This window comes from Gobius niger (assembly GCF_951799975.1).
Source record: "Gobius niger genome assembly, chromosome: 4".
In the NCBI taxonomy this organism is placed as follows: Eukaryota; Metazoa; Chordata; class Actinopteri; order Gobiiformes; family Gobiidae; genus Gobius; species Gobius niger.
In genome coordinates, this window is record NC_136855.1 from 18076333 (window position 1) to 18144651 (window position 68319).

Consider the following 68319-nt stretch of genomic DNA (forward strand, 5'->3'; position numbering starts at 1 on the left):
CATGTGCTGTATTTTACTTTATGTACCAGATGCATCTCCCTGACATAAATCTTAACTCAGTTTTGTGCGTGACGCCTGCTCAGCTGGACTTGTCCTCTGCCTGAGCAGAGGAATCCTTGGGTCCAATCTGCTCTGATGGATTGTGTGTTTGACCATAATATGTGTGGTGAGAGCCCACATGAGCACACCTCATCCATCATGCAACGCCACTCTCCTCAGCATCAGCCCTGCCCACGGAGCTGACTCCACCTGAGACCTTCACTGCACAGAAAACACTCCAGTGCGCCGCGTGTCCTTAACCCCACACCACAACAAAGACGACCTCTCCATCTTCACCTCTGCCCCTCTTACACCCACACGCAGCAGGCCACGCACAATAGGTGCTCTCCCTGCCCCCGCCCGCTCCCCTCTGCTCCGCCACTGTTTTAGAAAATGTCTCAAAAGCAGCAGGCACTCCAGCACACTCGCACCAGGTAACCTTGAACAATTCTAAGGGATTTTACAAGCTGCAGTAATGAAGCAAGTAGGACAAAGAAACAGTAATACACCAATACCATTGTGTAGATGGCAACTGTAAACATGATTAAAGATGATTTTATTGATAAATATAGACATTTTGTGTAGCATTATAATAGAACCAAAGAAGCTTCCCCTTATTGTTTGGGCCATTGTAAGCTCTTTGAAGATCAAGCTGGGCCAGTGCAAGACTTTTGTGTTTTGGCTCAACAAAAATTATCTGGACAGGGCCCTCACCCAGTTTTGCCATCAGGTAACGTGGTCCTCATTATGAAGTTTACAGTAAAAAACAACAACAATAATAATAATAATAATAATAATAATAATCATAATAATAATAATAATAATAATAATAATAATAATAATAATAATAATAATAATAATAATAATAATAACAAAAAAGAAAAGAGATAATACATTTTAATGTTTGTTGATGAGTGATGTGAAAGAATTTGTAAGCCTATGTTATTTAGAAAATCATCTGGTGAGCAGGATGATGTAATAAAAAATAAAATAAAAGAGAGATTTTTTTTAAATGAGAAACTCCAGAAATACATTGCACAGTATTGCCTCAACAGCTCTGGTTTTCTGGTGCTGCTGACGTCTCTTACCTCCAACTAAACTCAACCTGATTTCACACAGCACCCGGAGCGTTTGTTATTGAGTCCACAGCCACAGCTTGCTTCTTGTGCCGTTCTTCTCTCACAGTTTTTACATAGTCCCCAGTGTGCCGGACATGTATATTAGATGCACAGCGACGAGCCTGGCCTTCATGTCTCTCTGTAGCCCTTCTATCAAATCAGCACTTTAGATCGGATGTTGGTGTGTTTTCACAGCAGACGCAAGGAGTAAATTAAAGGCAGTGGCTGACAGAGCACCATATGGCCTCAGTCTCTGCGCGAGAAAAACGCCGCAAAGATTAATTGATAATAGCTCGCACTTCCACCACCCCCAACTGGGATATGACTGTGCTGTATGTACGTGTGTATGTGTGTGAGCATAGAGGCAGATTTGAAACAGCATGCGGATATTGAAACGCCCAGGAGGGGACCTGTCAACCGAGATGGTTTGTATTGTCAGTGGTATCAACGTGCAATGCATTTTTAAGCTTGCCCCGTGTTGTAAGAGACACTGAAGACTTAAACAAGCAACGCATTACTCATGCCTGGCAGCGTTCAGGGCACGGCTGGAGACTGCTATGTGTGTGTTTTTGTTCCAATAAATGTGTAATGGGCCCAGTGTTCATTTTTGAAATTTCACTCACAGGGGTTTTTCAGGACAATACAGGAATTTAGCAGGAAACAGGTGCAGGGAGGACGCGACATGTTACTGCAAACACAACTCAACCTGGAGGGCCTTGAACTGCATTGACTCAAATGCAAGTTTGTGGACGTACAGTAGCTCATGGTCAGCATCAGTCACTGAGCTTTAACTTATGGAGACCTGCACTTATAGACGTGAGAGAGACAGTTGTTTTATGTTTGGATCTGGCAACCCAATGTGTGGAGTTCTACTTGCTGTATAATTTTATAATTGTGTAAAAATAAACAACATTTGTGTTAAAAGTTTTGTGGTTGTGAATACATTATCATTACAATTCACTATAAAAGCTATTTGATTAGAACATGTTTACATCAGGAAACACAGGCAGGTAATGTCTATGAAACGCTAATTTCAAAGTTTATATAGAAAAACTACAACATACAAAGAGTATAAAAGATACAGAGTCCAACCCCACAAACAAGCAGTTGTATGCTTACCACAATTTGAACTTGTCTAAGGGAAGAACAAGAGATTGTGCAGATTTAACTGTTTAATATTCCGGAAATTCCTCTAACTATTGTCAAAGGGCTCTCATCATCTTTCCTGTCACCTCACACAGTCAAATGGTCAGTGACCCTTCACCTCTGGGGCAGATCGCCAGAGATCCATGTTGGATGGTAAGGGAGCACCCTGCAGGGTTGGATGGAGTGTGTGGGGTGTGGGGTCAGAGGCATGTGTGAGATTGGACCGACTCATATGGGGCAAGAAAACAGTGAGAGTGAGGGAGATGGAGAAAGACCACTCGGGGGAAATCAGCTCCCTCCACTCATAAACAAATTCATCACCGGCTCTGACAAACCACACGCCGCATAACGATGAGCTTAAGTGCACGGTGCAGGAGGGGGGGAGATTGGAAAAGACAAAATATATATTTACTTAGAACAATGCTGGATGTTTTTGCAAATTGCAGGTTTTGCTTTAGATGTAAAGTAAAAGGAAAAAAAAGCTAAAGAATTAATAATAGTAAATACCTGAATGTATAGTTAGGCATAAGTTATATATTTGGGCAATAGTAGTAGTAGTAGTAGTAGTAGTAGTAGTAGTAGCAGTTGTTGCTTGTTGTTGTTGTAATAGTTGTAGTCACTAAAAGTAATTGTACCTCAAACCTATATATTTTTGAGCTGTAGTTTGACTAAGCTTTTTAATGATTATGATGCAAATGTGTGTGGCTGAGGAAGGAGCTGTCTAAGAGAAGGGGGTTCTGAAGCCTTTAGTTTTAAACTATCTATCATGGACCCTTTAAAAAAAAAAAAAAAAAAAAAAAAAAAAACTGATATAAATAATTTCTAATGTGGTTTCATAAACCACTTCAAGGCTATTTTGGTCTCTCAAAATAAAAAAATCCATCAAACCTCCACAAAACAGCAAAGACACACAAAAATATCCAGAAAAACAATGTGGAACACAAAAACCACAAATGCAGTTCGCAGAAAAAGGTTAAAAAAAAAAGAAGAAAAAAAAGCTGTACCAGGAGAGGGGTTTTGCTTCCTGTTTTCACATCGCCATGACACCTTTAAGAAGGTGGGATTGTGGGTAATGTGTGTGGTGATGTTTTCGAGGGGTCTGGATTTACACAGACTGACAGATGGATGCTCAGCTCACTCAACGCTGTCATAGAGTTCATTCTTTCTTTCTTTTTTTAAGCACACATGCAGCATTTATCAAGTCTTAAAATGTTGTCGTCCTTCATTTCACTTATCGAGCGATAAGTCAATATTGTAATTATTGCGACAGGCCTATGGTCTAAGCGGCCATTGCTCGTGGTGGCAGCAGGGTGTGGCGGGGCAGAGGGGATGACACAGACTGTAGGGAAGAGCGAGTCTAAAGGGGAGGGGGGTGCAGGGTTCGGACTGACAGCCCATAATTACCACTCATTTTCAGTCATTAAGCCGCAGAGAGAGCTGCATCGCACTAAGGGAAGGGCCCTGATTAATAATGAAGCCCCCTCTGTGCTTTTAATACACTCGAACACATCACAATCAGATGAGGAGGTCTACATTTAATTTCATTTCTGTCAGTGTCTGGTGTAAGGTCACACAAACATGTTCATGTCATAAGTCTGGCAGATCGTGTTGTAATCAGTACACAATGCCATTAAGGAGGATCTTCACTGATACACGCTATATTTCTTTCATACATGAAATTAGGTCCTTAAAGCGTTAATTTTAAATGATTAATTCCAAAGATTTTCACATGCACTCGCATATTCCCCCATTCCCAAGTCGGAACCTTTCTATGTGTGTGTTTCTGGAACGCCTGTAAATCTGACACAAACTCTACATCCGCACACGACACTGATGGGCGATAAAGACGCTTCACTTGGCGACTGGGGACAAACTTTTTTTTTGACTACATATAATGGAAAACGTGACACTATAATTACTGTTTAGTTACTGTTTACAAGTTACATGATGAGTTCCTGAAACACTTGAAAGCTGAGAGGCTACAAATGCACTTTGCTCCAGTCTGTTTGTTGAAGCTTAGCAGATTAACATTAAACATATTTGTTGTTGAGCTCATGTGTCTATTTATTAATTCAATAATTTAGTTGCCAAAAGGGTATTTGAATTAAAAATGTTGTTTTGGTTTTTTGATTATTTTCTGACCTCACTTTTGTGCTCAGTAATGTCATATTGCCTGTATTTTTGTGCATATCATTGATAGAATTACTAAATAATACATATAATAATACAATAATACAAATATATTCAGGAATTCCAAAATACATTAATACATTGATTTGCCTCAAAACATGTATAGCCTGCTTTGAACTGAAGTGTGGTCATTAGCGTTAATCTAATACATTATTTCACATAGTTTAAAAGAACGTGAGCTCCTCCTCCTTTTCATTTCGTTGCATATTAATATAGGTTTATTTTCAAACTTCAAAGACAAAAGTTTTAGAACAGAAATTGCCTAAGCTCTCTTTTACCAATAGAATGCAGGAGGAGCTGTCCAGCAGGGTGGGGGTGCTGAATACATTCTGAGCACAAAGCAGGACACATACAGCTATTCTGCCCTCCTCACCCGTTCAGCCTGGTCCTCTCCTCTCTTCCCACCCCCCCCCCCTCCTTCTCCTCTTCCTCACCTGTAACTCTGTCTGTTCTGGCTGACTGTCAGAGGACCTCACGTCGTCTCCTTTGAACTCCAACACCGGCCCCCTGCTACGATCAAACTTAACCTGCTCCTCTCCATGAAATATTTAGCACACAGGAGGGACGCACTCAGCCAGTGTCTGTGGGGAGAGGCCGCGAAGGTGCCGTATGAAAGACACTGTGTATATAAAAGGCACAGAGACATGGTTCTGACGCTTCAACCTGACTCTGCCATGAGGCTGCAAGGAGGAACAGTGACTGCCTGTTTTTTTGGTGGACTGATGTAAGATTTCTGAACAGGATAAATAATAAATGTTGTTGTTGGAAAAACAAAAGAAAAACAGAATTAAGAAAGACGTACCGGGCATGTTTGGTTGCGTAGTTTTCTTCAGTGATTGCGTGGTACAAGAAATCCAAACTTTACAGATACTGGCTCTCCAGTAGTTCGGCAAAGAAAAACTATTGGGGAAAAACAAGCTGCAATATACTGTATGGAGTGTGTTCATGAAAACGTTATAAAAGGACACCCAGTACAATTCTTCAGTACACATTTCAGTCTTAAAACAATTATTGTAACGATTGTGTTATTGTGTGGAAACACTGTGAACATAATTTGACTTTGCTCTGATGCCAAAACTATTAAAACACAATTGTTTTACTATTAATTGTATTTTACTTAATTATTAGACTTCACGTACATTTCTGAAGTCGTATCGATCTACAGTTTTGATTCCAAGAAGCTTCTGTGCCTCTTCCATGCACATTCAGCACCTCACCTCACTGGACAGCTCCTCGATTCTCCAGGTTGCACATTATTGGAGTTGTAGGCTTTTGTTGTTGCTGCTGCAGTTTGTTTTTTACTCTATAAACATATGAGTTTTCGTGCTTTTCTTGCTGTAACTTGCTGTGTAAGTGCTAAATGGCGAGCCACTCTCCAATTAAGTAACAGTTTGATAAGATTTCTATGAGGCAGTTTGGACTGTCATTTTTAACATCTCAAATAGCCCATTGTTTTACTACACATTTTTGACCTGTGTTCTGTGACTGTAATGTGCTCCCCACCCCCCCACACCCAGACTCCGCCCCATCCTGACTGTTTGCAGGTGTCACCCGCCTCTTAGTGGGACACACACCAGCAGCACCAGCACAGACAGAGGCCAGAGCAGAGATGGTCCCAGCTGCTCCCTAACACATTCCACTGCACCCTAATGACAGCACCCACCATGTACCCCCCGCCGCCCCGGCCCGGTGACCCAGCCCTAACACCCCTTCATGGGCCCCTGGGGAGGTGACGGGGGTGTGTAGGGTGTGGGTGGGGGGGCGCAGGAGGTGGAGGGGGGCGGGGGAAGGAATGACACAGATGAGGGAGGACACTCCAGGTGGTGGGACAGCTCTGAGGGAATTGAAAGTCATGAATATATTAACTGACAGGAGGGGGGAGTAATGAATTCAAATTAAATTATATGTGGCAAGCGCCAGATGAACACGAGTGAACACGCCAGGGATATTTCAAGGGGGCCGACATAATTACACCTTTCAGAAAATTTGATAAAAGAGAAATATGTGTAAGACAATCAGAGATGCAAAACACAGCTGCCAGACTGGTGCCACTCTGTTGGAAAGTTAGATACTATCATTAGGGGGAACTTTAAGGAGTTATCAATGTGCTGCTCTGTCTGATACAACTAAAAATCAAGACTTATTTATTGAATATTTTAGTTTGTTCAGTGAAACTCCTCTCATCTCCTTTCTCTTCTAGCTCACTATGTTAAAGTACGATCAAGACGGGAAGTAACGACTATTTCAGCTCCAGCTATGAACACAAGCTTTTCTATTATATCTGTACTTTGCAATATTTATCAACTATAGGCCTTCAAGCTAAAAACACAGGTAATGATCAGGCATGCTGATTCATTTATTTAAGGAATATCAATAGTAGTGGCCACAATGAGAACTACAACAACAAGACGGTATTCACATTTGCTTCAAGTCATAGATACTAGAAATAAGAATCATCATCTCATCATCTACAATAATAACAATGGTGGCAAAATGACTGATCTGATCTTCAATGCATTCGTTTTGTGCAACTCTCTAGTGGCCACTTGGAGAACTACAACAACAAACCATACACACACACGCACACACACACACACACACACTCATTTGACCCTAAATATGCTGAATCCTCATTTGCTCGACTGTAATTTCCCCCAAAGCAACTGTGCCATCCCAAATTAATTGTGTTGTGGCACCGATATTGTCCCAGGGCGTGGATTTGGACCTTATGGTGATGGTTACAGGACTGACCACCACTAACGCATGAGGAGGTGAGAGAGGGTCCAGCTGTCTCCCAGGGCCGGAGCAGACTGAGGCTGGCCAGCAAGCAGCTATGGGCAAAACCCCCTTTTCTCCGCCACTCCCACCCTCCCCATCATCCACGTTGTCCCCGAGTCTGCCGTGGCGCCGCCGCGGGCAACTGTCATCCTTGAATCTCTCTGTTGTGCTGTGCGGTCAGGTGACTGGCGGGCAAAACGCCGCTCTGAAGGGAATGGGTCCAGCATCGGCCATCAGGAGAATTGTGGTTGGATTAGTCCTTGATGCATATATGAGGGACAAAAAGTGGGGGAAAAGTCGGTGGAAGTCGGTCTACAGGGAAGAGGTCAAGATGAAGCAGAGGGAATGATGGGAAGGAGGAGGAAGTGGGTAAAGGGCAGAGCTGTGCAGCGCCGGAGGCAAAAGGAGCACAGCACAGAGGAGTCTCCCCTGTCTATTGTTCAGCTGATCCTATAAACAATCTCCTAATCCCCGTGATCTGGTGAGTATTAGAGTGTCCACATGGGTCTTCTTCTTAACAAAACACTGCACCCGAATATTCCAAATACACCATTTCTGTAGTAAAGGGCTGCTCATTGATATTCTCAGCACACGGGGAGATTAATGCTTTGGATTACGCCAGTATATTAAAGCAATAGTGAATTGTTATAGCTTCAAAATACAGTCGGTTAAATGTTATATAAGAGCATCATATTACAGTTTTCCTCAGTTTCAAAGAGCGACCTGCACGAGGAGCTGTACTTTTACACATTTTAAATAAAGCTCACCCATGTTCTTGTAATGATTTATCTGGTATTTGATTATACAGCACAATATAATATAATTCAACACAATGTAAAGCACATACAGAGAATCAAAATGGTGTCCTCTCAATCCCTCGGTGGCAAAAAAAAAAAAAGCTACGATTTTACAGAAAGCAATATCAAATGTATGTGCGCGGCAGTGGGAAGCAGAAGGCGCCTACTGACACCCTGGTGGATGAATCCGTCCTTCCCAAGCTTTGATGCATTAAATCCATATACAAAATACAAACAAATAAGTGTGAAGATTGCCTCAGACTGTTTGTGTTGTTTTATCCTTAAAATGTATGAATAATTCAGATGCGAGGGAGTCATAAAACACTCCTCTCATCAAACCAGCGAGGAATGATTAATACTTAAATTTAGCCAGACTAAGATTAATGCTGCATTTACGATATTCTTGAGACAAATTGCTCTACTTTGCTATGTGCGAAAACAATCTTAAGGTAATAGCTGCCGGTCTGTTGCCTACACGCTCAGGCTGTGTGTGCGCGCGTGTGTGTGTGTTAATTATGGATTTTGAAGCTCAATTAAAAAAGCCTGCAGTTGCGGGGGGCTTTGTTTCAGGAATCCTATTATTTGGAGGAAGACAGTGCGATAGGGAAGATACAGCGTACAGCAGACAAAGATAATGCAGACCGAGATGACGTTGGATAACCGCTTATCGCAGCTTTCACATGTAGCTTTGTCCTTCTCCTACCCTCCTCCAGATTCCTTTATCCACTCTCCTATCACTTAAGATCTCTCACAAGTTTAATCTCCTTTTCCTCAAGCGCATGTCCTCATTCAGTGCAACATGCTTATTTCTTTCTTTTTTTCTTTTTTTTGGGGGGGTACGTTGGCGCATCTAATAACCATATCTTGGCATCTCCCCCCACAGTCTGCAGCACAGTGTCCCCTTCTCATTGCCCTTGTCTTGCTTTATGCGTTCTGCGGGCTTTCATTATCTTTGCGCGCACAGCCATCACCCCCGTCTCACCTGGAAGAATTACAAGGATACGGCTCATTAGGGATGGTCCCACACTGGTTTGGAGAATACAAACAAATAATATGCCATTTATATTCATCTGTAGGCTACACCATGGATGCACCGGTGAAATGGGGGGAATGCTGATGTAGATTTAAACAAGGAGACTAATTGCACAAGCACTTGAACTATACTCTTCTATTGTGGAATACTTTGGGTACTTTGTGACTGTACTTTATGTGTCCCAGTCATACTCTGGCTAGCAAAAAGTATCAGGCCTTGGACCATGCATTGAGCCAAGTGGTCTTTGTAACTAAATCATTGAAAACAGCAACCAACTTTTAGGCAACGCAAAACAAAAAGGTAGTTTTATTAGACATCACTGAGGAAATGAAAGACCAAGAATAGCATTAGTCTACAGGAAATGAATGATGATCTTATAGCTATCCCCCAAATAACATAAAACCAAACATCTGTGCATGTTGCAGATATGAGGCGCGAGACAGCAGATGGGTATGTCTAAAAAAGCCCCAAGCCCTCGACACCAATCAACAACTGCAGGTCGGAACTGATGCTAAAGTGGCAAATTATTTTATTAGCACAGTATTGAAATTGGTGCAAAAATGCAAATTGAAACAAGCTCTCTGAAAATCCCCTTGAAATTACATTTTTCATCCACATACAGTTCATAATTAGACGAGATTTAAATTTATCGCCATTGCTCATCCAATATAATCTATCAATAGATTTAGCGCCGTGCCTATGTGTGTGTGTGTGTGTGTGTGTGTGTGTGTGTGTGTGTGTGTGTGTGTGTGTGTGTGTGTGTGTGTGTGACAGACGAGTGCAGAGCCCAGTCTGATGACAATGACAGGACTTGATGAGCAGATATAGCCCGCCGCTGATGCCCTGACCATATGGACGCGTATTGTTGTCGCCTCCCCCTCACTATCACAGATGGTGCCCGCAGCAACACAGCGCAACAAAACCTTAGCTATTGTTTTACCAGCAGCAATCATAATAAGGAGAAGGAGGCGCAGGAGGGAGAATTGGAGAAATAATTACTTCTCCTGTGAATGTGTCCTCTTCAGAGCTGGTGTCCAGAAGGGCAGATTCCTGAGAGAAAGCAGCCAGAATGCTACCGTCGGTAATTGACTGATATGGAAATGAGGGCCTAATTATACCCGTAAAAGGGCTCGCCTACACAGGGACTACCCCGTGACCCGCTTTCTGACAAACTGTCACATTGTCCTGCTGCATCATTCAGGGATTGATCAAATATGACCCTCCAAAATAGATGGCAGTGGACGGCACACTTACTGTAAACAACACGTCATACACACATCAACACTGACAACTTGCAACTTGACAATGTCTTTTTACAAATTGTAGGGTCTTTAAAGGTGCAGTGCATCAGATTTTTCCCGTTTTCAAACCCATTTTCAATTGTTGTATGCTGTGTTTGTAGACATTTGTGGGGATGATAACAGATTGCTGCGTGCTAAACACAATTAGCCTTTTGCAGGCTAGTAGCTTATAACTTTAAACATTAGCAGGTCACTCTGCTCCCTAAAACATGTCTCTGAAGTCACCCCTGCATCAGGAGGTTAGGAATGTACAAAAAGTGCTTTGGAAATGGAAATCAGCTACAGCACCTTTAAACCACAATAGTTCCACCAAGATCATTATCTGTGACAGTGAGTTTCATTAAACGATAGAAACACAAAATTTGTTTGAAACGCAAAAACAAAAAATGCATCAACGTTCATCTTTCCACATGTTTATCCACTGATAGGCCAGTCCCACTTACTTACTATTCTTTGTTTTGTTCTGTTTTTTGTGTTGGCAGCGTAAAGCATTGTAATACAGAATAATGGTCAGGAATGGAAAACCATTGGCTCAGGTGCTCTCATATTTTCTATTTCCTCAAATAATGCCACTCTGCACAGCTGAAACTCCAGTGGCATAAACACAACATTCTTTTTATGTCAGCTATCACAATATGTGTACTGAATAATTGCCAGGCAGTCACATATTTTGTTCTTGTACAAGGTTAACACTGCTTGAAACATTCATTATGACAAGAATTATTCACTTTTCATTCAAACTGCTCTCTATTGTTCTCATAGGATTTATGCGATTCGGCGTTTGGTTGGTTCCTGACAGTGATGTGAATGGTGTTCAAACCTACTCAGCAGGGAGGCCAAATTAAAGTTCCCTTGACCAAAAGGATTTTTACACAGCGGAGTCTCGAAAGTCTGCTGGTTTTAGCTGACTTAATAAGATATGAAGACAGCCCAGAGGGGGTCGCATAAAATTGTATAAAAACACTTTTTGCAGCTCATATGAGATGCAAAAACAAACCTTGAGCACATTAACAAGAAAATTGTGCCGAACTGGAACTTTTTTTTTTTTTTTCCTGATTTGTTAGAGGAGGAAAAACATGTTGGTTCATCACTATATTATTATTGCAAAACATTGTTGGAAAATATCCACCATAACTTCAAAAGTGCATAGTTCCCAATAGAATAAGGTACACAGGATTACAAAAACAGTTTCAGGTAAACATGCTCAAACTATATACTGGGATCACACTTGATTTCATCAGGCCTGAGCGCAAATCACAAACTCTGCAACCAAAAGAAATCTACCTGCTCCAGACTCGAGCACAGCTAAGAAAACAATGCGGTCTCCGGGGCTGAATAAGTCTGGCATTTGAAATCATCAACAGTTTCTCAAACACAGGAAACAAGGATTAGTGATTCTCCACTCAATTATACATCACATCAGCTGCTGGGGTTTTAGCACATTTCCTTTACACTCTCTGTCAGACTGCTGCGTAATTACAATGGAGAAATGCATTGATGTGTTGTGTGATCTTGTTCATATTCTTTCCCCCTTTTTTACTTCACTGAAGATGGAAATGGAAACACAATGGAAAACACACAGTTTTTAGAGGGTAAATATATCTGTGCATATATAGATAGTGTCTGGTATACGTATCACCAGGAATCACGATGTGGATTTGGGTTAGACTTGAGTCACAAATATGAGGACAGATGACTGATTGCATCTGCCAAACCTACATGTCCTGAAAGAACTTGAAAATCAAAACACACAGACACGTGAACCCGCTAAACCATTTCCTTCCCAGAGGATCAATGGCCCAAAAGGAAACTATTGCAAATAAAAAACGTAAACATAAAGACATAAATAACTGAGAGATACAACAACCAGGTAAACCCCTCTATCGTTAATTACTGTGGAAATTTCATGTGTCACTGCCCACAGTTGGATTTTAAGGGACAAGGTTATATTGCCTTTGAAGAAGCTAAGCATGGTTTGTGGCAAAACATCAGCTTTAAAGGAATAGACCACATTTTTTACATGCTGAGATATGTTCTTACCTGAGCCTAGACGAGTTGATGCGTAACTGTCTGGTGCAAATAGACGAAAGGCGTTGTTAGCATTCAGCCTCTCCCAGTATATTCATAGCTCCAAACTGGGGTGAAGTTAGAAGTTCCACGTTTTCCCTATTTAAATACAGCTATGTGAAAAGTTACACGATCCAAGTCTAGTTACACAAAATTAAACATGTCGATTTTCTAAGCAGATAAAAAGGGGCACTATATTGTATGCAGCAATAATACAGGAGCACCTCAACGTCCACGCAGTAAAGTTGAAGCGCTCCTAAGATGTTATTGCGCCTTACAATATAGTGCCCCTATTTTTATCCACTCAAAAAATCGACATGCTGAATTTTGTGGAACTAGACTTGGATCGCGTAACTTTTCATGCAGCTTTATTTAAATAGCGAAAATGTGGAACAGCTTGGTACCTTTTAATGTCACCCCAGTTTGGAGCTATATGAATATGCTGAGTGAGGCTAAATGCTAGCTACATCTTTTGTCCAGACAGTTACACATCAACTCGTCTAAGCTGAGGTATGACATATTATATTATAGACCGTCATTACTCACTCCTCCTCGTTTGACAAAATAATGTTCAAGGGGGAAATCATGGTTGCAGACTCCCCCACCCCAGCTCTGATTAAGCATGTTCCTAAAAAGGGCATAAGGGTGGGATCTTCACTGTAGACTCGGCCCTTACGTGACGAGTGGTTGGCGCAGCTCCATTGCTGACAGTCCGGCCCTCATTAGTACAAGATTTCGGAATTTTTTCTTATGAAAACCAGCCTGGTTTCTTTAATTGTAACTAACCCAACGTTATCACAGGAGGAAAATCTGGCTGTAGAAAGTTTAAGAAAATTAGAAACTCGGATTTAAAGTTGTTTTTAACGTGCCAAAAGTGCAATGCTTTCCAATGGGAGACTAGCGGCTATATGGAGGAAGAGCAATGGCAGCAGTATGGAAAAATGGTGGCCTGTTCCTTTAAGTCAAGAAATATCAGCTGGTTGGACTGATAACATAAAGTTTGTTATTATGTGTTTTTGCTGGTATGGTGCCTACAGGAAACCCAAATGAACACAGAGTTAATGCAAACTTCACACTGAATGATCCAACATGGTTTAAAGATATTCTGAGGCAGGAGTGACCATGTATGTGATCAATCAAAGTGATCGTAAATTGTGCAAGAGGCTTCACAGAAGATAACAAGATGCTTTTATTGACCCACAGCTGCTTTAACATAGGTAATTTTAAGAAAAACTAACTAACCCTTTGTCGATTATAACACACCAACAGGAAATGACACAAAATGACTGCCCACAGCTCTACCCACACATGTTTCCTGTCATGACGTGATGTGTTCGTGTGTGATTGGTCAGTAGGTCAGGCTCTGTATCAGGACAGGCCCAGCCTGCAGATGGCCCCAGTCCAACAGGTGGTCTCAGGGAGGGGGTGGAGTGGGAGCACTGACATCTGCTGACCACTCCGCAGTGTGTGCAGTACCCATGCGATCATATAGTGACTTCCTTCATTTAATGCGCTTTACTTGCTGTAACACTTTCACAAACGAAATGGCAATTTAACATCAGAAGGCCATTGCGAGCTTGGAGTGCTGTGTAAGCTTTAGATGTAGCGCATTGAATTAACCGATTTATGTCATGGGAAGACTGAAAGAAAAGGCAGAAATAAAGTGTATGTGTCATTTCAGGGTCCACAAGGGCCTATTTCCCTGCATACTTTAAAAACAAGCTAAAATGGACATTGATAGAACAAATCTGCTTTGGTCACATCTAGGTTAGTCATGCGTTAGTCCAAGTTCGTGTCTAGCGCGGTGATATTTAGTGTGAGAAGTTTCAGAACCACTACGTGAAGGCAAAGACAGTGGAGGTTGAAGGGGACAGACTAAATTAGCTCTCCACTGCTGGGAAACATGAATTATTCATTAGACATCATTGCCATTTTTGTCAACTTTCAACTGACAGGTGTCTAGGTGAGTCCATATGGTGCCGTCGGTGAAGCAGAGAGGTGGAGGAGCAGGGCACATGATTGGTGCAACAGTAGACCTATATATATATGTGGTGTCTGTGAACATGCATGTAGCACAGATCTCGTTATCACCACAACTGTAGAGTAAGGCTAATTTAGTCTTCCCCATTGTGCGATCACACCTGCTCTCACCCTGCACCTGTCACTGAACTCATGCCTTTGGATCATGTTGTTACCATTGATTTTTCATCTAACGTCTTCTGGACTTTCTCATGTTATTCAAGGTTGTTGTATTCCTTGTCTCGCTCAATAGTATCACTTCTGTGGCCATTTCCGTTTAACACATTAACTTTGCAAGAATCACTGGATTTGTTTGTGGAGCAAGCTTGATGTAGTGTTACTCTGAGCAGTAGGGGATTAAGTATTCTTTCTTTTTTCCTTTTAAATATAGTAAAATGACAGAATCTATCATAATCCTAAAATGTTAAGTCTTTTTTACTTACATACATTACATACACCATACTGTATACCAATTACTATCCCATTCTAACTCTAAAATGTGTGGAGGAGTGGCTGTAACAGATCCCAGGAAATACATCACATATCTATATATATATATCTATATATATATCTATATATATATATATATATATATATATATATATATATATATATATATATATAGTGGGGCAAAGAAGTATATATATATATATATATATATATATATACAGTATATGGCAAATACAAGTGAATGATGTATTTGCTTACATGATGTTGGTCCAGAAATATAACAGCCCAATAGTTTCTTTGAATAGTGTGTCTTCATATTGATGTGTTTTTCTATTTCTGAATTTACTTATCACTCAAAACAGCCGTCATTCAGCCCCCGATGTGTCTGCGCAAACCAGCCATTCCTTCCTCTCGCTTTGAACCCTTAAATCACTGTCTCTCATTTTGGCTTAAGCTTATTTTACTATCCGTGTCATGTCATTAATTAAAATGTTATGCCCAGACATGTTTTACCCGTTTAACATATTGCAACACATATGGCAACAAAAGAAAGCAAGAGGAAGAACAAATAGACCAGAAAATAGTGGACAATGGTCTGCAGACGGAAGAGGTCGGAAGGTCATGGGGTCAAGACCTCTGTGGGCAGTTAGGAGCACGGCTGTCTGTACTGCCACCAGCTGAGGACTGTTACTGCATCCTGCCCTCTCTTTCATTCCACTGAAGGGTCACAGGACACTAGAGCCTGTCCCAACTTTAGGATCTAAAGCGCCAATGCTTATATGTAAAATACTGCATGTTCTACATGTAAAAAATAAAAGCCATTTAAGACCAATACATTTACAGAGAGTGAGTGTACTGAACCATGGCTAAACCAGTAGTAAACCAGGAGTCTTTAGATAGATTGCAGGGCAAACTAACATTTAAACCATTGCAGAGGCCTGACATAGAGATACACTGACACAAACCTTCCTTCAGCTTCAAAATGCATTGGGTATGTATATTAAGCCTTTGTTTTGATTAGTTTACTTTTATCTGTCAAAGATGCTTTATATTATTCCTTAGGTCAGGGTAATGTTAAACAATAACAGTATGGTATCGGGGGTATTGATATTGAGGGAAGATATGTAAAGGTATCCAACCCTCCTAGTCATTTACCTACTGAATGACAGAGATATACATTGTGGATGAAGTGTCTTGCCCAGGGGCGCAATGAAAGAGCCCTGGTACGAGTTGGAATTGAACCGTCAAGCTTCCAGTCATGAGAAAACCTTTTACCACTTAAGTTACCTCACCCCCTTTCGGACCAAGGCCTAATTATTTCACCAGCGTTTGTCACCCCTCAAGCTGGTGCCAGACCCTTTGGAGACCTTTATGTTGTTTCCTTTGAAAAGACCCCAATAAACAAACAATTATAAGCGAGGACAACATATCAGACTGGATTGGTTTCCAATAGCGGAGCGTTTAATTTGTGATTTCACAGTCCTTTGAGAAAGCTGACAGGGGGCAGGACACGCAGCAGTCACTTTCCCAGGAACACGCAGACACCCCCCTCTCTGCACGGTTTTCCATGGGGTTTTGAACATCTAATAATTGCATCTCCCGACCCTGTGTCATGGTGCTCGTTTTCGATTTAATATATGGACGTAATGCATTGAGGCTATAGGAAAAAACATCCATCTCTATTCAGGATTTTACATGGTGCTCATAACTGAGTCGGATACTGAATAATTCAATTTGCAGCTGTATATAATAGCTACATATTGTGGAAAGTGACCACAGTTTCAATGCGCACCTTTAATGGATTGATTCAGTTATGACGGTGGGCTGCAGTAAGTAGTCTCCCTCCCTGCCTGTCTAACCACAACATAGCCATAAAGTCCAACATTAAACTGCACGCAAATCAATACGCACCACTAAAAACACCGGGATGGGCCTTTGCTATGTGGAATAAATATATTGTCTGAATTGCGAGCGTAAACATAAACAGCTGCAATTGCACTGCGGAGCACAAACGACTTACAAAGACATTAAAGTAACGCAGAATTGTATTATATCAATATGATGTTTCTCGATTTGCCTGCAGTGGGACTGTTCACGAACATCAGATCAGCACAAAGAGAGGGTTATTGATGTTAAAAGTAATACTACACATGTTTTGTCTTTTGATTTTCAGTCTGGGCAGGTTCACAAACTCAAAAACAAAGGTCTTTTAAAAACACATTTATTCACATCAGAACTATTTGATAACACATTACTCTGATCACGCATAATCCTACACCGCTCTGTTAAACGGTCCTGTTCTAGACACACGTTGTGCCCACCCCTTTTGTTGGTTTTGCCCCCCACTCCGCCCTCCCCCTTGCCCCGATACATCTGCCAGCCCTGGTCTATTGTCCAGCAGCGTGCCTCGCAAACAGGCTTCAATTAGGCGGGACGTCCTGTGTTCTGTGGCAGTGTGATTGTTTTGGCCTGGTGTCGCCCGCAGCACCTGTCCCACACATGTTGGAGTCTTTTGATGGGGCTGAAACTTAATCCGTGTTCAAATTATCCACCAATAAATATAGCATGGGCCGTGCAGGTCAGGTTCAGCTAATTATTAGTTCACTCCAGGTCTTCTGTCCTGTTGTAGATGAGGCTTTAGAGACCAGACTTTTTAACTGTATCTGTTTAGAATTTGAATTTTCTACCTGTTTGGCCATTCTGTATAAATAAAGGCTGATTCAATGTTAAAGAGTACATTGTGTGTAGGAGGATTTGGAGGACAATTTATCCTTACACTATCACAACCAATTATTAAGAGAGAGTTTACAGCCTCTAGGCCAGTGTATCACCTCATCTGAAAGCTAAGATCTGCAAGATATTGTTGCTTCTCCGGCATGTTTTTTGTCTCTTTTTCATCACTTTTTAGTTGTGTTTTGTCTCTTGTTTATTGTGTTATTCTTGCTTTTCCGGCATGTTTTTGTCGCTTGATGCGTTTTCATCCGTGTTTCCGTTGCTATTTTTACCCATTTTTTCAAGAAGCTTTTAGATTTGGGTAAAGCCAAACTGGTCAAAATATGCTTGCTTCAGGTGGGGGTTAATGGATTAATATAGGCCTAATATATTAATATTATAACAAATATTCACTGTTATAATTAATTGGGGGAGACATCAGACAAGTCATTTCCACTATCTTAAATACAAATGCACTCTAAGTAAGTAAGTAAGTAAGTGCTTTATTTGTCATTGTACAACGAAATAGTGTTCAGGTGTTAGTCTTGAGCCGCTGCGACTGAGCCACGCCACCAGCGTAGGCCAACCAGCATATTTTTGGAGGTCGGGGAACCGTAGAACCTGGAGGAAACCTGGCTGGCTGCCTTCAGTCTCCTCTGATCCTCAGAAATGGTGCACCGACTCCTGGGTGTGTCCCTGTTTCAGAGCGTGGTGTCCTGCACTGGTCAGCTCCACCTCCTAATTTATCTTCTGCCTGCGCAGCTTCCTCCGCTCCACAACAGTCTTTCACCATCTTCTGGGAAGAGCTTAGCTGTTGTTGTGTTCGGGTTTTGAGATGGTATTCAAACATGCAATTTAGGTCTACAAGGAGGCCCTCTAGCACTGGGCCCCCTTGGTCAGATGCAACATAATTCAGAAAAATATTCACTTTATTTCTTTATTCTAAGTAATATGATATAAATGATTTACTCCTACTTCATAGTGCTTTGATGTTTGGATGTTTGGAAGTACTTTTTCTGACTTAATGACATGACATTAACTGAGAATAGGGAGACAGAGGACATTTCCTCCTCTCTAGGTGATGCTACACTTGTAACTCCTTAATGAGCAAACATGTCTCTAACCTTGATTTGCAGCTCGACGCTTTTAGACACAAGTTTTTTAATTGGGCTCGATGTAAGTTTCACCCATCTGACTGCTGTTCCACAAGTGCATCATTTCTGCCACGTACGGATTCTGCTGATCTGCCATTTCTGCGACAAGCAACAACTGTGAGGAAAGTGAATATTGGCACAAATGTCGGTGCAGGCCCTCCGAAAGCACAAATCAGTCACACTGCATTTATTGCACTTGTGGCCTTTTTCATTAGACAATACACCTCTCTGTGCAAGATGCGTTAAACTAAGGACTTTTCAATGGATGCTCCATGTATCGAACCAAGCCTTCGATAGGAAAATTGCTACTTTTTATCTTTAAGAGTCAATTGTTCTCAAGTTGTTGTTTTTACGGAATGTCAATTTCATTAAGACTATAGTGTTTGGTTTAACAGGCTGAATAACAGGCTGGCAAAACACCCCAAAAAAATAACAAATATATCAACTCCTTGAACAGCTATTTGCCAGTCAATGTAGCCAATGATAAAAAAAATTTTTTTTAAAATGAGGCAGTTAACTCATTTGCATTTCTTTAGTTTCCATATGTCAACATCCATTCATAATATGCGTTTCATCTGTTCGCCCAGATAAAGCAGGTGTAAATATTGTCCTGTGTACCAAAAGATACAGTTAATCTCTCCTCAAACTTCACGCTTTAAGAGAACCACAGCTAATTAAGCACGCACCAAAACAGGAATACATTTTAATATTGATCCCCGTGTCCCTGGTGCATTGTCTGAGTGTGCAAGTGTGAATGTGCGCTGGCAAGTGTATGAATATGAATATTTTAAGAGCACATTTAACATGGCGGAGCTGGAGCAGGGGCTCGGTGAGGGATTTGCGCCTACTCTTCAGCTAATGACCCCAGGCGCTTCCAGCAAAGCTTCTTCATATTTTAAAGAAAGTCGATAGGGCCTCAGCCCAGTCAGCAGCATTAAGATTCATACTGACGCCACGGGGACCCAGAAAAAATTAATAACACGCGTGTCTAACAATCCTTCCTGCGATTTAGCCGAGCGCCCCGGCTCTCTGCCTGAAATGCAAAGTAGTAATGAACGCGCAGATAAGATAAATTCAGAACACGCAGCGCCTACCCCTCAAGTCAATGTGCAAACAAACTCTGTTCTCTCATTCCGCTTTCAGCAAACACATCCAAAGGTATTTCAACAAAACGGCGACAACTTGTGCCACTCCAAAACACTTGTCCTTTGAAACACAAAGCATGTTTTTGTGTGTCTCTTCTGAAATGCATGTTATCAGTATGAACAAGGTTAAGCATTGTCTAAACCGAGGAAGTAATCGTTTGTGTTGTAGCAGAAGTGGGTTCACGGTTGGCAGCGCACCGTGTCATTCTATATGAGTGCTCTTGAAAATAGCATTGTCATTTAAGATCAATGTCTCAAACAGAAACAAAGAGACACTGAGACAGACGCCGTATGCATTCATTAATTGAGGAGTGGGTGACTTAATTAGTTTGCTAATTAACATTGCAGCGTGTAACAAAATGCATGTTGTCGGTAGCATTAATGGTGTAATAGCGAGACTGGTTGTAACTTTCTTTTCCAACCTCTCATTTATTCCCAGGGATGAGTTTTTATTAAGCAAATTTCACAATTGTCAGGGAGGAAAGTCTGTCTTCTGTCACGATCATGCTAACAATTGGCCCGCTATCACCATGAATAAAAAGACTTGAAATTGAGTATTTTATGTTGCATTGGAAAAAAAAAAAAATCCTTCCATTCACTGCACAAGTATTGTACATTTCTATTATAATTTTTAACATGTACAATCACATATCCTTTTGAGGAAACCATCCTTAAACGGTAAAAAGTAATTCATGTGAGATGCATGGTATTAGTATGACATTGGTGTGTGGTGTCCTCTAGTGGGCCTCCCTGTAGAATTGTAGAGTGGGGACATGGCTCTGCCCCCTGCACTGGTCCAGACAGCATATGGCACTGTCTCCCACAGAACCACACAGCACCAACAGACTGACACGACTCAGCGCTCGACTCCACCACTGAGGCTTGTACATATGGTATCTGTTATCTGGACGTGTTTGCAGGGAATTAATATAACAATAATATTATACGTATTATTTTATTCAAAAAATAAAACGTGGATACACTACAGTCATATAACATAGGGAATGACAAGGAATGCTTTTAATACAGTTACTGCAAATATATATATAGAAGAAGAAGAAGAAGAAGAAGAAGAAGAAGAAGAAGAGGCGGGAGGAGGAGGTGGAAGAAGAAGAAGTAGAAGAAGATGAAGAAGAGGAAGAAGAAGAAGAAGAAGAGGCGGGAGGAGGAGGTGGAAGAAGAAGAAGTAGAAGAAGATGAAGAAGAAGAAGAAGAAGAAGAAGAAGAAGAAGAAGAAGAAGAAGAAGAAGAAGAAGAAGAAGAAGAAGAAGAAGAAAGAAAACTAGAAAGAACACATTTTGAGTTTATTTTCATTTAATTAACAAAGTTTGGTGATTGTACAGATTTGAATATTGCTGGCTGGACGTTGAGGATGTTTTTCTGTCAGAAGCTTCTTTTCGCTCTTGTATTAGTCAAAAAGTAAGACTGATTAAGTTGAGGTCCATTTAAACTATGCGTTAAACATTACATTTTGATCATTTGAGCGAGAAGAAGCTTCCTCAACTTGATCCTCCCAAAACATGTATCATGTATATTTTTGATTGAAAGTGAAATCAAGCCAAATATCAAACCAGACATTAATAAACCGTGCAGATTTTAAATGTTATGTAACTAAATTTATTGTAAATACTAATTATTATATATTATATAGTGGGGGATTCCAAGTTGTTGGTCTGGTAATTTGGGGGGTTGTATCCCGAAAGGTTTGGGAACCCTTGAGCTACCGCTTGCAATTATAATACCAATATGGTTTACAGTACACTGCAGAGTGATCTAATTTACTGGTGACTGCTCCGCGGAAGTCTCGACTGTCTGTCTTGCACAATACTTTCCATTTCCATGTGTAGGAGTTAAAAGGGAAAGAAGGGGAATCAATAAGACATTAGCGGAAAGTCATCTGAAAACTCTAGAGTGATCTAAAGCTTATTGCAGCTGGGAGCTAAGGAAGTTGGATATCATTTATTTAGGGTGAGTTACTTTAAGACTACTGTTATATTAAATTTATTCCATCCGTTTGACCAAGCTGTGTCTGTCCGTGCTCGAGAGAATGTGTAAATTACAATAACAAGCTGAGCCATAATCATTCATGTATGTGTTCTTATTTACTGTACTTAGGTGGACTTTTTATAACCACCATTGCAAATAAAAAGTTGGGTCACAGTGCACAATGCTATGCTAAATACATGTTTTTAAAGGTAGCACAGTTTTATGAAAAAGGCATAAGAGATAATGAACAACATACAGGTAAACCCAGAGCTTAGCCCAGTTTTAGTCCACAATCCAATGGCACTCCAAACAAAGCGCTCCAATGTAACAGCCCGGTGGAATCCTCTGGTGGAGGGTTCTCTGTCCAAGGCCGTGTCGGGGCCGACATAAGCAGCTCGTGAGCAGCCGTTTGCCCATATGTGCCTCACACCCCACAGTCCCCAGTGGGTCCTGGCGCTCTGCAATGATACAATCTCATCTGCCAACGTGAAGCACTTGCACAACCCAATTCCTTTTCTGCTTGGCTTATTCGGACCTCATTGGCTTGTGTTTTAATTTGTGCAAATAGAGAAGCCATCTATTGACCAACTCGAGTATCCAATTGGCTGGATAATGAAGATCTTCCTCCAACCACTTTTGAGTTCAAACTTATACACTGATTCAAAAAGGCATATGATAGAATTTTTCACAAAGGTTCAGATAAGGGCTGCACTTAACTACTTTGGAACTGTATATCCTTCAACAGGGGTAGGCAACGTCACCCCAAAACTGTCCCTCTGGCCCTCAAGATGATTTTGAGGAATATTATTACACAAATCAGAGATCAAATGCCTGTTAAAGTTAAAGTACTCTAGAAATGTCTCTAGAAAAGTTCTTAGCAGAACACCCATTTAGACCAAATAGTATGATGTACTGCACTGAAGGGTTTGTAAAATTGGAGGGTTTGGCCTGTGGTCCTTTGACGTGGAAGAAAATCAGCCCTCCTCCAAGCAAACTTGCCAACCCCTGTCCTACAATATCAAGGTTCAAGGCATTTAATGACCAAAATCAAATTAGCAATTTATTGCAGCCCTATGTTCTGTCCCTATCAAATAAATACATTCAGACAGAGCTGAAGAGAAGGCTAATTGAACACTGTTGTCCAATTACAAAGGTGCGAGACCTTGAGGCCATTATCGATGATGACACATGCCACAGGAAGTAGAAGTCCAGGATCATATCAGTGCAGTGTGAGCAGGTCCTGGGAGGCCAGCACACATATGGCTGGGACTAAAACAGTTGGACGTGGCCGAGGGGTAAACTGGGTCAGACTGACACAGATGGAGACTAAACTCCCACCGGCTCACTGTCACATGACAAATACTCAGAGAGAATAGTCAGCTGATAGAACTTGTGCCTCTTGTGAATATTAAGAAAAGTGTTAATTGTATCTAAAATCTAGTCAGCTTCAATGCTACCTCCATCACTATATATATATATATATATATATATATATACACCGTTGAAAGCGATGTCTATGAAGGTCATCTTCAAACAAAGCTAAGCTTTTGTCATGTTATACGTATGTCAGAGGCAAACGTCCTTGCTTGTCTAAACCTCCATTAGAGGCAGAATGTGAGGCAGTAATTGCAGAGTTGAAAGGTCACATCATCCATTTGTTCAGTTTAAAATAGGAGGTAAATTCCATTCAGCATGATTCCTATTCAGATGATTCAACACCAATCCCACACCAAAGAGAAATCAAGTGTTCAAGCGTGTGGGAAAGAGCACACTGAATGGATGAGGTGGGAGAGCAGTTATAATGAAGCCTCTTCCCTTTTACAAACCTGACCTTCCATCAGCCATTTGACTCTGATAAATGCACCTTTTGACTCGAAATAGCAAATCAACCATTTCTGTGGAGGGACAGTACAGGAAACTGTGTTTTCTCCTCAACATCACACGCTGCCATTGGCCTCCTGGACTAGGGTGAAGCCGTGTTTAGTCATGCTTTAGTCGATGGGTGGCATAGCTGTCGGAGGCTGTCATATATATACAGAGAATCTCTTGGATGAAAGTCAAGTTTGCAGCTGCTGCATTGGAATAATTCATTGCGTGTCTTTTACCCAGGAGGAGCCACAGGTAGTTGATGAAGTGGCAGTGCCAAGACTTCCAACTGGTGAAGACGAAGCGCAGCTGCCGGGAGTCAGCGCGGCCAGATGCCGCTGCTGATGTACCATGTGTTCCAAGCAGGGCAACAGTGTGTTTGTGTGTGAGCTTCAGTGGGAAGGGAGAAAAAGGAAACCTTGCCAAGACTTTTGCACATTGATGCCAACCTGACACATGCTCGGTACTCCCCACAGTTTGTGCTTGCATCGTAGCCTCTTTGGCAGATCTGTTGGGGGTCCCCCATGCTCTTTTTTCCAGATCCAGTACTTTGCCAACACAGGAGTGGCATCTGCTTGTGGTCGTCTTGGCAATACACTGGAAGATCCTTTCAGGTGGTCTTAGCTCAATGATGTAGCATTGGCAGCAGGCCATGGTACCAAAGAAACCCAGCACTCGATACAATTTGTACCCTTGTTTTCTCCATTCCTTTACCACTGCTTTGTATAGTAGTCCATTAAAACATTAAAGAAATAGCTGTAGAAGCAATTTTGTTAATTGTTTATTGTATGTTCCGTAATCGCCAATATCCGTGACAAAATGTGGCCAATTTCCAGGAAACAATTCCAAAATCACGGATCGCGCATGTCTGGATTTGTTCTTCTGACAGCAATCATCGAGCCAAAACGCGGCAGCACCATCTGCATCAAAAGAATGCTATCAAACAACGTATTGAACAGCACGCAAATTCTCCATAACCTGAAAATATCCAAACAGTAGCTGTTGAACTAGCCCGGCATCTCCTTGAATACTGTTTTCCCCAGAAACAGAAGCGAGTGGTCTTTGACGATACTATTCCTGAGAGTGGAGGGGAGTTCTCTGAAACAAAGGCTCCAGTTTTGTTAGGAACATGCCATCACCGTTTGCAGTGTAGGGGGTTTGGGGAGGGAAGTGAAAACTTTTTGAACGTGTGCCATGTCTGTACCATTCTCTCATCTAAGGCCCGCGAGTGCCAGCTGGCGGTTGATTGTGCCCACTTGCACTGCAATGATCACGCCAGCCAAGCTAGTTGGCACAGTGCTAAAACTACCATATGATCTCCCGCCAAACAGCTCTGTATGTGCTAGATGGATATTTTATGAATACCGGAATAATCAGACATATAGTTTTGTGGGCTCTATAACTCAACACTGGAGTAAAAAAAAATAAAAAATAAAAAATAAAACAAGCCACATGTCCACCCAGTAAAATATTTTAATTTATTTAATTACAAAGTATTTCATTTAATGTGAGCATAGACCTGACTTGTATCGTTGCTGGGAGCAGGACATCCCCAGCATGTCTCTTTTGAGGTATAACTGCTTTTATTTGACAGGGTAGCCAAACATGTGGCCTACACATTTAAAAAAAATAATAATAATAGCATTGTTGATGTCTAGCTGATCATCAGGGCCACATCTAGTATTGCTGGCATGTTTTAGGCAGGTATCCACTTTTTCAGACATTCATGGAATGTTCCGCAGTGTGGCTTTAATCTACTATTCTCAAGAAGATGCTGTTACAACCACAACTACAACTACTGGTTTGTCCATTAAGATAAGCCACTATGATCTGAATTAAATTCATGTTTACTTATAGTTCTTTTGAGATGTTTTTTCTCTCCAATACTTCTTGCGTATAGGAACTGTTGTCTGTCTTTCTTGTTTCACAGGGAATCTCAAGCTGATGCACATGGTCCGTCACTGAAACGGGACGTACCGGGGCTACTGTCATTACTGCTCCTTGGTAAGGTTTTAAGTGACCTTTGGAGTTGTTTAAATTACCCATGCCTTTTCATAAACGCGATGTAATTTACCATTAGTACGCGTTTTCAAGAAACATAGAAGCATACACGTTCGAGGTTTTCTTCGCCTGTAACCTAAATGATATTGCCAGTGCTAAATGTGCTAGCTTTCTGCTGCACTGTGCTATGTAAATGTAGTGGATTTGCTTATGTCTTATTCTACCTGAATATGAATGTTTTCAATATCAGTTGACAGAGAACTAGTAGGAACTGAATGTACGTGTTGTATGAAGAGGATATAAAGTGCATATCCTATACAGGTTGGTTAAAACGACCCTTTTAAACAAAAGATAGTAAAGGGGAAACAAAACTTTTCCCTGGTTTGACATTTTTGTGATGTTTCTTTATTTAATATTACTATAATATAAGAAGAGGTTTAAACATTCTTGAAATATCTTGAAATATCCATTCCCTACTCTGTCGATACTTTATTTATTTTCAACTTTTCTTTATAAAATGACCTGCTTTGGTGTAAGACTATGATTACTTGGCATTGTTCCGTCAAAGTAATAATAATAATAAAAAATATGTGTTAAGCTCACTGTCACTTTTCTAGCTGGATAATATATTTGCAAGTTAATGTTAAGCTATGCATCTTTATTTATTTCAGATACAAGGATATGGAGCTCTCCTGAACGGCTTTTTGTGGCACTGGTCCTTTAACATGTTGCCAGGAGGCCTGTTTTCTGCTGCTACTTGTCACTCTCTTATGTGGACCCATTGGAAATTCATTCACTGTCGGCCTCCGAGGACACTGACCTGGCTTCTCACTGGAGTCGTGAGAGATGCTCATAGCTGGACAGTAGCACCATCACCAAAGCTAAAAGGCCCTGTATTTGCCCGAGCAGATTCATATGGAGACAAGACTGCTATCATAGACAATAGTGGCATTCACAGCTATAAGCAACTGTACCGCAGCAGCTTGGGACTCGCAGGTGTAATAAGCGCTCTTCTCAATTGTGTCACAGGGGATGTTGGTGGTAAAAGAATCTCCTTCCTGTGTGCCAATGACGCGTCTTACACAGTGGCACAGTGGGCCACTTGGATGAGTGGTGGTACAGCAGTCCCCCTGTACAGAAAACACCCTCAGTCTGAACTGGAGTACATAATCTCTGACTCCCAGTGCTCACTGCTGGTAGCGGGACATTCATATGCTGAAACTTTAAATCCTCTGGCGCAAAAGTTAGGGCTTCCATGTGTGACTCTGCCGCTAACATCCGAACTACACATTTTAAACAAGACGGAGTCCAATGAAAAATGTTCCATCAGTGACTGGGATGAAAGGCCCGGTATGATCATTTACACCAGTGGTACCACGGGACGCCCCAAAGGAGTACTGCACACACACAGCAGCATCCAAGCAATGGTAAATAAGTCCCTTATTAAATCACCATAGTTTGTCACTCTTGATCACTTCTAGCGGAAGGTAGGTACTGCTAACGCTCCTGACAGGTTTCAAAAGATGGGCAAATGAGGGCCAATTTTTCATAAGAGAGAGACTTACCTTAAAGGCAGGAGTGTATCTGTGGCATAATAGCCTTTATAATTGATTTGCTCTATAAGGGACAGGAAATATAACATTTACTAACAGTAAAGTAACAGTGGTTCTCAATATTAAACTTTTTTTTTTATCATTATCTCTAATTAAATTAAATAAGGCCAAATATTGCAGATGATGATTACATTAAAAAAAAAAGAATAAAAGGTGATGGAGTGTGACAGAAACCCCAAAGGGCTTATACTTCGTGTCACACCCCTAAACAAATTACAGATCTCACGTTGAGAGAGAGAGAAAATGAACATTTCCTTCTGGTCAAATACAAAACAGATGAAAAATCAATATCAATGAATCATTAATTTATGACGACATGATTCAACAGTCGATCAGCACAAATATTTTAATCACATGCTTAAAGTAAAAATACTGTGAACTGTATTTTTTTGATTGACTGCGGAATTCTTCCGCAGTCAATTATTGGTTTTCATGTTCTTTATTATTATTCCTCTTCCATCTTTTTCCCGATTTTCTAGAGCTTTCAGCACCTTCATGCTTTGTGCAATTTATGCAAGTTATGCATCAAAACGTTCCGCATGTTGAGAAGGGTGCTATTACTTTTGGGACTTCTGCAACTTACGTTTTTTCTGCAATCAGCCAAAATGTCGGAGATTTTTCCCATTGACTTATAATGGGGCTGCAGCAAATCCATGCTTTTCTGCAATTTTTTCTGCATTTTATGCAATTTCTGCACTTTGTGCATGTTCAGCTTCTGCAACTTGTGGGTTTTGAGAAAAAATTGTCCTTCTGCAGTTTTCCATTTTTTTTATACGAGAGTTTGAAATTTTTGCATTGGTGTGTATGAGGGGAATCCAGCCAATGGGGAGACTCCAGGCCTTTCAGCCATTTGTGCAGCTTCTGCCAATCAAGCACTTTCAACAGTTTGACCAGTTTATGGAATTTAAAAAGTTTATGCAATATTAACAATTTATGCAAAGTAACGACTTTATGCAGATTTAACCAGTTTATGCAACTTAAGAGTTTATGCCATTTAGGATTTATGAATTTTAAAGAGTTTATGCAATTTACATAATTTATGCAAATTAACCCATTCATGCATTTTACCACTTTATGCAGTTTATACAGTTTATGCAACATGACATTTTATGCATTTTACCAGTTTATGCAAATTAGATTATGCAAATTAAGCAATTTATGCAATTTGAACAGTTTATGCAATTTCTGCATTCGCTTCCCGCAATTCCGCAGTCAATCGCAATGGCGCAGTTTTAAATTATTATTATTTCTATTGTGATTGAGTATCAAGGCTTATATTTAGTGAGCATCAGATTTTTTTGCTGTTAGTTGTCATAAACTCTCCATACTCATTCCATAGTTTTCCTCCACGCTATCGAAAAGAAAATTGCACTTGTTTCTTTTTGCACAGTGGAAGATGTAGTGTCAGTGCCTGTCTGGTTTTATAACAATGAACTTGAATAATTGCTGATGTAGGAAGGAGATTTTCCATGTCTTTGGGCAAATGTACCGATTTGAAGTATTAATATCATAAATATTTAACAATTGTAACTTCGTGAAAAGAGGAGCACTTGGTTCACTATAATCTGAAAACGTTACTACGTGAACAAAAGCCTTTTGCAAGAGTAGAATTTTTTTAAGGTAACTTGGAAAAGTACTTGCCCAGACAATATTCCAGTTGGAAAGATATGGGTATATTAGTATAGTATAATGTTAGCATTACAGAATTGTGAACGCAACTTCTAATTTCTCTTAATATGCCAACTGATTTAGTGATTTTATTGCAGACCACATCAATCTACTGTCGCCAGAGGAGTTTGTCATGAAGCTGAACACCCAAAAAGTGGACTGATGAAACTTGCGGAATTTCCTCATTTTGAATGCAAATTTGAATTTCATCAGGGTTATATTTCCTATTTCCTGCAAATACCATAAAACTACATTTTTTTTAATATTCAGAGATAACTTATTGGCTTGAAACCATGCAGAGTACTTCAATAAGTATTCGTTTAGTTTTTCAGTGCTCAGATCTTTGTGGGAAATGATTAGACTGGTGTTGTCTTCAAATAGAAGAGGAACGGTAGATTTTGTAACATTGGCAAGATCATTTATGTACATCAGAAACAATAGAGGCCCTAATATGGATCCTTGAGGAACTCCATATTGTATTTTTTTTTCTTAGAATCGTAGCCATTCATAGAAGCATATTGACTTCTAGCTTTTAAGTAATTCTGCAACCATTTATGAACATATCCCTGAAAGACATATTTAAACAGTTTGATACAGTGCATCATGATATTGTGTTGAGCAAACGCTTTTGAAAGAAAAGAAAGAAATACACCCATACTGTATTCATCATTGTTTTAACCTGTATATATTCTATCAGTTAGTTCAACAAGTGTTGACAAGTTCTTTCTAAATCCATATTGACACTGATAAATAATATTGTGTGCATTCAAATGTTTCAACAATCTTCTATAAACCAATTTCTCCAAGATCTTTGAAAAACATGGTAAGATTAAAATGGGCCGATTATTTGTAAACAGGATCACTAGATTTAAATAAAGGAATCACTTTTGCAACTTTTATATCTGTGAGGACAATAGCAGTATTCATAGACAATGTAAATATGTGAGTCAGAGGCTTAACTAGAGGAGTCAGCACATCTTTAATCAAAGAAGCACTGACACCATCATGTCCTGAAGCCGAGTTCTTCAACTGTAAAATAATCTCACTGACTTCTTTAGTATCAGGAAGATCGAAACAATCCATAGTTGGAAAATAACTCTTGATATAGTCAAGTGGATTAACTGTTGTATTCTCGATCTTACTGGCAAGAACACCACCAACATTGGACAAGATGTTGTTGAAATGACATGCAATCTCATATGGATCAGTCACAACAGAGCTGCACTCTACAAATGTAGACAGGAACTTTGTTACTGCCTTCTTCCTTTGAAGTAACTGGCTAATAATTTCCCATGTATTTTTTAGATTATTTGAAGATTTTGAAAATTGCTCACTTTTTCTTAGCTATTCTCAATAAGTGACCAAATCTGTTTTTATAAGATTTATAAGTTGCTAAGTTCTCTTTGCTAAGCTCTCTTTGAGTCAGCTCTGTTTGTCTAAATATGTCTGAAGAGAGAGTTTTCCTCTCTCTTCAGACATATTTAGACAAACAACATCAGGCTTTTAGCTCCTTTGAAACTAAAAACAAAAACGCTTAAGTTTGCGCTCTTCACTGTGTCCTTGCTGGGCGCAGAAAGGAGAATAGCATTATCTATAGTTAACTTTTGACAAAAAACATTTGTTATTCTGTATGTGTGTCTACAGCTAACTTCATAAGGGAAAAAATAAATTGTGTTTTAATGGCACTTTATTTTGAGCTTTGGTACAATTTGAGCTGTTACCACATGACCACTGGCGAAAATGTGTATTATTTTTGGCCAAAGGTTTAAATTCTTAAAAATAAATGAATCCATTTTTATGTAGCCTATTTTAATATGTTGTACAAATTGTCATATGAAATACTAATTGTTTATGGCTACAGTAACAAGAAATAAAGACATATCTTGTATGTTGACAAATGAGTAATCACCAAGCCATCTGATTGCAATACTTTTACCAGATGCATTCATTTGTTTCTTTCATTTTCACTGGATATATTAGGCCTGATTGAAATGCGGTAATATTGCACTTAATCATTTACGTAAAAAATATTTTATTAAAAGCAGCTGATTGTGTCCTGTCATCACCCCCAGGTCCAGAGTCTGGTGTCTGAGTGGGCGTGGTCTAAAGATGACGTCATACTGCACACGTTACCACTTCACCATGTCCATGGCATCGTCAACAAACTACTGTGCCCGCTGTCTGTCGGCGCCACCTGCGTCATGATTCCGGAGTTTCAGCCTCAGACGGTCAGCACGTTTTGTTTTGGTTAATAGGCTGCTTTCACATTAGGGCTGCACGAGGTGGACAAAAACCCTTTTTGCGATTTTTCGGACTGATATTCGATTTGCGATTTGAATATTTTATATAGCAGATTTTTCATGCAACTGAATATTGTGCTGCATATATGCTTCTTAAACGGCTGTTAAACATCATGGTACTCAGTTATTACATCTCAGCTTTATGCAGCAGCAAGATACAAATCTGCAGCAAAGAGGCATTTTATTTTTCGTTTTAATCTTCTCTAATAAACGTGGCCTTTCTCCCTCCCTATTCAGCCACATAAATGCATTCTCTGAACCACAAGCTACAAAACGCTGCTTGTTTTATGAAAATCCGCTCATTTATGTCAAAAAACGTCTGTAAAGATGTTTCAATAAAGCTTACTACCAATGATATGCACGTGTATAGGGCTAGGTACCAAAAAGTTTAGGTTCTATGGGTATAGAAAAAAAGTATTGAATGTAAATACTTGATGTAAGATGTAAATAGTTTGTGAAGTTATTCTTTTTAGTTTTTGTTTAATGTTCAAAAGTTAACAAAATGTCAATTGATTGGACTTTAAATGAATATATAGGAGGAAAAAGGCTGCAATGAATCAGCTTCTGCCTCCATCTTCTTCCTTGAATTGTAAGGGGTCATTTACCAAGCGTTTGCTCATGTGCAAAAGTCAGTTTTTATTCACACAGCATTTCTCATTTACGTTCAGTGTAAGATTTAGAACCCTAAAACTTTAATCAAGGCAATTTTAAATGATAAATTAGGTCCAACATATCTACAAATAGCTGTATGATATTTCTCAACTTGCACTTGCTATTTAGCACGTCTTGTTAAATGACCTCCTAAGTGTTTTTCTCTCCATCCCTCTCATCCCTCTGACTCTCTCTCTTTGCTCAGTTTCTTCTCCTTCCCCTACTTCCTTTCCTCCCTTCCTTCCTGACTGTCAAACTAAGTGTTTGGGGCTCAGTGATGAATTGCCCTGTGTGGCTTTGTATCTGACCAATGCCGACTCACGGCAGGGGCTTAAGCAGCGGATCAATCGATGCGCTGACATTGAAGGATGATGCTGCTTCTTTGGCCCTTAGAGGGAGGGGGACAGATGGGCGCTAAGTGTCTCCGTACAACGCACATAGACCAGACTTTGCAATATGAATGGTGTAGTTTCATGCTTCGATTCATTTTTCAATGCTTTGTAGCAATAATAGTGGTGACGTAAACAGGCCGAACATATGTATCTATCAACAGGGGTATTGCTCCACCACACAAGCTATCAGTATGCCGCTGTTATCCCTGACCTTGTGGACTAAACCACCGCCGCCCCCCTCGCTCTCTCTTAGAAAAAGCCTTTATTCTCCTGCTCCTGAAGTTACAGTGCATTGATGAAGTGATCGATAGTCTGTCTCTTCTATCCCCTCAGATCTCTGAAGGGTAGCCTAGGCAGCAGAGGCCAATATTGATCTCTGCTGATTTTGCCTGGAGATAGTGACAGAATTTTTCTGTGGACGAATCGTGATCTACTAAAGAGCAGATAAGTCTATTTCAAGTGTACACGTGTTGCCTGGAAAAGATACCAAGTCCTCTGAGGATTCCAGGGACTTTGTAGTTGCTTTTAATGCTTCAGAGCGTCTTGTTTAGTGTCTGGCCATAGTCATATGATGTACATGAATAAAATACAGTTTTATTTTTGTATTTACATGCTTTATTTTGTATGATTATTTCTGATTAATATTACGTCTACTTTTTATGTTTAACCTTCTCTGTTGAAGAGCAATGTGGCAAATCGTCTTTTAGCAGCAGGTCACAGATTCTGTCAAATCTTAAAATAAACACACAAATTACATTTCTAGTTCTACTGTACATCATTTACATGAATATGCAATTTCTCCATCTGTGAGATCAATAAAGTACCATCTTATCTTATGACTTTTTTTGTAATTACCCACTTGATGCATCTTTCCAATAATCATAATTCAGTGGCAAGAGTTTCATAATTGACGCTTTGCTTTATAATGCGATTGTTTGATACCAACTAACACCAGAGCACAGATTTTCTTTAAAGTTATTACTCCTTGTAAATAAGTAGGGATGCACCAATCCGAAACTGGTATCGGACACTGGCATCGGATATCGGAGCCGATACTGGAAAAAATACGATATCGGGTATCGGTTACAAATATCCGATACTGAACCGATACCAGTTTAGTCTCTCAGCGCCTTAAAAACACCATTTTCACCACCTAAATCTAAGTGAATATGGGCATGCTGTATTGTGAAGCTAAAAACCTAGAGAATTCAATCGCAGAGTTAGTTTTAACCTTTTAATAGCCTTTGTTTTGATCACTGCGCAAAATTCTGCAGTTATGCAATAGCAGGCTAAAGCTAGCGGGAGCATGCTAATGCTAGCAAAAACTAATCCAGGCTGGGTCAGAAACTATGATAGAAATTCATAAAGTAGCCTAATAAAAAAAAAAAAGTTGAAGTGGGCACTGAATGAAGCCAAGTGTTTGTGTTTTAGTTTAAGAAATAACTGATCTAACATATTTGTAATGATCAGATCACTTAATGTGAGTTGTTTATATTAATGTAACCTATAGCCTGTCATATACAGATACCCAAGCATATTTAGTGTGGAAAAGTCATCCTTGTTTTATATATTTATCCAAGAGTTAATCAATAGATATAATCGATAACTGATCTGTAACATGACAATAAAATATGACTTTATTTATAGAAGAAAGTCTCTTGATATCGGTAAATATCGGCAGATACTCCAACCCCAGTATCGGTTGCAAAAAAGCTGGATTGGTGCATCTGTACTAATAGGATGTCTTCCTTCTAGTTGTATGAATGTTTTGCACATTTGCCTTGTTTTTCTTGATGCACATTCTCACTATCTGCACTTACTGTGTGTTTTAAGAGCTCAGACTGTAACAAGTGAATTTCTCCACTGTGAGATCAATACAGTCACATCTTATCTTAAAACACAGATTTTTATCATCAAACCGATCCAAAGGGTGTTTTGTTTTCTACTCTGCAACAACAGCACTGTGTAATTTGATTTCAAACAATGAGGGGTTCAGCATCAGGAGTGGCCCGTTGAGGTTGGGCCAGTGGCAGCGTGGTTCCTGGACCTGTGGGTGTTTTTTGTCTGAAGTGGCTGGGTTGGTATCTCGCATCAACCCAAAACATGCACAGTTAGCTTATCTTAATAGTTTCTATAGTTAGTATAGACCAAGATCCTCCTCCTCGCTCAAGACCTAGAGATGGGTCCCTAGGTGCTGCCCTGTGGCACTGCCCTGACAGTCTGTGGCACTGTTTTCAAGGATGGGAGTCATCCTTGAAAACAGTGTCCTCTGCAAATTAACCTCCTCTGTAGGTTGATTTGCAGAGGACAAATTAACCTACGGCGGCAATATTTTCTACAAATAAAATGGTCTTTAGTATATGAATTGATTGGCCGAACGCTTTACCAATATCCTGACCTGATCCCAATTAAATAGCTTAGGAGGCTGTTTGGAGCTCTCTTTGACTCCTGTCCCTTGGCTGAGGCCTAAAGTTTGACGGACATAAATTGCCTTCCTCTCCGCTGCAGACCGGCCAGTGGTGGAAGCGCTCCATTGCACTTGATGGACACCAACCAGGATGCTCAGGGCACGCTCACTTAATAATCCCCTTTCTCTTCACTATACTCTGCGCTCAGGTGAAGGCTAACATTTTAGAATGCCTGGCAATTTTGTTGTGAGTAATGGTTGTGGGGAGGATGATTGGACTCTTGTCAAGTTTAATTATAATTCCTGCCCATTTATTTCACTGTGTTTGTTTATCAAATGTAGACGATGGAAAAGCGGGCCTTAATAGAGTGCGCTGAATGGATAATGGATGTGTATAGAAAGAGGTGACTCAAAGGAGAAGTGGAGGGAAGAGTTTGGAAATTGCCGGCACATTAAGAAGGATGTGCTGGTATGTGAGAGGAATGGGTATAGACTGTGCGTGTGTGTTTTTTTTCTGTTTGCGAGACAAAGGCCGAGGCAGTCAAGCGGGATATTGCGAAATGGAGAGAGGGGGTAAGTGAATACGAGATAGGACAAGAGGAAGAAGAGGGATGAAGGGTAGACGCGGGGTCAGGAGATGAAAGCAGTGAATGAAAAAGAAGCACTTGAGAAGAAATAGGTTGGAGGTTTGAAGATATAGAGGTGGATGCATACACAGAAAACTGAGGGGAAGCAGTCGTTTCTATGAAAGGACCACACTGGGTTAAGCGTTTAGCTATTAAGCTAACACATTCATCCCTGGGAAAGTTGTAGAAAGCCATACCAACATTAGACAGAACTGGCAGAACAGTTGCACTCATTCAGGTGGGGTAGCAAGTAGCAAGATCAACCAGTCACAAGTCATGAGAGTGAAACGTCACACATATATCAACCAATCAGCTTAACCCTGACCCTGCCCTAGCCACTTACCCTAAAGGATAGTGGGCTGGTGCCTAATCTTAAGTTAGTCTCTGATTGGATAATGAATGTCCACCGTTTACCAACTATCCTAGGAAAAATATTTATGCAGTGGGGCAAGGCATTCTTAGGAACACTGTACAATACTGTGGACTAAAAGCTCTTTATTAACATGGATAATGCTGGCACCGGATGTCATAAATTTAAAAACACAGGCAAAGACATAAAAACATGTACAATAGGTGAATCCTCCAGCCTGGTGATACTGACCATCAGCCTGGCTCTACATCTGGAAATGGGTCCCTGGGCCCCTGTCACTGCCCACTGCTCCTCTTTGCCCCAGCTGCATCGAAGGATGGGTCAAATGCAGAGGACAAATGTCCCTTGGGGAAATATAAAAATATACCTTCACCTCAACCTAGGTAACATGATTACCTAAGATTAATTAAGATACTGTTACAAAGAAAATATCTATCTTTCACCTATCTCCAAAAAAAACTATACAAAGTTGCAATGCTAGAAAACCCATGTATCATGATGCATTCATGATGCATGATGCAACCCAACATTTGTGACAACAATGATAAAAGTACTGACTTCAAAGACACTGCTAATAGAAACAAACCATGGCTTACTGTTGTAAGTCTTTTAACAGTAAGTACGACCATCATATTGAATATTTCAAATACTAGACCTTCTTCAGAAAATAAACCAGGACATTACATTATATTACATATAATGTATTACATTTACCCTCATTTTTAATATTCAAGAGCTGACTGAAGCCTCACCTCTAAGTATTTTTCTACATTGTTGAATCAGTTTTGTGTGAAGTGTTTTGGTCATGGACACTACAGTGTTCGAGGCCAGTCTCAGTATGAATTAAGCTCTCGACCATCCGGGAAATCAGCTTCACCTACGGAGCTACATTCTCCCGATTTTTTGTCTAAATTTAGTTGCCATCATACCATTGCAATGGTTCCTGCCATTGTGCCCGGTTGCATAGGGATGGGCGGGGCGCGTATTTCAATATCTTACTGTCCTTGAACACTTGATTCAAAGTGTTTTTACATGTGCGTCACGGACAATGTTCATGTGCATCAGCCACTGCAAAGACAGAAAATAGATCTGTCGTGTGTGAAGGCAAAAGTGGCTCCTTCAGCAGCAGAGGCACATTTGTCAGAAGTGTCCATTCACGGCCCTACAGCGCTGCAGGGTTTTCTTCTCCCTGACCTTTACAAATCTTGGCTTTTTCTTCTGCTTCTTGGCAAAGGTTTGACAGCTTTTATATGTGCACGGCTGCCAGGATTTCACTGCGCCATTTACTTCAAAAAGGAAATAAACTATGCATTAACTTTAGAAATTTGTAAATCAACTCTCTGATTATCTTTCTTTCTTTTTTTTTTTTTGATTGATTGATTGATTTTCTTTCATTTATAGGGGAAAATACCACATTGAGCATTTACAGGAGGAGTGTGTACATGTTTCTAATAGGATCAGCCCAACCCACAGACCCATTGAATGCTTTCTTTAAAGACTATAAATGATTTGTTTGGGACTTTGTTTTAGTTATTCCTCATACTCCCCAACATGCAAGTGTTGATATTGCATCTGTTTTGATATTTACAAACTTCAGAACAAAGAGAAAAGTGACATCTGCTATGCTACTGGTCATTATGTAAAATATGGTATTTCCTCACTGAAAATGATTTCTTTCTGGTACTGACAATCACCAATTGAGACAAACTGATACAACCTTTTTTTTTTAAAACTCCTTAACTTCACGTCAATAAGTTAATGGAGAACTTGAGTATAAGGTGGTCATTGTAGTAATGCTGTCCTATATGTGTCCTGCAGGTGTGGGAGAGGCTGCTTAGCACAGAGGGTCCTCGGGTGAATGTATTCATGGCGGTACCAACAATCTACTCCAAACTGATCCATTATTATGACGAACACTTCACACAACCTCATGTCAGGGACTTCGTCAAAGCTGTCTGCAAAGAAACGATCAGGTACTGGCTTTGTGGTTAGTGATCAATGTAGTCCATAACGTATATGTTGCTCAGAGGCAAAACATTGAAGAAACACAGTGCAGTGTACTTTAGTCGTCTTTTTATTTTTAACTTTGTTTTCTGTTATGTCATTTTTTTATTATTCTTTTTCTGTTTCTGTTTATTTTGTTTTATTTAGGCAATTCTGCGGCTCAAACTTGCTGAAATGTTCCAGTGAACTATTGCGGCTTTTCCACTTCCAAAACCTACACTGCACTGTGCCCATCTATCTTTAACTCTGTTAACGGGGTTTTGACTGGGCTTAACCGTGTTAGATGAGGAACAAACAGGGCTCCACCTCAGGCCAAAGTGTGCTGGACTAACTTGACATGACCAGACTGCTGGTCTCTGATTTGACAGATGAGCAAGAGGACAGCCCTCACTAAAACAGTCTTTCCAAGTTGATATATTCATGTTCCACATTAGGGCTTTGCAATTAATTGAAATTCAATCATGATTTTGATTATTACCCTAAGCTATTACAAAAATAGCATAATCAAGAAAAAAACAATTATTAGGACGCCCTCCTGCTTGTCCATTCAAAGCACAGAAAGTCCCTCTTGTGCGGTTTGTGTGTCTGATCCACTGAACTACCAGCGCAGCGTGATAGAACTGATGTATTTGTCACAGATAATTTGAATCATTTTTATACATAGCTCTTGAGATAACGCTACTGATAAGTGCTCACCTTTTGCTGAAAGAAGAGCTGCTTAGAAGCCTCCATATATCCTGTGCCAGGCACTGGTTTTATGTAGAAGAGTCTAAAACTCTTCTTCAGGAGCAGATCTGACAAATGCAGCTCAAAGCAAACTCTTTTTATTTCATGCTTCTGGGATGATTGTTTTTGCTCCCTACGCATTTCACATGCTACGGGCAAATGCTTTGGTCCGACAAAATAAACAGCGCTGTGTGATGATGTCATCAGGCCGCGCAGTTCGGTTTGCTTGGACAGGTGTGAGGGCTGGCCAGCAGGGGGCAGGTGTGACAGAAATCTCTTAATAGAGGATTAGTTTAGGAAAATGAGCTTATTTGATATATTTTTGACTTTTTTTTTGTTGTCCAAAGAAAATACTTTGTATAGTTTTTGTTGATAAATAAATAAAATAAATATATATAATTTTAAAGGCAACAAATAATTGTTTGAGTCATCCTGATTTCAATTGAACTACTAAAATAATCGTGATTATTATTGTGTCTATCATCGAGCAGCCCTATTTCACATCATTCCGCTATTGAAAAAGGTGATTTCGCCCATGATAGCATTTACACACATATCTCACACATCTCTCTCAAACCCACAAAGATGGAGCACCTCTGACCTGGAGGCCCGACCCTCAATTTGACCCACTACGCTGCCGGTTCTGTTTCCTTAACCTGAAGTGCTTGTCTTCTGTCTTGTTTGTAATCTCCAGGCTGATGGTGTCTGGCTCAGCAGCTCTTCCTCTTCCCACTCTGCAGCGCTGGGAGGAGATTACCGGGCACACGCTGCTCGAACGCTACGGCATGACAGAGATAGGCATGGCACTTTCCAACCCACTCAAAGGCCTACGCATCCCAGGTACATAGCAACAAGCACCCAACGATTCTTATAAGATGAAATAAAGCAAAGATGCTGACACTGATATTGACAAGCCCGTACTGATTAGAGGTATTCTTGCTCTTGCCTGCAGAGAGAGCATTTACTATGTAATGAGATGAATAAGATTCCTTTCATCCATTTTAACTTTGATAACATAATGCACGATATGTCTACTTTTAACGTTAACTGTTTTCATAACCAACAAACAACAATGTTAAAGATCTTTTTATTTATACAGTATAATAATGGTAGACATAGATAATGAATGCCATGTTCCTAATATGCTATGAAAAAAATGCAACCCACAAATTAATGAGAATGCAAACATTTCATTAACTTATAAAGAGCAATTAAAAAAATCTAGTGGTGATGTATACCTCAAATTAACATTATTATCTGAAATGTTTATCATAAGCTCTAGTGCATCGCGGCTGTTTGTGTTGTCTAGTAATTAGGCGTAGCATACGACCTCTGAAGGAATACAGAAATTATCAATCAACAAACCTGTAATTTGTGTTTTTCTGCCGTAATCATTTTGTTGTCATTGCACGTGCAGAGACTGTTGTGATGCAGCTGGAAAACGGTGTGATTGCTGTTCATGAAGATAAAATTATGATTTCATATCAAATTAAGTGTTATTTTTGTTTGTAGAAAATGTTTGCATGTTTTATTTTATCTTTTCTCTCTGTTGCTCTGTTTGCAAAATGGCTTAAAAATGTAATAGACCTTAGTGGTGACCCTGTTGTGTCACTGTGCGATTCAAAAGTGCTCACGTCGTTAAGCCTGTCATGATAACAAGTTTGAAATTCGATATATTGAGGCAGGAAAGTATCGCGATAAACGATATGATTGACTCTAACGATACTAGATACTGTCAACAATCAGACAAATTGCAGCAAACCTTTGTTCTAAAGGTGCATAATCATTCCCTAACATACCAAACAAGCTGCGATAAACATGAAATATAATGTAACTAAATTGGCTTCAGATAGAAATCAAAGTTTTACAAAGAAATGTACAGACGATAAATATTGAGCCCAAAGTGTACCATTTATTGGTTATTTATTGAACGATAAGTCGATATAGTAATTATCGTGACAGCCCTACACGTCATCAGCAATAAGGGGTCAGTCATTTTACAAAATTCTGACTTTAAGCATTAACTCTTGAAATATTTTTTAGAAGAAACACTTCATTCACACAGTTTTGACCAGTCCTGTTCACTTTGGTTGTGTCTTTATCAACTGGTGAAGCGCTCCGATCTGTATTTCCTGGAGTGTATGTTAAAGTGTCACATTTTCAAAGCCAATAATCCATCATCGGACCCATTTAGAACAGTTTTGTGAATTATTTCCCTTCACAGCCTTTTGCTGTGGTGTCATTTGGACAAAAAATATTGATCTTGACGGAATCAAATACTTTTTTCCGACCTATAATGACGTCCATGTGGTCTACCTCCTTTCCACAAGCACCGACTAGTTCAACTTTGTGACCTTTCAATCAAAGTCTATCCACTTTTGATCCTCTCCCCTCCATGTTTTTTTGATGTGCGTCATTTTTCCTCTGGTGTGCTGTCAAATGAAACCCCTAAATCCCAACTTCACCGCCCTCCGATGCTCCCCAAAACAAAGGCGACGTCAGGAAATGGGGTCAGACACGCGGATGCTTTCCTCACTTCTCATCTCCTTATACCTTGCCTCGCCTTCGTTCCTTGCTCCCCAGCTCCCTCGCTGCCACTCCCTCCCACTTCCCGGTAATGCTAATTAGCCTCGCAAGTGGTTTGGGTAATGCTCTGTGCGCGTGTTTTGTCGAGGTTGTTATTGTGTTGCTCTTGTTTTGCTTGTCAAGTTTCTCAACATAAACTGCACTGGCTTTGTTTGATCCCTCTCAGGTGATTATTAAGGATGGCTTTGAGAGGTCTGCGGTTGTATTGATGTTTCCACTGCAGAAAAGGCATTTGAACAAGGTGTGTATGTGTGTGCGTGTGTGTGCGTGTGTGTGTGTGTGTGCGTGTGTGTGTGTGTGTGTGTGTGTGTATGTGGGCATCGGCTGTGCCTGTTTGAGTCAATGCGTTCCTGTCTTGTCTTTAAGTAGGTTAAAGCAGATCAATAGCAACCACAGGAAACACTCTCTGAAGAGCAGTGGAGGGGAGTCTGCAAGAACACATGCACTTTTTTTAATGTATGTACCATCAATCAACTATATTAGCAGTGCTTTCCTTATATCAACATTCTTTTTAGTCTTTTTATTTTATTTGGGGCATCAAAGTGTCCCAATATTTGTTTTTGCTTTACAGTATTGGAGCGTTCCTGACTAACAACAGTGTTTTCTGGGTCACGTTGCCCTTGTTGAGATGTAAATATGTAGGATGTGTTAATTCATCCCAGCTTTCTCCATCTTTTTTTTTTTAGTGCATCTATATTTGGGCTGTATTAATTTTTTCCCTCTGTAAATGTTAAAACTGGTTGCTCGATGCATAAATTGTTCTTACAATATTAAAAATGCCCTTTCTCGCATTTTCTTGTATATTCCTAGCTCTGCAGTAAATATATACCATTGAGACAGGAACAGTGTTTCTATAAAGGTCTCACACTTTGCATCTTCTCTGGTTTCTCATGGATACATGTGCAGGAACAGGCCTCTTCTAAGAGAATTGCCGACCTTGTTCTGTTATACCTTTGGCTTTTACTCTGCAAGAGAGAATTGATGTTAGTCAAACACTTTTGTTTACCTGGGCTTTAGACGGTTGCAAAAATAACTAATTTATATATAATAATTAATACTCTTTGCAAGAGCTCTATTTGTACAATTGATGGCTTTTAACTAGCATTAACATCATGTGTTGAATCTTGCCAGCCCTTCACTGTTATGCACAGAAAGATTGACTTAAGATTATCTCAGCTAACATAATTACAATTAAACATTTTTAAACCATTGCTTTTTATTTAACATTTTGCTGTTCATTGGCATTTAGTCTGCATGAAGCATTGTGAGCAAATGCAGAACCTCTCATCTCAACATGACAGAAGGAGAAAAGTGATAAGGACGAAGAAAGAGTGCACTTTCAAAGTTCAACTGCAAATGGAGTTGTGAGATTTTTTTGTCAGCTTGGGACAGGAGGCTGTTTTTGTCATTTCTATCTCGCGAAATGGACACGAGTTGAGATTACACTCTGCACACCACTTCACCCCAAAACACAGAGTGACTCTTGATTTTGTTTGAGCGATGGAATCTGACATTTGAGAGTTTTTAAGTTGTAGACTTGTGTGATTTAGGAGCAATTAGACTTTTCCAGCCTATTGAATTTAATGACAATGTTTTTAAATCCAAACCCCCCTGAAGCAAATGGGGAGACAAATTAAGCAGGAAAATAATTTGCCCTTACTTATCTACCTAGTCAACTGTGCAAATTGACTCCTAAATTGAAGTTTCGGCTGTTATCTTTTACAATTTGTGCCTAATTTCTGTATTAAGTCTCACCTGCAGGAATCACTACAGCACTTTATTGGACTGGTTGACTTGAAAGTGACAGGCACTGCCAATCAGGGGCAAAGTGGATTGGATCAATATAAAGTACGAAAATTGCTTTCTAATCAGGGCTTGACCCGCTCTTCTCTGTGAGAGCAGTGGTCTGTGAAACGGCATAATTGCTTCAAGGCAGTCGTGCAGACATATACCTAAGGAGAAAAGGCTCCGACACACAAAGACTCTCTTTTGTACCTCCTGGTTATAATTACTTTACTCACATTTTCACACAGCACAAATTAAAACTGCAGGTTATTTCATTACATACAGGATTTCCCACTCTGTGATTTTTAATAGATCAACTTTAACATGACCTGAATTATTTATAAACTTCTCGTATTCAGAATTTATTGTGGCTAACAAGTTTTGTGTATAACATGCTAGAAAATGTATGACTTGTCTTCAATGTTTTGACAAGGCTGCATGTTTTAGAGAAAGACGTTCAATCAGTAGATCGTTTTTTGGCATTTAGTGTCTTGTCAATCGAGAAAAAACGTAACTGATTGCGTTTACATGTGCTCGAGTAACCTGGTTATTAGGCATAACCTGGTTATGACAGTGTTCTGGGTATGATGTTTACATGCGTTCAAGAAACCAGGATACTTTACATGAGCAACAGTTAGTATCCTGGATATTTTGGCTCCAGAGATGGACGGGGCTAATGACAAATATGGTAAGGAGCTAAATACTTCAGGGATGTTGCTAACGCATAGCTTTTTCTGGCATTACTCTAACACAGGGACAAGAACTATTCAAAGAAATAGTAGAGTTCTTTCCTAGCTGCAGTGACAGGCGTGAGAATCGAAAAAAGTCTGACTTCCACCAGAGATACCATGGAGCATAAAGGTAGTTGTTGGTTTACTTCAGTGTTTTGTTAATTTGTAGAAGATACAAAGTTTTAAAAGTTTGCACATGCTCAGTATGTCAGCAGTGGTGAATAATCAGGATATAGTGTTTACATGGTACAGTGTCCTGGAAACTGTGGAATATCCCAGTGAGAATATCCTGGTTTCTAATAACCTGGATATTGGCTTATCCAGGAAACTGAAACCAGGATTCTGTGTTTACATGAACCAGACAAAACCAGGAAACTTAAAATCCCCATTTTGTAAACACACTGAGAATTTGTTTTCTAATATGCTGTACCTACACATACGTATTCTGTACTTTTTCCTTCAGGAGCCGTAGGTCTTCCACTTCCTGGTGTAGAAGTTCGCATTGCCATGAACAACTCCTCCAACACCGCCATGGTAGAGGGCAACCACAGAGGAACTCAGGTAACAAGTGCGGTATACATTGAACAGTCACCATAAAAGGAAATTGCTCTTACCTCGGGATTGGCAAAAATACATCTGACTGAGCTTTACACATTTTTTGCCTAATGCAGCCTAAAGCAAAAAAGCAAAAGTTCAGATTTAGTGATACATTTTATTTTGGTCCCCATTTAACGTGTTTAAAGTCTTGTTTTGACACAGTGATGGTAAAACTATAGCGTCTGATTTTTGTTTGAATCTACTTATAAAATACTGTGTTGAAAGTGCTTATTAAACCATTACAATATTGACGTTATAACATTATTCAAGATGATCATTGATTTTTTTTCCTCCCTCACATTGTGCTGATCTCTTTCTCTCCACTAGGTGTGTCCAGGTCTTGAGGGTAAAGAGGGAGAGCTCCTGGTCCGTGGAGCGTCTGTCTTCAGGGAATACTGGAACAAGCCTCGAGAGACCACGGAGTCCTTCACTGACGACGGATGGTTCAAAACAGGTACTCCCCTCATTAAACTCATCACCATTAGCAGTCATTGTTCAAGCATTGATCTGCTCCAAGGATTTAACAAGTGTAAGAAAGTTGTCAAAAGACTGCTGGACTCTGCCGGTGCTTTTTGAAGTTTGGTTTTGCATGCGTATGAAACAGAAGGCGGCTCTAGAGGTGCACACAAACGCTGCGCTCGTTTCGGGGAGCTATGAGGGAGTGATAAATGGACGAGTGTGTGTTTTCGGTGCTGCGGGGCATTTTTCCTCCTCCTAAGTGCTTGTGACTGCTCTGGGCTTTGAAGAACCGGGTCTTGCGCTCCCTCTTTCTACCACTTTAGTCTGCGTGTGGCTGCGAAGAGAAAAGCTGTCTCTCTCTACCCCTACAGTCCGGCACTTTTCCCTGTACAACCCCCCCCCAAAGGAGCCCATCTTAACTGCTCAGCCACCGGGACACCGAAGGAAACTTGAGATTGTCACATAAAATAAGCGCCCGAGGCAGAAGAATAGGGGGAAAAGTTTTGAATTATTGAGCGCGGGCATGTGGCAGCGGCGGGGTTAGAAAGAGCGAGGCGAGCAGGGTGACATACAGGGTCCCAGTGAGAATTGAGACGGCGATGGGGGGGGTGGTCGGGGAGAGGGGGGGTTGGGGGAGCGAGAGAGGCAGGATACACTGTGTTTAATTGGCTTTGCAGGCGAGAAGGACAGGAGATCCAGGGCCCAGCATGCCACTGTCACACTCCATTACAGCCAGTGGCCACATAATGAGAGGCAGTGCAATCAGCTCCCCACAGACCACAGCCTCCAGCACAGGCACAAACGCACTGTGGAGCGGTGAGCGAGAGGAGAGGGGCATCGTCACTGTCCGTCCACCTACCTGTATGTCCCACACACACACATGGGGAGTACAGCCGGACAACTTTATTCTGTTTCCTATTTTCTTCACTTTCCAGTCAACGTGAAGCTGCACTTATAACTTACTAAAATATACACATACCAAGGTTATAATCTCTTTCACTGCACTTTTCTGAACTCTTTAAAAGATAACTGACCTTACCTACATGTTATGTCTTTTTTTTTATCCAATAACCATTTCTTTCGTTTATTTTATGTAAATTAAGTCAGCCAAAGCATTCAACGGAAAATGGTGAAACTGTACTGCGAGGTTTATCCATTAGCTTCCAGTTTCAGTGTTGAACTCTAGACTCTAATGTATATTTTCAAGCCAAGCTTTTCTGGAGGAAGACTGTATTTTCCTCAGCGAAGAGTGTTGCATTTTTGAACCAAGCGATTGTTTCTGCTCTATGTGTAGTGTGGTTAGTGATTAGTCCTCCAGACTCTTCACATCTTAAAAACCCCCTGAGCCCTGAGCACACTTTCTCCAGTTTGCCTTTACCCAGATTTAAAAGCTTCTTGAAACAAAAGCATCAAAATAGCGACGAAAACGAGGATGAAGACGGAACAAAAATTTGACAAAAAATTAACAAAAGGGCGATGAATACGTGATAAAAACGGAACAAAAGAGCGACCAAAAAGTGACAAAAATTTGACGAAAACACAACATAAAAGCACGGCAAAACGACAAAAACACAACGGAAACACGTCAAAAAGGAGTCATAAAAAGAGAAAAAAAACACAACAATAATGTGACAAAAAAAAATTGCAATCAGTTTTGTAGGCCTTAGCTTTCAGGCATTACACCGTTGCTCTCCAGTCAAGAAGCGTTTAGATTTGGGTAAAGCTGAACTGGAGAAAACGCTTTTAATGCGGTTAAGGCAGGGGGTAAGAGGTTAACATATTAGACAGTAGATTGTTTTATACCATGCACATTGTTTGAACATTGAACTATACTGGGAAACCTCATTTGGAAGGTTTCATAGAATTCCCCAACTATGCCAAAGTGTCAGAGCTTTTTTTCCCCCCGTGGAAGAAAGTTGCGTGACACTCGTTATTTCTGGCAGCTTTTAGAGGCAACAACAATATACCTATTAGCTTTCCAACTACCGGCATTGTCTGAATTGAAGTATCAGATGCTCATCAAAATCTCAAATGAAATTAAAAAACGTTGAGATCTCGTAAATTCAGGGACACAGTGCGTTGATCTTGATGTGCGAGCAGATTGGTGCCTCCTGGTTGAAGAGTCTTAATGTTCACTTGAGCTACCTGGCTGCTCTCTGACACCTGCAGCTTTTCCCCCTTACACCTGCTCCCTGCTTCACACTCCACTCCAGCGCTCTTTCCAACTGTCTCCTCCTCACACCATCGGCTGTCGCGTCAACTCCGGGTTTGACTCCTTTCACTCGGTGCCTGTGGTTTGAATAGCATAAACAAGATGGGGAAAAAATATATATTCTCAACGTTTTATAATTCACTTTTCTCCGTCTCTGTCAACACATGGGGCTTTCAAACAGCTATTAGCGTATGTTTAAAATTCTGCCACAAAAACATGCTGTATACATAAACCATAACATGTCTATATCCAAATAAAAAATAGTCTGTGAATATGGACCAATTCAATTTCAATCCGTTTGAGGCGGGAAAATAATAGTGTTTGGCAAAAAGCACAGTACGACAGAGGCAAAGAAAGCTATTAAAGCGACTGACAGACAAAGAGGAGAGACGCCGAGGACAGAGAAAGTTGTGAATAAGGAGTGTGGAGTTTAGATCAATAGTTGGACGAAGGTGTACAGAGTGGTGGGAGGGCCGGGGGTGACTGGCAGCTCGATAGAGGAGCTGTCACCCACTAAGTGCTCTCTCTTTCTCCCATCTCCACAACATCTCACTACATTGATCCTTTCACATGGGTTTTCTATTTCTGTGCACTACAGTCAGCCGCGATCCGCCACAACATGACAGTCTGTCTTTATGTGGGGGCTAATACACTCAAGTAAACAGGGCAGGTATGGGGAAACAAAGCTGACATTTTAGTCACAATATTACCTCTTCACTGAACATGATGCTGCATGGACTAATTTACATGCCAGGCTTACTGTTCTGTGGCTTTATGCCAGGCTATGAACAGTAAATTATTATGATAGGTAATAGGTTAAGCCCATTTTTAGTTCAGAGTTATAAACAAAACAACAAAATCAATTGTCATTATAATAGTTAATTGGCCCCTAGACTATGATCACAGTGATATCACCTTTTGAAGACAAACTATATTTGTTGTATCTGTTGTATCTAAATTCAAAAATGCTTCTGTTTTTCTATTACAAAATAGAACATGAAGCAACAAGACCTGTCACGATAAAAGAAGTTCGATAATAATAATAATAAAAACAATATTATAAAGAACTTTTAAGGCAGTACTAAGTAACTTTTTTACCTTAATAAATCCTTTCTGTAGTCCCTCTGGGGGTAATACAAGTGTTAATGGGATGACTGGGGGGGTCTTTTTTCTCCCCCAGGTGTTTCTGGCCAGAAAACCACAATTGCAACTTTGCCTGCGAAATAAAATTATGAAGAAGAAGCTAACAGGCTAACGGGCAAAGCTAACTGTGGGTTTGCGCCACTTAAACAGTATTTCCAGCCAAGTTTGAGTGGAAAAAAATGATCTCCTTTGTGTAATTGGATGTACAATATCCCTCTCTCCCTTTGTCTTTTCTGTCAGCGTAGTATTTACTCTCACGGACAATTAATGAGTAAAAAAACACAACATGCTACGACACCTGCAGTGGCGCTTATGGCCTCTAGGGGCATGAGTTGCTTAGTACTGCTTTAATGCCTTCGAAACTAACTCTGAAGCTTAAAAATGGCAGTAAAGCTTTGTTTGAGCTTAAAATATCCCACAATAAACATGAAATACCATGAAAAACAATCGACTTGCAGTAAAAAAAAAAGTGCAACATGCAAATAAATGTATAGACGATAAATATTGATGTCAATGATCTGTCATTTATTGAACGATAAGGCGATATAGTAATGATCGTGACAGTGCCAGAAACAATATTCATAAATAAAACAATTTACGCAAAATGATTAAATACAATTAAATAGATACATAGACAGATGAGTGGATGGGTAGATAGAAAACAGGACCAAGTGAAGTTTTGAATTCCTTTTAATTGCTCGTTATTTGGCACATTATGTTGCTAAAACATGCTATAATATAAAAAAAAAAAACATCCTATATGCTTCCACTTGCTTTGGTCTTAGTTTGAAAAAGCTTCCCTTTGTCTTAGTCTCTTAATTGTCTTCGGCCTTGTCTTTAATTCTACAAGTAAAATATCTTGTCTCGCTTTAAACACCGCCGTGTCAGACATAATAGGCTTTTGTTCTTTTTGTTTCTCCCTCTCGTCTCACTCTTTCTTTGGTTTGATGTGTCACAAACTAAAAATAGTGCTTTGAGTTTGGAAACCAGCCATGCTAGACGCTAATGGTCCAAGCTTCAGTTGATCCGTCTTGCTTGACTCTTTATCACATCCATGCGCGGCGGAGTTGGGAGAATATAAACAGCGTTTAAGTGGCTTTACTTGATGAACATTTCAGATCTTAGACAGACATCAATCCCACGGTTCATCTTGTTATCTGCTGCTGGAGAGGCAACCTAAGCAAGGATCACAATCGGCAACATTACCATAAAGCAATCCGAAGCTCTTTTAATTGCATTATATTAAACAAATTAGATCAGTCATCCAAGTGCAAAGTGCTTTCTTGTAAGATATTAATTACTAAAAAAGGAGCAGTGACAAAAGTTAAGGATGATAAATAATGTCATAGCTGAGATTTCTCTGCATGGCTGTCTGTTATTTATCCTCATTAACTCTTCCATCTCGGGCCCCAAGCTTTAATGTGTGGCATTAATATTCATATATGCTAAGTGTTTACTGTGTGACGGAGGGAGCCGCGGCGCGCTGTGAGACCGCTCTCGTCAGGCGGCACACAAGTCGTCTTCTCTTCAGTGATGGAGGGCACTCACCGCGGATCAAGGCTGGGGTGAAAGACGGGGACGCCACTTGTACCTGTTCACAGCATACACAAACATAAAAACACATTGAAAAGTGGTCTAAAAGTGGCAAAACATGCAGAGATGGAAACTGTAGCATTGAAAGTGTGTTCCCGTTCCTGTTGTATCTTTTATTGATATTAACGTTGAAGAAAAATTATCTACAATAACATCCGCATTAAATAGATTACATTTAAAAAAAAAAAAAAAATCAAGATCTTGTATTGATGATGATGGACTTGTACCACTGTTCAAAGAGTTCTCCAGCACATCTCAAAGATTCTCAATGGAGTAAAGGGCCTGACTCTGAGGTGCCCAATCCCTTTCACAATTTGAGTCCGAAATATCCTGGCATTGTCATCTTTCGTGGAAAAACATTCCATCTTTTCAGGTAGTCAGCTGACCTCCCTCTCTGGCCACAGTGTTGCCGAATACAGACCGGGCCAACCAAAGCAACCCCAGGTTCAAGTGCATTCTCTTTCTCAGGCAGTGTATTATCACACAACATTTAGATGGAATGAAATGCTATTCAAAGTAAAGTCAATTGTTCCAAATATAGTGTACAATGCAGCCAATGGAGGATACTGTTGTGGACTTGTAACTTGTAGTCAATGTGTTCCCTGAGAAGAAGCGATAGAAACATCATGTGAGTGAGCAGGGAAAACGTAGCATAATAACAATAGTTTTGCTGTGATATAGTAGTACAGCGAGTAGACACAGGCAATATTTAAAACAATGTTTATGTCTAATCTCTCTTTTGTTTGTTATGCTAATGTTTTCCTCACATAATAATGAATAATCCATAATGCCACAATCTCATTCACACAGCACTGGTCTCAGTGTGAGACTGTAGTCTGGTGCTATCATTTCTGCATTCATCATTTTGCTGTTTGCAGGCGGCTGAATACCACAGACATCCCGAGGGCTGAGCTGTGTACAAAAACAAGTGCACTGCGCTCCCATCCAGGTCACATTCACTTACAAATGCATCCACCGTGTTTGTCTCTCTCTCTCACCTTCAGAACGCTGGTGCTCTGACAGGCTAATGGATGGTTCCTGTCACCTCCAACAAGACTTTTTTGTGCATTTTGGGGGTCGGCTGACACCCCTGGCAGCCACGCCGCTGGCCGATGAGCTGTTTTTGTGAAGTTGGCTTTGGCCTTTGTCACATGTCACACTCTGCCCTTTTATTGTTACCTCCAGTGGTGAACATTTTGTTTTTGCACTTTGCATTCGGACAAAGAAATGGCTGTCCTTGTAGGGTTTTAAATGGTTGAAGAAAACAAACCGTGTTACTTTTATAACAGAGGCAGGTCATTGTTGATCCTTCAACAATTACATTTAAATTTGAGGTCAAGGTGCCTGGTTGTTGTGTGGCTAGTTTCTTGTAGTTCTCTGGAGAGATCTATTGCATTTCAGGAAGATAACTGTTCGAGAGGTGGCCACATACACGGAGAGAATTAGATTAATGTGTGAGGGTTTTGCTATTTGCTCTTAATTGTAATGCATCTGTTTTATAGTGTTCTTCAAAGACACTTTTAGTTCATTTGTTTATTTGAGCAGTAAACATTCTGCTCAAAAGGAGTGGGCCGGAGCAAAAAGCATATGAGCACCCTCCCCCAAAATCAATACAATAAAAATTCTCATTTCACAATAGTACAAAGTGCATAGTGCAAAAGGAACAAAACAACAACAAAGAAACAATAGCAAAAAAAAGGATTATATACACTTGCAGTATGTGGTCATTGTAGAAATGTTCATTTTGAAGATGGCATTTACATTAAGACATGACTGAACTGGTGTACTGTATACCTTCCCCAAAAAGGAGTAATACTAATTACGAAACAACGCTAAAGCTACATAAAGAACCGTATCAGTTGCACGACCCCCACAGCCTGCACACATACACACAACGTACCTGTTTATGAATTAACTTTATCCAATTATAATTACATCTTCAATCACACAATTAGCAGCATCATATTTTGATTTGCCTCATTGGCAAAAGAGAACCTGCTTTGAATTGCTTTTTTATTTACTTTATACTCTGCGGTGGTAAGCTACTATTATAGCCAGAACTGCCCTTGGGTAGATGCTGCCAATTGTCTTGTCTGACCAAGCACTTGCTCTCACACCATATTGACACAGGCAAAGTGGGTGAAGTGTCTTACCCCAGGACAGCAGTACGTATGCACTTGTGGTAGTGGGGAACTGAACCACCAGTAAGACGATGGCTCTACCATCTGATTACGAACCTAATAAGGTTCTTTACGTCCTCATGTAGGTTTTAATATTCTTACACCGTTCTGACTATAAATCAAAACAATTTTTTTGTGTATTATAATGTTGGAAGGTATTTTCTGACAAATGTCAGTTTAGTTTACTTTAACTGCATGACTTGAAGACATTCACATCAATAAAACAAACGGATTCAATGCAGGCAATGTTTAGTGCATGTTTTCTCATCCAGGCTTTTTGTAAATCATCTGTCTCTGCAATGACATGACAACCGAGAAGTACAATGTAATAGTTATCTGGGTTTGGGATCACCAAGAGAACACTGTATTTTGATTGATTGTTTTGATCAATAATGTATTCAAATATGAGTGGTTATTGGCTGCACCAAAGCCCATACACGGAACAACATTGATTTACTTGCAATTAGAGGAAACAAAACCACCATCCTTTCCTACTTTGGACGTGTGTTTTTTGAATCAATATTATGTCACTTCTTTCTACTTACAGCAACTTAACATTTGAGAGGCCTTCACACATGACTGGTCAGCTTGGTGGAAGCTGTCATAAATAACAGTAACTCTGATTAAGACACATCTGACAGCAGCACAAATAAAGATCCATTGTTTTATTGTAAATTGCACACATCAACAGACGTGGGACTCTTCAGTCTTGTTCTGACTGACTTTGAAAAAAGCCTTTAACAAACTGAAAATTTACTGTAAAAATGTCTTATCTTGATGTCTTTTTAGTTCACTGGCGCTAAAAGTTTCTTCAGGGCCATTGCTTTTTCTTGTTTTCAGAGAGACGTGATAAAACTTTGCTGTCCTCCATCCTTCCTCAGTTTAAGTCTCGATGTTTTATTTCTTTTTTTTTTCCTTCACACTGAGCGCCTTCACTTTCTTTAATGCCTCGGAATGAGATGAAAGCCCAGTGCAATTAGGCTTCTTATCGTTTTAATTAAGAAAGCCATTCGTCCATATCTGCCTCCGACGCCATAACACATAATGGCAGTGAGGCTCTGATGCCTGCAGTCGTGTTTGTGTGTTCATGTGTGCATTTTTGTGTTGTGTGTCTGCAATTTTCTGACATGGTGCGTGTTAGCGATCTCACCCCTCTTTCCTTTTATCAGACTTTGTTCTTCATCATATTCCCACTTGCACCTCTCTCCAAACATGTTGTTGTAGCCGTCATTATTTCACTCTCTCAAACAGGCAAGGTCAAAGAGTGCTTCAAACTCCACCGAAGAATCCTTTTGTCAAACGTCGCCTCATTAATGTGGGGTACTTTTTACTACACCTAAACATAAGCCATTGGCTTATTGTATTCAGGTTTTGATTATTTCTGTCAAAGAGAAAAAAGCTAAACTAAACACACCTGCGCTGGTGTTGCTTCAACCACTTAACGGCAGGATTACTTCAGGAATTCTTAGGATTCGGTAAAAGGTGGTTAGACATGTGCACATTGTCCTAATATCTATCCCTCTCCATGGGGAATAGTGCTGCTTTTGTGATCGTTCTCATTATTCAGTGCTGCAAAGATTTGCGCACATCCCTAGTACCAGTTTGTAAAAGTCATTTGTTTCCCTTTGCAGAGACATTTCTGTTTTCTCTAAATGACATCTGTTTGCTGTCTGGCCTCACTGTGAATGCAGCATTAGTGGTGTTAACACCAAACCAAGCTCTATCCTTCACTCAGCTCTCCTTAGCCCTCCCTCCTCTCCCCATTACCCTGCCCTATCAGTGCGGAGCAGTGGTCTGTGAAGAAATTCCCAATATCTAAATTTACACACTGTATCAATCTTGTTTAATAGACTGGAAAGCTTATAGCCAGCGTGGCAAGACGGCAGAGAGGGCAGCAGTGATAAATTGTGGGTGTGCAGGCGACAGCCGCCCGTGATGTATAATGAAATATTTATGATTTATCCCAGCTAATAAACTGAAATGAAGTGCGTGATGTATGGGAACAGATGGGCTCTCTATTGATGCTGAGGCATAGAGGCAGAGGCTAGAGCAGACAGGAAGAGAGGTGGAGCAGAGGAAGTGGAGACGCGAGGAGCGATGCTCCACAGACCCTCAATACTGAATGAACGAGTTAGTGAAAAATATGGAAGGCAAAAGTGGTTTTGTGTTGGAACTCGACTCTGAGAAAGTGCAGAGGAGATGGATGGATGAGGCAGAGGGGTGAATAAATGGGATTATATGATGGAGGAGAAGATAAAGAGAGGAGGGCAGTAAAAAGAGGCCATCAACAGAATGTGTCTCTTCAGTAACAACTATTGTTATTTTTTTATTTATATGATATTTTGGTGAAAGATTTTTCCTCAGACACACTGTCCTTTTTCTTCTGTGCACGTTGCAAATTCAGTTTAGTTTAATTTTCTGCCCATACCTTAAAGAATGTTACACATGGGAAGGGAATTCACAGCTTCATTATGTGGTTTCTCCAAAAGAGTTGGCTTGCGTTTGCTTCTAAATTCTTGTACTAATTTTATTTCAGTATTTGGCAACTTGACAACTCATTCACCTGCTTTTAACTTTGAAACCTCTAAGGAAAATAATTATATTTAGAATAAGCTTGTTCATAAACAACTCTGGAGCTGTCACGCTTTGAGCCTCTGTTCTTTGAGTATTTTCTTAATTTAGTAACAAAACGTTTCTTTCTCTACTCACTGTCTTCTGTAAGACAACACAGCCGAGAAATACACGTTTCAAAAGCAAATGAACAAAAGCTTTCATAGCATCGAATACATCAGGGAAGTATAGAAGATTTCTTCTAAATATTTCATAAACATTAACCATTTGTGTGCCTAGATATGAGGTGTCCATTTGTAATAATGTTAGTCATAGCAACTGTAAATCTCATTTATTCACAATTACAAATACATTTCATGTGATGTAAAAGTTTTTTATTACAAGACAATTATTCCATCGGAAAGCAGAATGAGCCCCACACTCATGTTTTCAGATCCTATAACTCTCCAGTTTGGAAATTAACATGAAAGGACTCTTTCCTACTTCCACAATCCTAGCACCTAAATCAAGTTCTCATTTGTGTTATAGTACAGTCCTTCAGTAGTTAAAGCTCAGTGACTGAATTCTGGAGATTCTCGGCTTTCAAATGATGAATGGCATGGTCACATAAGTCTGGTGAAGCTTGTGTCCTCATATGCAGCTTAAGGCAACTCAAGCTCAGCAGTCGTGCCTTTATTAAGAGCATCCTAAATGCTTTCGCCACCGCGTCACCCTTGTCCTTGTCCCTGATCTTTCCCCTTTGAGTGCACTTCCTCATCTCGCACATCTCTTCTTTTTTATTTGATTTTAGCTTGTTCTTTTTTGTTTTTTTACTTGGTCGCAGATGTGGTTGCGGCACCTGTAATAATCCTAAAAGACGCCTTCCTGCTTCTCCCTCCTCTGTCCATTTTTGCGCCGTCTCCTCAGTCTCTCTCCACTCATCCATAGTGACCCATTTCCTGAGCTCATCGTACCCCGGGCCAGCTGAGCCCCATGTCCCACACTCCTGTATCCCCCTCCCCTCACTTACCCCATCTACCTCCGCCCGTCCCGCACCTGTCCGCCCCTCCACTGTAAGCGTAGGGGGCTGGGGATCTTGAGCAATCATCCATCCACTGCTCCCTGACTCCAGCGCGTGTGAGGAGAATAAAACATTAGTAACCGTCCACGTACTTACAGTCTAGACCGGGACTCTGTTAGATTAATAGATTTGGTTAAAAATAGTGTATTGTCGGAAATTGATTATTACTTCCTGCAAATTCTTCTTTTCTTTTTCTTCTTTTTTTTTTTTACTTGTCAAAGGCAGGAAAAGTCTGTTCTTATCTTGGATTTTTATGCAGCCCTTCATAAAGACCGAGGAAAAACCCATAATGAAGACAATTTCAATATATTCTGTTTTGCAGGTGACACAGCAGTCTTCAAAGATGGCGCTTACTGGATTATGGGCCGGACCAGCGTAGACATCATTAAAAGTGGAGGCTACAAGATCAGCGCACTTGATGTAGAGCGCCACCTATTGGCTCACCCGGACATCATTGGTAATGCTACAACAAAAATAGAAATATTAACATCTGATACAGTAAAAGGAAAAAAAAAGTCATGTCACTGCATGTTTACACTGATTAAGATCGGTTCTAACTGTGTCATTTACCCAGATGTGGCAGTGATCGGGGCTCCTGATGCCGTCTGGGGTCAGAGGGTCACTGCTGTGGTGCAGCTCAAGGAAGGAAAGAATCTGACTTTATCTGAATTGAAGACTTGGGGAAGGTAAAGTTAATATTTTTTTTCCTTGACATTGCTTTTTCTCATTATTCACAAGCAGCCCAGGCTTTTTTGACTCTGTTTAAGACTTCTCCCTTAGCATTTCCTGAAAGCGGGTGCCAGAGTTGTATATGTTCTGAACACCCAGTAAGGATGATGCCTCTAAATACTGGGCCACCTGCCACCTTTAAAAATGCTTTTCAGTAGCAGGTGGACTCCAACCTGTACCACCAGTGGAGACTGTGACCTGAATAACTAACAGCTAATTCATCATCTGGAAATCCCTCCCAAACCAACAACTTTAACAAAGCAAGAACCACAATTGTTAATTGTTTGGACTGTTCCTTGTTACTGCTTCATATATACACGAGTAAAGACTTCGAATGCTAAAACTGCTCCGTTCACTGAAGTAATATATTAATTCACATTAAATTTGTAAAACCATGCAATTCTAAAGACCATATTATGTTATACCTGTATATTTCTTCTATCTATGTCAACATCAAAACTAAACAAAAGACAAATCAATTCATATATATTCAAAGTACGAACAAATATTCCTACTATTTACCTCTCTTTAATTGGAAAATGTTTACATACACACATGTAACTGTTGGCAGTAAATATACCCTGCTGCTCTATTCTCTACATCAGTATAATCCTCACAAAAGCTTGTAAAGCTTGTCTGTCTAATATACTGTATTTATTGTGCTTCTTAAATGCCACCGCAGTTTGTTTTTCTACTGTTGACAGCTTGTGGCACACAGCCTTTCACGTATACAGATGTGCACTATTGTTTCTTTTTTCACCGAAATTTAGATTTTCTCATCTTCACCTTTTCCTTCACCTTCACCTTCACACTGCCATCTGTTTTGTCCTCACTGCTTTCCTTCCACATCCCACTTGTGTCATTTATCTGTAACGCGTGTAGTGCCATAGCTGTGGGCTCCATATGGTGTGGGGGTGGTTAGGTTTTACTGCTGTGGCCTGCTGCTCTTCCAGTGGTGGTTTATAGAGCCGGTTTTGGTGTGCATGACCCAGGACTTTGGAGCCACGGGGGCAGCCAGTGGTCAGCCGGCGCCCAAACACGCTCCACTGCCAAAGCTATGATTTGAGGGGGAGAGAGAGGCAGATAAAATGAGACATAAACAAGTGCATGGATGCTCACTCCACAGTGCCCCGACTTCAACTGTCACTCTCAATCTCTGTCACTGCATTGAACAAACACAGTCTTCTATGCCATGTTCATTTAGTCTAATAATACCATCCTCTTTTCTTTACAGCACAGTAATGACATAGAAGGAACCTGGGAAAATCATGGGTTTTGCAGCTACGTTTCCCAGTAATTTGCTGTCTTAATGCTGGTTTAGGCTATAATTCACATATTTCTATTCAATTACCATGCTATTACTGCGCTAATACTATTACTAAATCTCCAAATGAAACTTAAAAAAATGTAGATAGGAAAGATACCAGCTCCCCATGAAACAATGGATTTAATTTCATCCCTTTCAATCAAAGGACCTCAAACTTTAAATTCACATTCAAAGGAACAAGCCTGGTCCTGGCAATTTGACTAAAATGATTTGTAGCCCTTTTCAAAAATGTGTTATATGTATTACAGGTTTAAGCGACTAAAGCAGGCCTAATTAAAACACCGCTACCATGGAGGAAACTGGTTGCACGTTGCAATATGCAGTGTAGCCTTGTTCACTGAGTCAGAGAGACATCTGCTGAAAAGAGTGTTTGACGGAGCCGCCGCTATGAATCATTATACCCAAAGCCTTCACGCAGGAAGTCACACACGCGTACACAAACAAACTAGGTTAAAGATAATAAAAAAGCCCCGGGCCCCAATCTTTGACGTAACAACTGAGCTCCCCAAATGGAAAAAATAAAAGACTTTTAATTATCCTTGCCTTCTGTTTGCCGCTGTATTGTTTTTTTGTTTTGTTTTTCATATTGGAGATTACATTGTTTCATGAAGGAAAGTGTCTGGGAGGCGAATGGGATATTAGGCACGGCACACTGTATGAAGGACATTGCTTTCCTTATCTGTGCTGCTCTGCCAGAGGGCGAGCTTTTGTTTTGAAATTGTTTTGTGGTGTTGTTTTCTGTTGGGGCGCGTGTGTATGTTTTGTCGGGACGTGCACACTCATCATTGCATTCAGTGTATCCGTGCGCTTGTCTGTGTCTATGTGGTCTATCCCACCTTTTTTTTTTTCTTTCACTGATCTGACCTCTGTGGGGCTGGTTTGTTTTCCAGGGAGCACATGGCGCCCTACACCATCCCTACTGGCCTGGTGCTGGTGGAGGAGATGCCCAGGAACCAAATGGGCAAGGTCAACAAGAAGGACCTGCTCAGACAATTCTTCCCCTGACCGCATGCTTTTAATGGAATCAGCTTTGTTGTGCCTTATGGTTTGGTTTGCCTGGCTGTCCATCGAGGAGTAGCATTTTAATGATGTGTAGGAAAGTCATGCTTGAATAAGTGCCTTTTTGATCGTATAGAAAACATTTCATGTCCATTGATCTATCGAGTCGATAGCCTGGTGTAGTCGTCTGGTATCCATTCAAAAAGCTAAAAGTATTTTTCTGGATGAATAAATTGTACTGTTTTTATTATTATGTACCTTAGCCAAATGATTAAAGTTGGCCAAGTTGGTTGCCAGGGAAACGGTAACAGTATTCACTGGGTTGTTGAACCATCAATCTATTGGTTACAGGACAACCAGTTAATTGTATTAGTTTGAATCACATTATTTATATTTTAGATGAAAAAAAAAAATATTGCACAACTTATTTTGTTAGGTCAACCGTAAAAAAAGGAAATAAGTTTTTGATTATTTAAAATTTGTTTCAAAACGAAGCGTATAATTGAGTTAAAGAAAACCAGTGCTCTCTTCCTGCATTAGAATTGTCTATTACCGTACATTTGCTTAGACTAGATTTAATATCTTTAAAAAGTGATGCACGAGTGACTTCGAGGGGTGCACACATGGGTGCATACATATATGGGTGCAGCTGTAGTTACACAGGTGTGAAGTGCCTGAAGCGAGGCACACCTCCACAGCTGGACGCCTCACACTCCATACAACTAACCCGGCTCCACACGCCCTCTCACCTCTCTCTTCTGTCTCGTTCTCCTTTCACAAGTCACATAGATTACTGCAGGAACAACTTCACTGTAGACTTATCCTCAATGAGTCCTGGACCGCTGCCAACTGAGAGAGAGTACAGCAAAAATAAAGAGCAGCAGAATTACAACGAGGGCTTTTGTTTTCACTCTTTAAAATTATTGCACTTTGTTTTTGGATTATTACAATGGTTGTTTTATATTGTATTTATTGTAATAGGAGCAATTCATAGACATGTGACATTAAATTATGATTATGATATGTTTTTCCCCACAATGTGTTCTGTACTTTCATTGAGTCCCCATTTGACACAATAAAAGCTTCATTTTTAAGCTGGGCCTTTTTTTATTGACTAAAACTGCTTGACCTACGCGATGAGAATGTAGGGGACTGAAAATGTCTATCCACTGAAATGCCACATAAGTTAAGTCAACCAAAACTTAACCATTTTAGCTTTGGCTGACGACAGTATCTCTGGCTTGAAAAGTGACATGCTAAAAACTTCTTGAATCAAAACAAAGACATTTGAAGGCTGAATCACATACTTTGCCAGTGAACCAATGCTGCCTAAAGCGTTGTGTCCTCCAATGACAGAAGTCCAAATTAAAAGAAATCTGAAATAAACAGTAAGATAACACATAAAAAAAAGCAAAGTGCAACCTTCAGCTCCTGTCCACACAAACACTCGCTGCGGTCCGCCCACAGTCACCAGAGACCTGATTAAGAGAGCAGAGCTATCGATCTGTGGGTTGGCAGCCGAGGATGGATGAGCAGGCAAGGCTACAGGAGCACCAAAGGACAGCTCCAGTGCCCCGGACCCCCACACACCCAACCCACCCACACCAGGACGGGGGAGAGAAGGGCCAAGGGCAGGACCATTGGGGCGTATGCACTTAAGCCTGTGTGCAGGTCAACACACATGGAAGAAGACGGAGCACAAGAGATTAAGGCAAAGGTAACACAAAAAGGTTTCTAATTTGATATTTTGGGTAATTAGCCTGACCGGGCATTGAATCCTAATGCACACAGGACGGACAGACAATTTGTTTAACCCTTCAAATAGTTACTCCCTAATACAGCATAATGTTTCTATTGCCTTCATGTTTATTCACACAACACAATTTTAATTTTGGTGCAAGCAGCATACTGAAGGTTTCCCACTGATTGCTGCTTTCTTTGTTTAACCATCTCCACCTCAGATAGTGAACAGTATAAAGCTTACAGGCTATGAAGTACTAGGGTAATGGGGCTATTCCTCACTTCTTGAGTCCTCTTGCCCTTGAACCACCACCTCCTCTGCCTCCTGGCTGAGTCTCCAGCGCTGTCGTCCTGTAACTGCTGGAGCATGGAGGAGAGGTTGTCTGTAGACGGCTGCTTATTGGACCCATGGGTGCAGCCGCAGGGGGTGATAAGGGACTCTTTTGAGACTGTGTTTTGAGATGTTTTAAGGGGTTATTGTTAGAAAGTAAAAAAAATAAAAAATAACATACTCTCTTCGATGTTTGACACGAAGAAACTAGCTTGACGAGTCCAGAATGATACCCCTCTGTATTTCTTGTACACAGGGATAGCAGAATGGGAACCGAGCCCTCATTCAAAACTCCAATGGTCCCGTGCGATTTGCTGTTACATGTTGTTCGTGAGCAGCGTCACTCTTGGGATATGGAAACTCCTTTAATAACAGTCCACAGTTTTTCACAATCAGCGGTAAATGAACATAAAAACACCTCAACAGAAGATGTGTTTCATGATTTTTATCCTGTTTGAATATTAGTGCAGAACCACCAATAACACCGGCACAGCAACACATGTCAGAACGCAGTGTATAACATGGTCAGTTCCCAGGCAAAGCAGAAACTGCTACGTCGCGGAGTTTAGTCTGCTTAAAGGTGCATTATGTAACTTTTTTATACGAAATCGAAAGTAAAGGCGCCATGCTGACCACAGCCGCTGGGTCACAAGGTCAAATACACACAAATATCAACTTTTTTTTTCCACATCAAAAGTTGCATAATGCACCTTTAATGCACCTTTAATGCAATTGGCAGTTAAAGGAACTTATTAAAATTCCTCACATTTTGATTAATACACCTAGAGTGCCTTTCTAAGCACTCTAGGTCACCTTCAATGAAGGAAACATATACATTTTTGTTTTGTCTTGGGTTTAATAAGTAAGACAGCTTGTACCCCCTAAACATGAAGGGTAACGGTCTACATCTACAGGTATCTTTGCTCTTGCAATAAACTTATTAAACGTACAAAAAAAGAATCAAACTTGTGTTGAATGTTAATCCACAGCTAAACAGCCCACAGAGGTTGTACATTCACAGATATAATAATCAAAATGTGCTTTCTTTGCCCCAAATCAAGTGAATTTTTTGGATGTTTTTGTCTTTCTACAATAAAGTAGAATACTTTACCTACTTTATGAGAAGAGCAATTATTTCCACAATACTGGGTGTAGTAAACTGCACGTCAGGACACATTTCCCTGCAGAGTTATCATTTACCAGTTTCAGAGCCACCTGTGACCCTGCATGTGTGATGGAAAGTCACACCTACGAGGTGCAAGCTTCAATGAAGATTGCTGTTTTTAAAATACATATTTTTGCAACTTTGAATAGACTACTATGGTGCAGCAGTTAAAATCTAGATCTAGGGTTGCACAATATATTGCCAAATGATGTTTTAGAATATTTGGTGATGCACTATCCATATTACATGACGCACCATTTTGGTCCTGATTCAGTGTTTTTTGAATCTTGCTTTAACAAATATCAATCACAATTTTTGTATATATTTGATGGAACGTGCGTTTATGTTGAAATTATTTAGTAAAATGGTTCAGATCAATATCACAATATTTAACACCGTCCTTGAATAACACAATTTGTTTTCAGATCATGTTGCCTTAGCATGAAACAAGCAGCACAAAGTCCTTGCCGTATATCTCTGCTGAGTGGCCTTGCAACAGGTAACCCAAAGCCACTTACATGTCGAGTTGACTGCACTGTAATCATTTACTGGGCTCATCTTCACAGAATTTCTCCAGTTAAAGATGGTACTTTTTTCTTAAATATGTTGCCGAATCAGTATTGGCGAGCTGTAGTGAGAGGCCGTGTGCATTATGAATGACGGTTGCCTCAGCCCGGTCGCTCTTCTCCACAGGCCCTGCTGCTGCCTGTCACTCTTCCGCCAACATGAAAGCCATCCATCATGAATGATTCTGGAAAAAAAAGAGAGAAAAAAAAAAGTTTATCCTTTGAACACGACTATAATGAGCGGGTCAACCTGAAGCAACCCACCTCAGAGGCACAGTACACCGCCCCCCTTCTGTACTCACAACATGCACTTCTGAGCGCTACTTGTTGTATGACTACTACTACTGCACATTACACGGCCAAATATTCACACTCTTCTGACAATCGCAAAAAGGCTCGCGGCTACTTGATCAACATGACAAGCTTTATGGTTGTAAGTGGGGTGAGCGAGGAGTGATGAGAGGGTGACAGGCAGGTTCGTGAGCCCCAGGGACGCCCCGGGACACACACACACACACACACACACCAGTGGAGCGGGCCTCGGTGAGCGAGCGGGGTGCATGTAAGAGATGCTGGTCCTGGCAGGTTGTTGTTTACATGCAGCTCATGTTTATTCTGCCTCTGCTGCGTTCAACTCACTGCCTCCGCCTCAGGGCTCCAGGCTCCTGCTGACTGCCTTTTTCTCACATGACCTTTCTGCGGCTTTATCTCCATCACTGCACCTATTTCTTGTAATGGCCACTCTCATTTGTATGTATCTGCGACTGTTTATCACTCCATGTTCGCTACTTGAATGGAGTTACAAGGATATCATTCTGAAAGATTATATTTATCTGAGCAATAACAATTAACAACAAATAGCGGTGGTGATAAACGGTTTATGTATGGATCTCACTGTGTGGCAAGCTTGTTGTATAATAATTCACCAAGAAGAGCTAGTTTTTTTCAGCGCCTAAAATGTACCAGAAATGCTTAAGCCATTCTTTTTTTTACTTCTTACCCGTCTTAAAGGTGCACTATGCAACTATTTAGGTGAAAAAATAAATCTTAATACTTGCGCACATTTGACCTTTTAATGACTCGGTGGCGTTATGGCCGTTATGAACATGTTTTGGGGTGTTCGTACCAGAAACTGGCCAAAACCCCCAAAACAATTCATTCTGGAGTGTCAAAAAGGCCACTGTGAGGGAAAGCAAAGGTGCCGTGCTGCACCCATAACAGCACAGAGTCACTAAAAGGTCAAATACACGCAAATCAAGCCAAGTCTGTTTTTTTCTCCACATAAAAGCTTTAACCAAATCTTAAAACCTCTGGACTGGACTCTTCTTTAGGCCAGTGTAACACGTCATTTGAAAGCTAAGACCTATAAAACTGATCTAAACGGATCTTCAATCTGTTGTTGTGTTTTTCATTGCCTTTTTGTGATGTTTTTGTTGCATTTTGTGTCACATTTCCATTGTTTTTTTTTGGGGGGGGTTGTCGCATTTTTGTGTAAGTCACATGACATAACTTTGAGGAGCTTTTTTGTTGCTCTTTTGCAGCTTTTTTGTCATATTTTGTCACATTTTCATTGCTTTTTTGTTGCTCTTTTGTGGCTGTTTTTTGTTGCGTTTTCATCTTCGCTTTCGTCTCTTTTTTGTCGCTACATAGACGTTTGTTTGTTTGTTTGTTTGTTTGTTTGTTTGTTTGTTTGTTTGTTTGTTTGTTTGTTTGTTTTTAAGTTTTTAAATTTGAGTAGTAGCAAACTGGTGCTCGGTTCAGGTGGGGGTTAAGAGGTTTAAAGGAATTGGCCACCGTTTTTCCATACTGAGATATGTTCTTACCTGAGCTTAGAGCGTGGTCGCCTCAAACTTCACCCCGTTTGGAGCTGGGAGAGGCCAAATGCTAACAACATCTTTGGTCTTTTTGCATGACTGACGGCACACAGTTCTTCCATACTGTGATATGTTCTTACCTGAGCTTAGACAAGTTGATACGTACCAGTATAGTCTTTGTGCGTGCCCATGGAAGAGTGTGGAAGCTTCCAACTTCACCCCCGTTTAGAGCTATAGGAATACATTGGGAGAGGCCAAATGCCAACAACATCTTTGGTCGTTTTGCGTGACTGAGGGCACGCACAAAGACCAGACAGCTACGCATCAACTCATCTAAGCTCAGGTAAGAACATATCTAAGTATGTAAAAATGGTGGCCTGTAACTTACGAAGCATTTTCTTAAGCCGAATCCATTGCTAAGATTATTTTGGCTACAATGTCCTTTCTGTGAGCTTCACCAAGACATACAGGCAAAGCTATTCATTCCACCATTTAACATGAACTTTCACTTTTAATGCTTTTGACAAGCTTCTCAATACGCTTGCGTGGACTATTATTCATTTCCTGCCCATATTCGGCGGTGTTAAGCTATATATGTCTGTAGTCCCCTTTGTTACCAATCTGTAGCCAGAGCCTCCCCGACAACCATCAATCACTCCCTCGCACGTTACATACAGTCCATAGGTGCGTAAAGTGTCTTGTCCAAGGATATAACTAACCACTGTGTGTACCTTTGGATCCGTGGGTGGGTGAACATTTTTTACTATTGGCGTAATGACTGTTTCAAACCGGATGGTGCAAATGTTTTGTATTTATTGCATGAGCCTCAATAAACAGTTCTGAGGAGCTGAACTTTCCCCATAATATTACACAGACTGTAAAGCAGTAAGCTCACGTAATCTTGCAGGGGCCCCAGACACACGCACAAACTTTTTTTTAGTTAAGGTAAAAAAAAAAAAAAGAAAAGCTGTGATCAATAGTGAATTATCATGTTCTAGCTCTCATAACTCGGCCCACTCAACAATGGAGAGAGACAAGGTCATGAGAGAATAAATAGCGCGCAGACTGGCTAATGATCTATCATTCTGGACAAGCCGCTGCACCGAGAGCCGCGCGCCTGACAAGACCATTAATAAAAGCTGCTGGGAGAGTGATCGATCGGCTTGATGGATGATCACAGCCACAAATACTATAAAACACCTGCACGTCAAAGCTCATCTCTTTGAAGAGCCGACACAAGGGGGGGTCTTTGATAGTAAAATAAATAAATAAATATATAAACTAAAAGTCTTAGACCCCAACTGGGAGAAAGGGATGGGATCAGACCTCTAAAGCTGAAAATAAATGTGCGGTATTATATGCAAGATGGTGCTGCCGTCCTGTTGAAGTCGCAGTGTGGGAGCATCATTGTAATTTGGACCTGATCAGGCACTCAGCGGGGGTCAAGCTGTACCCGTCCACGGCGCTGTAATGGCAGTATTTATTATTGACGCACCCCCACCCCACCCCCCCGCCCCTCTAATGCTATTACAGAGCTTGGGCGGAGGTAATCCTCGCCTCTCTCCTGTATCTCCTATATCTTCCATTGTGCGTGTCACCTACGCACACGCCTTACTCAGCAGTTCATCTCGATTCCTAATCTTTTTCGGCGAAAGGAGAGCGAGGGAGAGAATGAATTTCGGAGTGTAGTCTGCTCGCATGGCTGCTTGTATCAATATCTGCACATTGATCTGCCCTCGCCTCTCCCCTCTCCAGATATAGATTGGTTTTCCCAGCAGGTATCTGAGCCCGGGATCTGACTGATGGGCGGGGTGCTCGGGGAGGAGGCGGTATCGAACCAGGGTGTCCCGCAAGCCGAAGGAATGTGTAAGACCGCTGAGCAAAAAGGTACAGGGAGAGAGAGGGGGGAAAAAAAAGAAAAGAAAAGTGGGGTTATATTTTATGCAACAAAAAATGCACACTTAAAAAGATGTTGATTCACTTTTCAGCGTGGGGAATAAGTGCAGATAAAAAGTGAGTCAAAAGTGGGACTAGGATACCGTCAAGTGAGGTTTGCTTAAGTGTCTTTCCAACTGACACAACAGCATTGTGAACTGTTGGTGGCTGGGATCAATCTAGTTAAATGATTGTAACATGATTCTGACGATATTTAATGAGTGTGCTTTAATCTTCTCTTCAATTTGCAGACCTTTTACCCACATTATACAGTATGACTAAAGCCATTGTTTTGTGAAATGTATATGATCCTCTGTTATAAAGTGTGGTTAACCTCCTTGTGCCCAAGAGGAATTTAATCTGGGTAATTCCTATTACTTACCAACCCCTTCACCAAATCTCATGTGGCTTTTCTATTCACACTTGACGTATACACTACATTATAGACTGTGCCGGTATTAAAAGCTTTATATTGTTTGTTTGTTTGTGTGAGAGACGTCTTCGCTGTGAGTGCATTTGTCTGTATGTGTCTGTGGGGCCATCAGCACAGGACCATAAATCAGCCCCTATGGTCCTGGGATAGCCCGACAGCGGCTCCACGTGTAATTACAAAGCTGACATTTAAACAGCAGCGGCCATATTTCACCCTCGCCAGTGCTGGACACAGAGTGGTCTGCGCACCGAGTAAAAGTTTTCAGCAAGAAAGACACGGCGAAAATCAATACGAGATAGAATGCATTCTAATGCCTTGTTAATGGACCCGCATATTAATTATTCAACGAAGGCCATTTTGTGTGCTCATTAAAGTGGCAGTTAAGAGGAGAAATGTACAGCATTACTGAGGCCCGCAGCGCCGCAGCATCAGTGTTATAACATGCTGCTCCTCTCACAGAGCTGGGTAAACAACACTGTCTATATATGTCATTGGCTCAATATGTCTGCTGTATTTATGTATGAATATCAACATGGATTAAAATGTATGATTGTAAGGGGCAATTAAAATCATGAAAATAACCCTCTGAGTGCAGTACATTGCTATGTCTGAGACCAGTTAAATGGTTAATAATTAATATATATATTTTACTTTTCGTTTTTCTTTTGCCTGTAGGCTTTGTTGGGAAGGACAACACAGGGTGAAAGGGAGTGAAAAGCAGGGCTCATTTCTGAAAACAAGCTAAAGACATTGGCAAGTTTTCAGAAAAGGGCCATGAACCCACAACGCTGAAACTAGAACAGTTCCATATACTACTTGCCGGCAGCCAATCCTCTCTCAGCTGCACCAACAAAGATCACTTCCAGCATATAAAATATTTTTTTCACATTACATTACCATGTACTTCACTCAGACTTCTGTATAGTAAACTTTGTGCATAAAGTTTCTAAGGAGCATATACATGTGAATAATGAAAACTCTCTCCAAATATACATGAATTCTAACAAAGTGTGAAAATATTTGACAATTTTCTCTCATCCAGGTGGAGGATTTCTGCTGGTGGTTTTATTAATGTGGGGATCCATCCAGCAGGATTTGGGATGAGCCTGGCTCTTGAGGCGTATATGGGCCAGTGTTTGGGAGAAGGAGGCGAGGCGGTAGCTGCGAGACGAGGGAAAAATTAAAATTCCTCTTTGGCCTGCTGTCAACCTGCGTCTGCCGGCTGCTCACAGGAGCGCTGCGTGACGGGATTCCTAATGACACTGCAGCAGCCATTGCCTCGAATTGCTTTGACTTGATTTATTTCTCCTTTTACAGCCCCCTCCTCTTCCTCCAACACATCCTCATTCACACACTTTCTCCCATTGGCCTCTTTCTTTCTCCACAAATGCATGAACTGCTCCTGATAGCATCTCCTCAGAGTGGAGCCAGTGGCAGGGAACATCTGTCTCTAGGTCGTGCTGCCACACAGTGTTAGGCTCAGGGCGCCCTCCTCCTCCGCGGGACGGTCCACTCGGGCCTATGGGCAGAGCGGGCCTCAAGTGTCCTGCGTGTGTGGGAGCGTCCAAGCAGAAAGTGTCCCGAGGTCCATCCTCTCACCCCCTCCCCCGTGTGTGTTTGAGTTTATAGGTCAGAGGGCGCCATGGCATCAAAACAACCACAGGCTAAAGCGGGGATCTGTCCTCTCAGTGTCTCTGCTGCTTGTGTTTCGTGACATTGTGCCACACATGATGCTACAGGGACTGTGGTTCTGTGCGGTATCCTCACAGGGTCAAGGCCGAGGTTAATTTTTTGTATAACATCG

At 40.6% G+C, this 68319-nt stretch overlaps 1 protein-coding gene across 1 annotated transcript; it reads left to right on the forward strand.

Moving 5' to 3' along the window:
• Positions 1-25753: 25753 nt before the first annotated feature.
• On the forward strand, positions 25754-58684 carry acsf3 (acyl-CoA synthetase family member 3). The gene is made up of 10 exons (XM_079555553.1): positions 25754-25805; positions 26474-27229; positions 31156-31311; positions 37648-37802; positions 39254-39399; positions 44125-44222; positions 44586-44712; positions 55799-55933; positions 56051-56162; positions 58423-58684. The coding sequence occupies exons 2-10, from the start codon at positions 26528-26530 to the stop codon at positions 58535-58537; spliced, it is 1746 nt and encodes a 581-aa protein (XP_079411679.1). The 5' UTR covers positions 25754-25805; positions 26474-26527; the 3' UTR covers positions 58538-58684.
• Positions 58685-68319: the final 9635 nt, after the last annotated feature.

What these genes read in the sequence shown, in the direction of transcription:
- acsf3 (XM_079555553.1), top strand. Translation starts at nt 26,528, where the DNA reads ATGTTGCCAGGAGGCCTGTTTTCTGCTGCTACTTGTCACTCTCTTATG. An exon ending in CAAAGGCCTACGCATCCCAG is followed by an intron (nt 39,400 to 44,124) that starts GTACATAGCAAC and finishes TTTTTCCTTCAG; the next exon opens with GAGCCGTAGGTCTTCCACTT. An exon ending in GCAACCACAGAGGAACTCAG is followed by an intron (nt 44,223 to 44,585) that starts GTAACAAGTGCG and finishes TCTCTCCACTAG; the next exon opens with GTGTGTCCAGGTCTTGAGGG.